The 53,578-nt window shown below is 42.5% G+C and overlaps 2 protein-coding genes across 2 annotated transcripts; both read right to left on the reverse strand.

Moving 5' to 3' along the window:
* Positions 1-1,001: 1,001 nt before the first annotated feature.
* LOC125447556 (UV excision repair protein RAD23 homolog A-like) lies at positions 1,002-24,165 on the reverse strand. The gene is made up of 9 exons (XM_048522036.2): positions 23,895-24,165; positions 16,268-16,426; positions 13,271-13,413; positions 11,534-11,691; positions 10,849-10,976; positions 9,671-9,755; positions 8,382-8,512; positions 6,512-6,667; positions 1,002-4,201 (listed from the first exon to the last, which is right to left on the reverse strand). Exons 1-9 carry the CDS (start codon positions 23,958-23,960, stop codon positions 4,088-4,090), a joined length of 1,140 nt encoding a protein of 379 aa, XP_048377993.1. The 5' UTR covers positions 23,961-24,165; the 3' UTR covers positions 1,002-4,087.
* Positions 24,166-26,797: 2,632 nt separating this feature from the next.
* Positions 26,798-46,966, reverse strand: LOC125447509 (calreticulin-like). Its single transcript, XM_048521948.2, has 9 exons — positions 46,673-46,966; positions 41,074-41,175; positions 37,358-37,561; positions 35,144-35,238; positions 34,139-34,348; positions 33,930-34,043; positions 32,826-32,969; positions 31,833-31,925; positions 26,798-28,107 (listed from the first exon to the last, which is right to left on the reverse strand). Exons 1-9 carry the CDS (start codon positions 46,758-46,760, stop codon positions 27,919-27,921), a joined length of 1,239 nt encoding a protein of 412 aa, XP_048377905.2. The 5' UTR covers positions 46,761-46,966; the 3' UTR covers positions 26,798-27,918.
* Positions 46,967-53,578: the final 6,612 nt, after the last annotated feature.

Genomic DNA, 53,578 nt, shown 5'->3' on the forward strand with positions numbered 1-53,578 from the left:
TTCCCTCCACACCAGGCAACATCCTAGTAAATCTCCTCTGCACCCTTTCCAAAGCTTCCACATCCTTCTTATAACGTGGTGACCAGAACTGTACGCAATACTCCAAGTGCGGCCGCACCAGAGTTTTGTACACCATTGTACCACAAGACCCCATTTGCTCATTATATGAGCGAGACCAACAAGTCATAACCCCTTCTAATAACCTCTCATTGCCACCTTCTTGAGCCAATGCTGTCCAAATGGTATTGTGGCAGCCACAGTGCTGTCAGGAAGGCACTTCCAGGATTTTGGTGCTGTGACAGTGAAGGAATGGTGATTTGTACCAAGTTAGGATGGTGCGTGACTTGGAAGGGAACAAGCAAGTACCTGCTGCGCTTGTTCTTCTGGGTGGTAATTCCAAATATTTGGACAACGTTATCGATGGAACCTTGGTGAGTTACCACAGTGTGTAATGCAGATGATACACACTGCTGCTACTGTGCATGTTTGGTGAAGGGTGTGAATGTCAAAAGGTGGTGGATAGGATGCCAATCTTGTAAATGGCCAATGCAGAGAAAGCAGAGATGAGTAGATCGACTGCTGATCAAGCTTCAATAGCTTTGTCTTGAATGATGTCAATGTAATGGAGTGCTATTAGAGCAGTGCTCATCAGGGCAAGGTTTGATGAAGGGTGTAAACCCAAAACATCAACTTGCCTGCTCCTCTGAAACTACCTGACCTGTTGTGTTCCGGCAGCTCCACACTGTATTGGCTCTGACTTCAGTCTCTACAGTTCTTGCTATCTCCAAATGAGGATTAATCCTAATTTACTGTAAACCTAACTTGTGAAAACTTTTCAGTTATGTTAATAATCAGAAAACACATATTTCAGCACAACAGCTATCCACTCCCCATCCTTATCACCTTTATTAAAAATTAAGCACTTGTTAATGGTTTAATGTGAAAGGTTACTATCAAATATAGCTCAGATGGCTTTTAAAGCAGTTCAGCGAACAGAAAAATATTCAGCAGCAGGAAATGGAAAATGTCACACAACACAACATATTCAAGTTGCAACAGGACCCTTGTAAAATTCCCTCAATTGTTGAAGTCAGCAGTCTTAGGCCCCAGAATTAAAGACAGGCTGGAACGCTGGGGGCAAAAAATGGCAATAATCAAGATATTAAAATTATAAGGGAATGAAATTACAGGGCAATGACAAAAAAAGCAGTGGGTTCAGGAGTTAATTGGGTAGATCTACCAAAGAGCTGTACAGGTAGCATAGGTCCAATATACTTCTCGTGATAATTCTTTCATTATCTAAACTAAACAGATTTTAATGATGAACTTTACACTGTTATTATGAAATGTGTACAATAAACATTCAGTTGAGACTTGAATTTTATAGCAATTAATACATTTGTCACTGGCTAAAACAATGTTGAACAAAATGTGCTTAGACATTTATTTGATAGATTAACCTCTCCTGTTTTTCTATGGCTCTTCTGGCTGGGAGAAAATATTTCGGAAACAGTGGCATTGCGAAGTGGGTTGAAGGCAGACTCAATCTTGGATTCAGAAGCTTACACAGTTCACCCTTTTATCTTTCTGAGGTGGATCAAAGTGAAAAGAAAATGAAAGAGTTGTCTCCACATCACTCAGGGCGTCTCAAAGTGCTGCATTTCTGAAACAGTCATTGTTGTAACGCAGTAGCCAATTTACGCACCGCACGGTCCCTCAAACAGCACTGCAACAAAGACTAGAGGATGTTTTAATGATTAGAGACAAAAAGAAACTCTGCAGATGTTGGAATCAAAGGCAGACAAATAGGAGGCTGGAAGCACACAGCAAACCAGGCAGCATCTGGAGGAAAGGAAAAGTCAACATTTCAGGTATTGCAAGTTGCAGGGAGACTTGGATAAACTGCAGAATTGGGCTGAAAGGTGGCAAATGGAGTTCAATACGGATAAATGTGAGGTGATTCACTTTGGGAAGAATAATATGAGGCAGAATACTGGGCCAATGGAAAATTTCTTGGTAGTGTGGATGGGGAACCTTGGTGTCCATGTACATAGATCCCTGAAAGTTGCCACCCAGGTTGATAGTGCTGTTAAGAAGGCTTACGGTGTGTTAGGTTTTATTGGTCGAGGGATTGAGTTCTGGAGTTGTGATGTCATGCTGCAACTGTACAAAACGCTAGTGCGGCCTCACTTGGAATATTGCGTGCAGTTCTGGTCGTCCCATTACAAGAAGGATGTGGAAGCAGTGGAAAAGGTGCAGAGGAGATTTACCAGGATGTTGCCTGGTCTGGAGCGAAGGCCTTATGAAGAAAGGCTGAGGGACTTGGGTCTTGAGAAGAAGGCTAAGAGGGGATTTAATACAGACATGCAAGATGATCAGAGAATTAGATAAGGTGGACAGTGACAGTCTTTTTCCGAGGATGATGATGTCAGCTTGTACGAGGGGGCACAGCTACAAATTGAGGGGTGATAGATTTAAGACAGATGTCAGAGGCAGGTTCTTTACTCAGAGAGTGGCAAAGGCGTGGAACACCCTGCCTGCCAATGTAGTTAACTCAGCCACATTAGGGGCATTCAAACAGTCCTTGGATAAGCATATGGAAGATGATGGGATAGTGTAGGGGGATGGGCTTAGATTAGTTCACACATCGGTGCAACATCGAGGGCGGACAGGCCTGTTCTGCGCTGTATTGTTCTATGTTTCTTCAGGACAAAAAGATGTTTTAATGATGTTGGTTGACAGATAAATGGTGCCCAGAGCACCAGTAACAACATCACCTGTGAATCTTCACACAGTCCAGTGATATCTACCTGGTGGTCACTGACGGCCTCAGATTAACATCGAGAGTGTCTGTATGGATTCTGGAGTAAGACAAGAACTCATAACCCTTTGACTCAGAAGTGAGTACTGCCATTGTGTGGTACAGTTAACACTTGTACACAAGTGCAAAATGTGGTGAATGCTGGAATGCTAATGGAGAAACAGAAAATATTCAGCAGACCAGACCGGATCAGTGGAGAGAGAAACAGTTAACATTTCAGGTTGGTGATCTTTCATTATCCAACCTACAATGTTAACTCCATTGTACATAATTTGTTTAACGCAAGGGAGCACCTGTCTTAATCTAGTGGGCACTGATGCTAACTCTTCATACTCATTTAAGATCACATACCTCTACACAAATAGTAAGGAAATCTGGGCTTTAATAGCCTGAACATATTATGAATACAATGTAATCCTTTAACAAATCAGCCAAAAAGTCAACACACAGGTCATTTCCAAATTAATTAAAAATAACTTTTAATTACACAGAAACTCTTAAAGACAGGTGTCTTTGCCATGACAAATCAATATGACACCGTAAAGAAAACAAAGTTCTATCCCATCAGTCTTAATCTATTTTAAGTGGGATAACAAGGAAAAAAAAAACACCCCAAAAGGTGCAGAGCCCATGCCCTTTTTGTAAGAAATAAACTACTTTATAATGTAAATGCAATGACTTGGTTGTGCACAGTTGCCATGTGATGGTCCTGATGCAAGGTAGTTCACGAAACACATATACACACACAAAGGTGTACACAATAACTAAGGTGTGAAAGGTAAACCAGCAAAAAGGTCCAGTCATATACCCATTTTTGCTGCATACGCTGGCTGAGAAGCATCTGCTATTAAAGCAGGCAGTTAGTGCACTTGTGCCCAGGGTTCTCAAACTTAATGTTGAACCCTCTTAAATATTCAGTTGAATATGGATTATCTCACACCCGCATGCTCCCCATTTTTGGGAGGATTAATTTTGTACCATTTGAGGTGAAAACAATTCTTTAATCCAGTAAACAAGTTATATTTACAGTTTTCTTTTCCTTTAATATTGAAGATAATTCACCCCCATTTCAAATTGCAGCGTTTCTAGGTTAAAATTAGTTATGTTTCCAGCCCCACTTAAACTGTAATGTACAGTCTCTAATTGTTATTTCTATCATTATTTTCATTCACAGCTGAAAGATAGCATTTCTATTAAAGTTGGTTTGCGCACTTGAGAGCAGATAGTCAGACATCCAAGTTATGCCAGGAGTTTCTTCCCTGTTGTTCATTCGTCATCAAAGTTCTGCTGCAGCAAGAAGTTTGCCGCCAGATTTTCGTTCTTCTCACAGGCAAAGTAAGCCTGAATGACGAGGCCCTCAGGAAAACCCAAGGCTTTTAACTGTGCAAGACACAGAAAGGAAAAGCAAATGTCAAATAATAACAACTTGCATTTAAGCACAGTCAAGCATCGCAAGGTGTTTCTAGCCCATTATTAAGCAAAATTTGATACCATACCACCTAAGAAATTAGGACACTTAAGTTTCAAAGACAGCTTGAGAGAGAAAGAGGCACAGAATCAAGGGGGCCGAGGCAACTGGAAGCACAACTGTAACGGTGAAGTGGCAAGAAATCTGAGATAATTAAGAGGCCAGAAGTGGAGAGGCATAGATATATCAGCGAAGTTCAGGGATTAGTGGAATTTAAAGTCAGAAGAAATACCAAACCACAAATGCTATAAGCTTGGAAACGCAAACACAATTCAGGCCCACCAGAAAGGCTTAGTCTAGGTTGAACCATAGGAAGTGATGAGTACAGATGTCAGGACAGAAAATTAAATTATCTGTCTATAAAACTATAATATGATAGTCACTGAAGAAGCAGGATGAAGGGAAACTGTTGCCACTACTACAGTACTTGGAAGAAGCCAGCACTGTGGGCACAAGAATGGAGCAAAATGAACCAACTGAAAGTTGTATATTATTGCCAGTAACCCATGTGATTTCAAATCCCAAAAAGGTCAGTGGCAAATTAGAACTCAATAAATTCTGGGCAGGCATAAGAACATGATCATAAAAACTGAGCACTTTGTCTAAAATAAAACTTTCCATAAACATATTCAGAAGGAAATCTGACCATATTTACCTGATCTTGATGATGTGTAGAAACCGCTCTTGCCTCTTATCACCCTCTGCTTTGCTTTCTCCAAGAATCAATAAAAGGGAAGTAAACAAACAAACGACCCAGGCTTCAATCTTATGAGTCGTATAACCTGATTATGCTCCAGCCTCATAATATCCTGCCATTTGTCCTGTCTCCTTTATCTAGCCTGAATCACCCGAGCCAGAGTGAGCCCATATGTTGCCTTTCAGCAGCTGTACTTCACAATAGTAATGCCTCTTATTCAGGGTTACTGCAGTATTACTGCACAAAACAAAAACCATTTCACTGGTCAGTTGAGAAGCATGGTGCAGGCACACACAGACAAAAAGAATAGTACATTTGCAAGTATCTGTAAGGATCTTTTCTACCTTCACTGGATTATAAGAGGTCAGTGTTTGAGATGTAATAGAAAGCTACAAAGTCTCCATGAGTTGCATTTATAACTAAATATTATTGAAAAGAGAAAGCCAGCTTTCCTCACTATTGATTGACCCAATGGATATCTCTTGGTTTGAAATGAAGAGATGCATCATTCTCAAGTAGGTCAGAGTCAAAAATACCACATAGTCCCTAATTCTGAGGTGTACCTTAGTTCCGCTAGAGCAGCATTTAGGCTGCTAAAATTGGTCTTATCTGCCTTAGGTTAGAAAAAACAAAGGGATCAGCCATAATTCCCTCAAGGGAGATGTGCACTCAAACAGCAATCAGGAACATGCTGTGCCAGGGATTAATGGGCCACGCACAAGTTCAGTCCACTTTAAGATGCATTGGCAGCAATCTCGAAGGAAGTGGACGGCTAACAAATACGCTGTGCACAGCTAAGGGACGTTAGTGGGAACATATGCTGTGGCACTGGTCGTGATGTACATGTGTCAAAAACTTAGGATGGGAGTTGGCTATAACAGTTGAGTAGCCTGCTGACACTAAATGCAGCAAGTTACTGGAAAATGTGAGGTACCTGATGTAAACATAAACAGCTCAAGTCAACAGCCTCACAGAAAGAAGGGAGAAACAATAAAGAAGGAATTGCAACACTTCTGAGAAATTTCCATCCTGATAATATTTGAAGAGTTGATGGAAACACAGGAAATTGAAGGAGTGGGCCATCTGGCCCTTAGATTAAATCATGCTCAATCTTCATCTCAACGCCATTTGCCCCACACCATCCCAATATCCCCTAATGCTATTAGCAATTAGAAATCTACTGATCTCCATCCTGAACGTACTTAATGATTCTGTCTCCACAGCCCTCTGATGAGGAGGATTTGTAAGGTTTACCATACTCAGAAAAAAACTCCCCCCTCAAATCAGTCTCAAATGGCCTGCCCCTCATTCTGAGATTGTGCTCCCTGCATCAAGATGCACTTCCCCGCTCCCCGGCTCTTCCAAACAACACAGCTAAAGGAAGAGAGATATTAAGTAATTTTCTCTTCATAGCCCATTACTGAACAGTCAAAGAGATCTACAATTTCAGAGAAGGAAGTAAGTTTTCAATGTAATGAAAATATATTTTCTACTTTAGCTAAATTCTTTCATGGTATTCACTGACCCGCTCTATGGCCTCTTTTTCTTGGGGTGTAACTTGAACGTAGCTTGACTGCGATGCATCTTCTCCAACTGCTCCCATCTCCCCTTCAGTCTCAGTTACATCCTCTAAAGGTTCATTTAGCATCTGGATGAAGTGTTCTTGGTGCTGACTGATTTGCTGCAGTAAAGCCATTACCAATGATTAGAACTGCTTTGATGTAACATCCTATTATACTGGAACATCACAAGCATTTCATGTACATAAATTTGTCTTGAAATGGAATGACTCCTTTGACATTTGAGAAGTACATTTGGTGTGAAGACAACAACATCTGCCTTAGGGCATAAATGTACTATCAAGGCTACCACTCCAAGTTGAGAAAGGAAATTAAACCTTTTTGTTTATATATCACCAGGATATGTTTCCAAAGAATAGCTAACTTTTCCATGGAAAGGTCCCATAATAGCAGCAACTGGTTTTTGAAAGTGAGAGTTATAGATGGAATGCCCATGTTCTTCTGCAGATACTGTTATGTGATCTCTCAAAATTCATTCAAAGCAGATGGAGCCTCAGGTTAATATCTCAATCAAAAGACTGCTCATTCAGCAATGCAATAATGCCCCAGTGACATTCAAGTGCAAGGCTACAAAACATGCTGAAGCAGGCAGTGAGGTTACAAGCAAACATATGAATTAGGGCAGGAGCGGGTCACTCAGCCCCAGAAGCTTGATCCACTAATATAAAAGTTCTGGGCTGATATGACTACTCTGCATTCCTGCCTACTTCCATTAAACTTTCAGTTTCATGTTTATCACTAAACTATCAACCTCTACCTTAAATTATTCACAGGTTCTGCTGTCCACTGTCTTTTCAGATGGAAGTTCCAGGAGAGAAAAAAAATTCTGTTTTAAATGGGCAACCCTTATTTTTAAAACAGTGAGCCCCTCAGTCTAGAATCCCACAAGAGGTAACATTCTCTCCAAATGCTGTCTTGTAAAGACTGTCTGGATCTTGTATATTTCAATCAATTCACATTTTTTAAACTCCACAGCATGTGTGCTAGTCTGTCTGAGCTTCCTCATAAGGCAATATGCCCATTCCCAGTATTAGACTAGTAAACCTTCTCTCGACTGCTTTCAATGCATTTAGATCTGTCCATAAATAAGGATTCCAATACCGCTCACACAACTCCAGCTGCGGTCTCACCACTGTGCTGTTTCACTGAAGCACAACCTCACTACTTTTTTTACTCATTTCTCCTCGTGTAAACAATAATATTATATTAGGTTTCCTAGTAACTTTCTGTACCGGCATATTAATCTTTTGTAACTCAGGCAAGGCTGCTACCAATTAAACAAAGCTGATTTTATATGAAGGAAGACAGCACTGTAAGGCTACTCTTTCTAAATTATTTCGAACTGTGCTTGAATCAGTATTTTGGTAATTAAGGAGGAAAATAAGAAGTTTTTAATATTCTTCCATTTTTCCAACTCATTCCTTAGCAGAATAAAGGCTTGTAAACTAACACAGCTGAGCTCATATTGATTATACACTCACTAAGTTGAGAAACTAGTCTTAAGAAAGACTGAGAAAAACCTCTCTTCTACCTTAGTTCAGCCAGATTAAAGACCCTACATTTCCTTCTTCATCTCAATTATAACATCAAATTTCTTCCATTTTTTTTGCCTTCACTACCCTTCCTGCAAGTTTATCGCTTTATGCATGTGAAACTTCCTCACTTCGCTCTTGTTGGTCATACTTCCATCCTAATGCCGCAAATTAAGGTGAAGCATACCTGCCTTTCTTGCACCATAACTAATATATATATATATGTCTAGGTTCAGGTTGTTGCAAACAATGCGTTAAAGTTGCAGATAGCTTTCATCCTTACCTGCAATAGCTGTGGGTTCTCTCTGCCCAGCTGTTGGAGCAGGGCTGGTAACATTGATGGATTCTGCTGAAGTACCTGTCTCATGTTTTGGAACTGGGGCAGATCCCGGAGGAAGTCCAAAGGATTCTCAGCTGAGCAAGAAAAGGAATTTTAAAAGTCTGAATCAGCAACTGACTGGAGGTCAATGAACAGCAAATGTGCTGTCTGTACCAGGCTGCTTGCTATGTTCCTCAACTCATGTTCTTTGCACTACAGTGACAAGGTAGCTAGTACAAGACAGGAGGGAACAGGGGAAAAAAAATCAGTTCTTAAGAATCACTGCACACGAAACATAAACTTTAATTTCTCTCCACAGATACTGCCAGACCTGTTGAGTTTTTCCAGCAATTTCTGTTTTTGTTTCTGATTTCTAGCATCCTTTCAGGTCTTTTAAATAAAAAGCCTCCTTCTATTGGCTGACTTCAGCGCATTGTTGGCAAGAGGCTTGAAATCTGATCCTGGAGCTATTATGGCACAGGAGGCAGCCATTTGGCCATCCTGTCTACACTGCCTCTACTGGGCCCAAATGAATTGTCTGGTGAAACACCAGCTCAGACAACTGATTCCCTCGACCTTACCAGGTAAGCACCCAGAGAAGGCAGCAGTAGGATCACAAGAAAGATTTTGGTGCCTTTGTGTAAAAGAAATTGGAAAAAAATCTTGGGCTCAGACCCCTGATCCTAATCCAGTGATCCCATGGGAACTCAGCAGTAATATTCCCCTAGGCTTTACTCTTCATTGTTGAGGTCCTGACTTGGAATGAAAAATAGTCACACAAGGAAGAAATACCAGCAATGAGTAAGCAAGTCTCAGCAAGGACACAAGCAAAATCACTTCCAGTATTAATGATCACGTAGTGAAATTAAACATCTGGCTATCAGGTTTAGCTGAATGCCCCTGCAGTCAGGTAACCGACCATCTTCAATGTCTTGACTCATGCATAAATAACAACCACATAGAGGCTCCATAGTGTCTTTGGCACCCCATTCCAGAACCTACAGCAAAGTACTCCAGCAAACAGACACAGCAGCAAGAGTGAGGAAAGGAAAAGTTAAATTAAAAGTTCCAACTACTGCAGCAAACACTCAAATATTTCAGCATGGTAATCAAGGAGCAGCTCTGTCAAATAAAACTGCAAATGCTGAAAATATTCAGCATCAGTGAAGAGAAAAAAGGACAGGGTTTACGTTTCAGGTCAATGATTTTCATCACACTACGCTAATAGTAAAATTGTATACAATGTCCTTTACCTTGTTGTTCTGGGATTGTTAATGGACCAGAGTCATTACTATCATGTGACGCTGCACTCTCCTGCACTGGACTTTGAGGTATGCCCTATAAAGATTAAAAAGGAGGCAAGAGAGATTCAATGCAGCTCTGCAGCAAGGTTGATTAACATTTACAATGCTGAATTCTTATGATACAGCATAAATACTGCATTCTCCTATCATTCCCTCTCCCACTTTCAGTTATTCCATTGAGGCAGCTGATTGTAATATTGGTTATTATTGAGAAAAATACAGTGAGCACAGGAAAATTACACTTCCTCATTGTTAAGCACAACATTACAATTTAAACATGATTAACGTGGTTCATATCCAAAGGAAAACCACTTGGACATGCTACTTTTCCTTTTTTTTCATTTATACACCTATCACAGGACACGAGCATTGCTGGCTAAGCCAACACTTGATACCTGTCCTTAATTGCCCTCGATAAGGGTGTGGTGAGTTGCCTCTTTGAATTGCTGGAATTCATGTTGTTTAGTAGATCCGTAGTGCTGTTTGGGAGGGGGTTCCAGAAATTTGACCCAGTGAGAGTGAAGGAACCGCCAGCATTGGTCCAGGTCAAGTTTAATCTTGTCTCTTACTCACTATCACATTTTCACAGGCTAAAGGTCGATTCTTCTTCCCCTGCCCCAGAAAAAAGTAGAAAATTCAGAAGAAACTTCTTTACCCAAAATGTGTGGAGGAGCCCTCTTGTGGCACAGTAGTAGTGTCCCTAAGTCTGGACTGGGAGGCCTGGGTTCAGGTCCCACCTGTTCCAGAGGTGTGCAATAACATTTCTTCACACGTTGATGAGAAAAATAAGTTAACTTTTAAAAGCAAATTTAGGAATGTGAAACTCACTACCACTGGGATTTTTTGATGCGAATAGCATACATGCATTGAAAAGGTATTCAAGCATAACAGAGAAAGAAACAGGGGATTACAATGTGAGGCAGATGAGGTGGTCATTGTTCCTATGTTTTATACCTTGTATAGTCCTATGAAAAAAATGGCAAGTTATATAATATCCCTTTCTGAGGACTGCAGCTAAAGTCTTCCATCCCCGCAAAATCCCATTATTTTGCAAGATACAGCCAGATAAACATGCAGCAAATGGGGTGTGCAGCATCCACGCATGTCCACACACACACACACCTTACCGTCAGCAGGTACTCCACAGCTCTGTGCGGGTTGTTGAAGCTTGCCCTTAATGCTGCCACCACTTGCTCACGCTCATAACCCATTGATATAATTTCTGACAGCATAGTTTCATAAGCGTTGTCCCTCACTGGAAAGGAGAAATGAAACATTTTATAATAAAAACATGATTTGTGTGGTGTACTGGCAATTGTTTGCAAAATTACAATCTTTTAGAGGGACATAAACATTCAGCATTAGCAAATGGCAACAAAGCAGTCTATGTTCAACATTATTCATCAATTTCATGTTAACAGATATAATAAACACAAGCACTAGCAAATCTTTCATGATGCTGCCCAATGTCATAAAATAATAGGGAGTTTCCTAGCAGGGCAAGTGTGACACTGAAAATGTAAACAATAGCACAGGACTTAATTCATAGATCAAATCAAATTGACAAACAAATTAAGTTTCTGCCACAAACAGATCAGATGACGCTGAATATTTAAAGTTCCCTCCTGCAGTTCATGATTGTAAAATTCTGCGATAACTGACTTATGTTTATTCCAGTTGTGGAGGAACAGCAAACTGTAAGCTGACAATATGATTTCTAATAGTAGATATTTTTAGACTTCACTCTTTTTTCCCCTCTTGGTCCTATTCCTTGTGTTTATTGAAAAAAAGGAAAGTTATAGATTTACTGACCTGTAGTTGTGCTCGCACCATCATGGGGAAGATCTTCGGGCACGTCACTCTGCAAACGCGGTTCTGAGATTAAATCGATCATTGAAACGTGAGCAGGGTGCAGATCACTAACTGACAACGGAGCAGACAGTATGTCACTCCCTGAAGAGGGCATTGAACTGCAAATATAAATTTAAGAGGTATCTTTCATCAACAATTCAGACATCATTCAGATATAGATGGCATCATTCTGAAGTTTCAATAGCACTGGTACATAAGATATGAGATACAGGAGCAGAATTAGGCTATTCAGCCCATCAGGACTACTCCACCATTTGACCATGGCTGGTATGTTTCTCAATCCTATTCTCCTACCTTTTCCCCGTAGTCCTTAAACTCCTTACTAATCACCTTTATTCCAGATTCCATGATATCTATGCCCCTGCACTGGCACTGCTATATTTGGTTATCCCTTCCTAGTGGTCGAATTACAGAATCAGGTTTTTGAGAGTCAGGTAATTTTGATAGTAGGATAAGGGATCCAGATTTAGTTAACATACACAGAGGTGGTTCTTAGAGTCTTATCTCCTTGAACTGATACAAAATACCAAATATTGGAGATGCTGGAAATCGGAAATAAAGGCAGAAATATTCACATCTGCCAACACAGAACGCTGATTCGATTTATGCATTTAAATTCTGATATCCATAGCAGAGCATGCTGGAGAACTGCCATATCATCAACGAGATGTCCATTGCGCTTGTCGTAACTGACTTTCACAAAACAACAGCTAAAAAGGAACCTTTTGAATGACTTACACTAGAGACAGGATTCTCCCATCCTCCCTTTTCTCCACTCCTCTTCTAAAGGTGTTCACTGATGTAGGGCAAAGTTTTATTGTTGTTGGTTGCCTTCATTTTTTCAGGCAGTGGACTATTTCTTATATTCACGCTAGAATTATGCACTGCTCATCCATGGAAGGTACTAGAGTACAAACTGATTTTAACGATCACTCACTTTCCAACAGCAGTGGTGGAATAGTGATCAGAAACCAGAAGCATTTTGCTGTTCAGTGCCCTAGTGCAGGGCACACAGGCCGACTATACAGTTCCAGCACTGCCAATCTGAGATAACTATGATGACACCATCACAGATTTAACCAAGGAACTTATATTCTTTTTAAGTCCCTCTGTGTCCTGTCTACTCCCTATCTCAAAGATCTCTTCATCGTCATAATCACTCGATGTCTGTACTCTTTTAATTCCCAATTATGCATTCCCAATTATAACTGCTTGACCAATGGTGGTGTGTCTTCAGTAACCTAGGCCTCCAGTGCTAGAATTGTCTCTGTACATCACTCTTCTCCTTTAGAGAATTCATAAATCCTACCTCCTTGAACTAGTTTTGGACATCCAGGCTAAAACCTTCTTATGTAGCCGAGCGTCATATTTTATTTTACAAGGCACCGAAGAAACACTCTGGGACATTCCTCTATATTACAGACACAATACAAATGCAAGCTGGTAGTGGTGTTGTAGTCTGCACAGCTCAGCAGTGTACCTAGGAGTGAACTTACCCACCGACCAAGATTGAGAGCTTCACCCGGAGACACTTAACAGTAAATCCGCAAGTGCCTCCACATTTTTCATCAAGTCTGAGCCTTTTCCATACCTTGGGAAAAAAACACATTAGAGTATTTTTCCTTTCTCTTCAAAGGAAGCTGGGAGCTACTGCTAGATTTTGTTGTTATCTCATACCTGGATATTGAAACAGAGCTGGTAATAGTCTGGGCCTGGCTTCCATCATCTGTATTCTGTTTCTCCTCTCCTTCCAGCTGCGACTGTGTGGAGGATGGTGCAACTGTGGAAACAGATCCTGTTTCTGTGGGGGTACTCTTCGGCTGCAAATTCATAAACAAAAGATTGCACTTTTAATTAAACATCTATTCAAAGTCATTGAATTAATTCAGAATTAGGTATCGAGTATGCTTGAAGAAAGCATCATTTCCCTGTAAAATACAGAAATACAACTATTGTGTCAGTGATGAGATAAGGATGGAAACTTGCAGAAAAAGAGACGAGACACAAATGCAGCTAATTCTATGGTAATGTATCAATTAGCTGACACATTACTGATATTCATCACCCCACCTACAATATACCTCCAAACATCTTGCTCACTAAGGCATTGTGGAATAGGGTAGGTGGGGTCTAAAATAATACATCTTTCACACACAGGTTCTGGAACTAACAGCTCAGCCAGAGTATCACAGCATGGAAAGAGGCTCTTAGACCCACCACACCCACACCAGTCATCAAACACCTATCTACACAAATCCCACTTCCCAGCAATTGATCCACAGTCTTGTATCTGTGGCATTTCAAGCACTCATCCAAATGCATATTAAATATTGTGATTGTGCATGCCTCTACCAATCTGAGACAAAGAAACGCAGACAGGGGAGATGATAGCTTGGTGGTATTACCACTAGACTATTAATCCAGAGAGGAATTAATCAGGTTTGAATCCCACCATGGTAAATCTGGAATTAATAGTATAATGATGATCATGAAACAGTTAATTGTTGAAAAAACCTATCTAGTTCACTACTGCTCTTTAGGTGAAGAAACTTGTGTCCTTAGCTGGTCTGTCCTGCATGTGTCTCCAGACCCATAGCAATGTGACTGACTCTCAACTGCCCTCTGGGCAATCAGAGATGGAAAATAAATGCTGGCTTACCCAGTGACACTCACATCCCATGAATGAATTAAAACAACAATAATTTCTCCTTCAATCTCTTGTAAATTTTCTGCCCCTCACCTTGCATCTGAACTGCTTGGTAATTAACACCTCTGTAAGGGAATTTACTAAAGATATTCCTATGCCATGGTGGGCTCGGTTTAACTCAGTTGATGGAGTGGCTGGAATACAATGCAGAGATATGTCAAAAGCATGGGTTTAATTTTCACACCAGCTGAGATTACCATGAAGGACTCTCCTTCTCAAAATCTTCCTTCACCTGAGGCATGGTGACTGTCAGATTAAAATGCCACCTGTCATTTTTCTAATGAAAGAGCAGCCCCAATGGTCCAGTTGGACTATGGAGACTTTGCTTTTACTTTGCCTATTTCTCTGCCCCTCATAATTTTGTACACCTCAATCAGGTCCCTCCTTAACCTTCACTGTTTCATGGAGAACAACCCCAGCCTCATCTCTTTTTGTAGCTGAAACTCTCATGCCAGGCAACATTCGGGTGGGTTTCTTCTGCACTTTCTCCAGTGTAATCACATCCTTCCTGGTGACCAGGATTGCACAGACTATTCCAGCAAAGGCCTAACCAATGTCCCACAGAACTCCACCATAACATCCTTGGTCTTATATTCAGTGCCTCAACTAATAAAGGCAAGTATGCCTTCTTAATTACCCTATCCACCTTGGTACCTCCAAGGCTCTAAATATATGGGCCCTCTCATCCCCAACACTCAGAATCTTACCATTCATTCTGTACGGCTTTGAGCTGTTAATCCTCTCAAACTGCATCATTTCACAGTTTTCAGGATTAAATACATATGCTATTGTTTTGTTCATTTAATGAGCCCTTCTACTTTTTCTTGTCATCTGAAGTTTTTGTCCTCACTCCTTAGCACACCACCAACATCTGCAAAATTACTGACAAATTTTACAACATTCATTTCCAAATCATTAACGTGCACCATAAACAGCAAGGGACCGAGCACCTAATACTGTGGTATGCCACTGGACACAGGCTTCCAGTCACCAAAACAATCTTCAGCAAGCACCCTGTGCCTCCTGCCAGTAGGCTAAGTTTGGATCCATTTGGCCAAATTGCGCTGGATCCTAAAGGTCTCACCCACTTGACCAGTCTCTCATTCAACACCTTATCAAAAGTCTATTGAAGTCCATATAAATTACATTAAATGCACTATACTCATCCAGATATGTAGTCATTTTGTCAAAAAAATTCAATTGAATTTGTTAGAATGACCTCCCCAACAATTACTGGACAACTTAGGAAGATTCTGAGGGAACAAGTCAGAATGCTAGCATAACCTCTCCTCTATGGCATCTTATTTTTCAATGGATAAAGCAAGTATCAACATATTCTAAATAACTCACATGAAAGTTAGTGTTTCAATCCACAGAGATGTTGTAGCCCATTAGTCAGAGTTGTACATACATCAGAACTGAAAGTCAATCAGGTACAGCACTCTACAGAGCAATCCAATTTGTTTGGGATAGCACGGTGCCTCAGTGGTTAGCACTGCTGCCTCACAGCACTAGGGACCCTGGTTCAATTCTACTCTCAATGACTGTCTATGTGGAGTTTGCATATTCTCTCCATGTCGGTGTGGGTTTCCTCCTACAGTCCAAAGATGTGTAGGTTAGGTGGATTGGCCATGCCAAATTGCCCATAATGTACACGCTAAGTGGATTAGCCATAGGAAAATTAGAATTACAGGGGTTTCGTTTGGCTGGGATGCTCTTCAGAGGGTCAATGTGGACTTGATGAGCCAACTGGCCTGCTTCCACATTGTACAGATTCTACGATAGTCCCATAACCCCGTGCATTTATCTTCCTCAAAAATCCATCCAATTGCCTTTTGAAATCATTAACTGCTTCAGTTTCCACAAGCTTTGCAGGCAATATGTTCCAAATCATTACCATCCAGTACATGAAAAAGTTTTTCCTCACAATCATCTCTCACACTGGAAATGCAAAAAACACTGCATACCTTTGTTACCATAACAACGACAAAATTCTTCTCATCAATCTTGTATTCCTTGAGTTGCACATCGTTGCTTAGAATCTTTCCAGCGTAAATGAGTTTCTGACCAGCAACAGGGAAACCAGTGCCCTTTTCTGCTTCAATACACTCTTTCAATGCTTGCACCTGCAATGTAAAATTTGTAAGGACAGGAATAAACAGTCAACCATTAAGGACACAACTAAGAATAACTAGAATGACGGTCCTTTTAGTTAAAATTTTAAGACCTTAAACCTTGTACTTTATATCAACTTTGTCCATTTAGTTCGCCTTTTTTCAACCAATTTAAAAAATGCATTTCAGGCATTACTCTTCCAATTTCTAGATTTGAAAACTGCATTTTTAAGAGCTACATCGACCAAATTTCCCAGTTTCAATTCCTGGCCTCTACCAAGTTAGCAGATACTAAAGAGACAGTTAGAAGCTCTATAAATTACTTCAATGCCAATGTGAGGAAACCCAGGCCAGTGTCTCCAGTGCTGACTGAAAACTCTTGGCAAATAGAACAGTAAATGTAAACTCAATAGAATTGTATTCAATTCCAGTTGCCACATTACAGGAAGGATGTGGAGGCTTTAGAGAGGGTGAAGAAATGGTTTAACAGGATGGTGCCTGGATTAGAGGGTATGAGATATAATGTGAGGCTAGAAAAACTTGGGTTGTTTTCTCTGAAGTGGTGGTGGTTGAGGGGAGGCTTGATAGAAGTCTATGAAATTATGAAATGCATAGAAAGGGTTGACAGAATTGTTTTCCCAAGAGTTGAAATACTATTACAAGGGGGTGCGCATTTAATGTTGGCCTGGTGGTGGTGGGCAGGATGGGGGTAATTTAAAGGAGATGTGAGGACAGTTATTTTTACACAGTGAGTGATAGAAGTCTGGGACGCACTGCTCGGGGTGGCAGCGGAAGGTGATACAATAGGGGCGTTTAAGGGACTTTTAGATAAGCACATGAATATGCAAGGAATGGAGAGTTATGGGCCAAGGGAAGGCAGAACAGATTAGCTCAATTTGGCTTCATGTTCGGCACAACACTGTGGGCTGAAGGGCCTGTTCCTATGTTGTGTTCTATTAGCAGGGTTGTCGATGCCATTGTAACCATTGGATAACAGGCTTCCAGACAGCAAGGGGAAAAATCCACAGCTGGGCAAAATATTATTTTAAAAATCTGAAATATAATTTCAACAGCTAAGTATTTAGTGCCGATAATCGCGCAAATTTTGTTTGTTATTCTTCACATGGTAATTTAAGAAATACATTTATTCAAATACAGCTGGCATTTAACAATGATTAACACTATTTAAAACTACAAACAAACAATAATACAGTTGGCTCCTGCAAGATCCTACACAATTTGTGCAAAGAAGAAATTAAAGTATGAGTAGTTAATCACCAAAGAATTCAACAGTACCTTCCAAACCGTGACCTCTACCACCAAAATGCCACCACCTGCAAGTTCTGCTCCAATTCACACATCATCCTGACTTGGCACCATTTCACTATTCAATCACTGTGGCTTGTCAAAATCCTGGAACTCCCTTCCAAACAGCAGGAATGAGGGCTGGGCAACAAATGCTGCCTTAGCTAGTGATGCCCACATCCCATGAACGAATAACATCAAAATTAATCTTGTAAAGAACCCAGACAAAATTCTGAGACTTCCAACAAAAATAGTTGTGGATGCTTCATTTTCATCTGAACAGGCAGACAGAACCTGAATTCAGTATTTCACATTAGTGCAATTCTCCAGAGCAATATAACGCTTCAGTATTGAATCTAAGTGTCAACCTAGATTTACTCATGTCCTTGAGCCCACAATGCTCAGGTTCAGGGACCTGAATGCCATTGCTGAGTCACATTAATGGCACTAAACCATTAAATAACTGCCATTGTATGGCAGATTAGTTCACCAACAATAGATTTCATACAAAGAGGAGTTGATTAGTGCCATGAATCCAAACTTGATATTCTTATGGATTATACTAAAGACTCCCACTTCAGCGCACACTTCTGCAGATTGTCAGTCAATATTAATGGCCGATACACTAAACATTAAAAATTCTGAAGATTATGAACCACTGCCCAATGGTATTAATATTCCCCCTGTTTAATGTCAGCATACAAGCAGGAATCAATTCTACTGCAATTTATGAAATTAGTGACGCTAGAGAATACCTCAGTCACTAATCCTCCCAAATTTCTGATATTACGTCATTCCAAGTATTGATGAATCAAAAGCTATTAGTGATCAGTTCAAGTGTTCCTAACTTGTCAAAAGCAAGCTGGGTGAAGCACAGTAAAACAATTCTGAGAGCTGGGTCCAGAACAAGCATTTGAGACAACCTCGACTGTCCTGTATGAATTAAAAATGATTCTCTTAATTTGGCTCTTTACAGCACTAGTTTGGTACACTCAATTAGAGGCTCCAGAATGGTTCATAGAAGAAATGCAAAATGTCAGAGTGGGTGTGGTAAGAGACATTTTTTTTAGAACATAACATAGAACATAGAACAATACAGCGCAGAACAGGCCCTTTGGCCCTCCACGTTGCGCAGACCTGTGAACTAATCTAAACCCACCCCCCTACACTATCCCATTATCATCCATATGCTTATCCAAGGACTGTTTAAATGCCCCTAATGTGGCTGAGTTAACTACATTGACTGGCAAGGCATTCCATGCCCTTACCACTCTCTGAGTAAAGAACCTGCCTCTAACATCTGTCTTAAATCTATCACCCCTCAATTTGCAGTTATGCCCCCTTGAGACTGGACAGGATCAAGGCTAATTATATTTGATTATTATATACCTAACAAGTGTCTGATGTAGATCCAGGATTTGTGTTCCACTCAACAGCACTGACATTCCTCAGTATCTCTAGTGCCCAACTTAACAGTTACAGAACTCCATCATTGCACCTTAAAAGCCGAACAAAGCAATGTGAAGAGGACACAAGTAGCATTTCTATAAGGATGATACAGATCACACACACTTCCCTGGCTGAGGCAAACCTCATCTACCTTTGCCATAAGAAAACTAAAGGCAAGAGGTCAGCAAGGAGGAGTTGTGTGTATATGTAGGAAATTCCTGCAGTTTGGTGAATCAATCATCTTTGTGATGCTATGATGTTGGCAAACTTTCCACTATGCAGCTAGGATGACGCAATCTATTAACACATTACATGGCAATATTACCTAGAGCCTGAGAGGAACTATCACATACATTGACCTGTCCAGATCAGATTAATCCTCATCCAGAAGAATCTTGGAACTAAATTATTGCCTACTCTTGTTAATTTAGAAAATATGAAGATTTAGGACCAAATAAGACTTCATACCAATTGATGTTACTTAGGAATTCACCCAAGTAGCTTGATCCTGGCTGCAATTTCTCTCCTGAGAATTTAAACACTTTAGCTCAGACATCAGAGGAGCAATCATCAAGTTTTAGACTTCTCAATATTCACAATGATACTTCTGGAATTTATCCAGTAAAATTAGATTGTGTATGACCACAGAAAATTAATTACATTAATTCGTCAACCAACATCAGTGAAAAGAGAAGATGGTCAGTGTCACACTGCAGTTACAATATCTTGCTGCGTGTAAATGGGCAGCTCATGTGGTACTCCATATATTGAAAAAAGTAGTTATCAGCCATTAAAGGGTACCTTTCGATGGATGTGAAATGCATTAAACAAATGAAATTCTTTACAAGACAACAGTTTTTGCCCTATTTCACTGCAGGTCTTCAAACCCTCAAGATAGCTTGTGGCTCCGATTTACCTACTGGAGTTAGCAAGAGAAGCCTAGTCAATCCTTCAATGAAACCTAGCATCCCACATAGCCTCCATTCACACACCACCCCTTCCCCCACCATTGCACCCACCCCATCACCAGGGAGCCTCTTCCTTATACGTCTGCCCTTCCAAACCTCTATAACAATCCCAACCCTGTTCCCCAACCTGGGATGCCTCTTTCACCCAAAACAGCCTCTCTTCACCGCCACCCCTCCAAACTACAGTATGCCTGCTCCACATTGTTCTTCCACTCCAGGAAGTCCCTCCCACCCCACCCTTTCTTCTCACTCCAGCAAGTCTCTTCTTTTCCTTCTCTCCTTTCATCTTTACCACTCCCAGGTTTGGTTTCAGACCCTGCCACCTAGACAGGGTGAATAGAGTGTGGGGTGGATTGATGGATTAAGGGGGTGGGTATGGGGGAATTAGAGATAAGGTGTGGTAGATGGGGATGTGTTGTTGAATTCAGGTGTGTAGATTGGTGGGGAGTGTAGATGAGGGGGTGTGCCTGAATGAGGGTGTGTATTGAGTTGTAAGTAGGGTGGATCAGTTTGGGGTAAGAGTGAATGGGGGCAGTGAACAGATGGGGATGAAGGAGTAAATGATGAAGGAGGCAAATGTGAATGAATGGATGAGCAGGAGTGTCAATATATGGTGAATGGATAGATTCAAGTGTGTAGATGCATGGTGAATGTATATTGATTTGTGGATAGGGGCGGATGGATTCAGGGTTACAGGTGAATGTGGGGGAACGTGTGGATGGATGGGGACCTGTGCATGGATGGGGCAGAGTGGAATATGGATGGATGAGGTTGGGTGTGCAAGGACGGTTGGGGCGGGGGGAAGAAGGGAAAATGTGGGAATGGACACAGAGACATACAGGATGGAAAGAGTCCCTTTGGTCCAACTCATCCGTGCTGACCAGACATCCCAATGTGACCTACTTCCATTTGCCAGATTTGACCCATACCCCTCTAAAACCTTACTATTCATATACCCATCCAGATGCCTTTTAAATGTTGTAATCATAGCAGCCTCCACCACTTCATTCCAAACACGTACCACCCGTGTGTGAAAAAGTTACATCGCAGGTCCTTTTTAAAGCATTTCCCTCTCACCTTAAAATTGTGTCGTCTAGCTTTGGACTCCCTAATCCATGACGCTCATGATCTTATAAACCTCTGTAAGCTCAGTCTCCAACACTCCAGGAGAAAAGAAGCCCCAATGTATTCAGTCTCTCCTTATAGCTCAAACTCTCCAGTCCTGACAACATCCTCGTAAATCTTTTCTGCACGCTCTCAAGTTTAATAACATCCATCCTATAGAAGGACAACCAGAATTGCATGCAATATTCCAAACGTGGCCTCACCAACATCCTGTACAGCTGCAACATGACATCCCAACTCTATATTCAATGTTATGACTAATGAAGGCAAGGGTGACAAATGCTTCTTCATCACCCAGTCTACCTGCACTTTCAAGGAACTATGCACCTGCACCCCTAGGTTTCTTTATTGGGCAACACTCCTCAGGGCCCTACTATAACTGTGTAAGTCCTGCTCTGGTTTGCCTTACCAAAATGCAACATGTCACATTTATCTTAAATAAACTTAATCTGCCATTTCTTGACCCAATGGCATATCCGATCACGGACCTGTTGTACTCTGAGATAATCTTCTTCATGTTCGCTACATCACCTATTTTGGTGTCATCAACAAACTTACTAACCATACCTCCTATATTCAAATCCAAGTCATTTAATTAAATGACAAAAAGCAAGGAATCAGCACTGATCCCTGCAGCACACCACCGGTCACTCGCCTCCAGTCCAAAAAGCAATATTCAACCACCACCCTGTCTCCTACTTTAAAGTCAATTTTGTATCCCATTGGCTAGCTCCCCCTGGATCCCGAGTGATCCAACGTTACTAACAACTTCACCATGCAGAACCTTGTCGCACACTTTGGTGAAGTCCACACAGACATCTACTGCTTTGCCCGCATCAACCTTGTCTGTCGCCTATTCAAAATACTCAATCTAATTAGTAAGACACATAAAGCTATGCTGACTATCCCTAATCACACACTGCCTTTCCAAATATATGTAAATCCTGTCCCTCAGAATCCCCTCCAGCACCTTACCTACCACTGATGCAAAGCTCACTGGTCTCTAGTTCCCTGGCTTTGCTTACGGCCTTTCTTAAATAACAGCACCACATTAGCCAACCTCCGTGATCACCCATAACTACTGATGATACAAATATCTCAGCAAAGGTGACCACCAATTTTATTCCAGCTTCCCACAATGTTCTGGGAAACAGCTGACCAGGTCGTGGGGATTTATCTACATTTATGTATTTTAAGATCTCCAGCACTTCCTCCTAAAACAGAGAACAGTACAGGCCCTTTGGCCCACGATGTTGTGCTGACCTATTATCCCACTAAGATCAACCTACCCTGCAAACCCTACATTTTGCTATCCTCCATGTTCCTATCCAAGAGTCACTTAAAAGTCTCTGAAGTATCTGACTCCACTACCACTGCCAGAAGTGCATTCCACATGCCCACCACATATGACATCTCCCCTGTACCTTCCTCCAATCACCTTAAAACTATGCCCCCTCATAATAGTCATTTCTGTCATATCAACCTTTTCCAAGCCACCTCCATTTATTTCCAAGTTCCATTTCCTTCTTCACATTAAGTACTGAAGTAAAATACTAGTCATTCATAGTCAATACTTTTATTTCATGCTTAAAAGGCCTCCCACTTCCCAAACAAATTCACTTTACCTGGAAGGAAAACAAAGTTCCCGGAAAAACACAGCAGATCTAGCAGCATCTGGGGACAGTGGTCCCTCCTCAGAACTGCTGCCAGATCTGCTGAGCTTTTCCAGCAACGTTGTTTTCGTTCCTGATTTACAGCATCCATAGTTCTTTGGTTTTCACTTTACCTGTGAATAGCTTTCCCCAATCAACTTTTGGAAGTTCCTGTGTAATACCTTCCAAATTGGCCTCAATCCGATTTACAAATTTAAATTGTAAAATCAGTTCCATCCTTTTCCATAACTATTTTAAAACCAGCAGAATTGAGACCACTTGCCCCAAAGTGCTCTCCCACTGACACCTCTATCACCTGCTCTCCCTTATTTCCCAACTGAAGGTCAAGTATTGCTCCTTCTCTAATAGATACATCCATGGTGAATAAGAAAGTTTTTTTGTACACACTTAACAAATTTGTTCCATCCAAACCCTTAATACTACGACAGTCCCAGTCTGTGTTTGGATAGTTAAAATCCCTAACCAATACAACACTATTTGCTTATAGATTATCTGAGATCTCTGTGCATATTTGCTTCTCAACTTCCCACTGACTATGGGGCGGGGGCGCTATTAACAATCCCAACAAGATAATCATCCCTTTCTCATTTTAAATTCTTCCCCACTATAACCTCATTGGACGATCTCCCAGCAATTAACTCCCTATCCAAAAGAACCACACTTCTCCTTCTGATAACATCTACAGCCTGGAACATGAAGCTGCTAGTCCTGTTTACCTTTGAACCATGTTTCTGCAGCGGCTATGACATGCCGGTCCCAACCAAGCCCTGGGTTCATCTCCCTTACCTGTCAGGCCTCTTGTATTGAAGTAAATGGAGTTGGGCGAGGGATTGTGAGGGTTTGAGAGGGCTGTTGATGGGGAGGTGAGGGTCGTTGACTGGAGGCATGTGAGAGATGTTAGGGTGGTTGTGAGGTGGGGGGGTAAATGAGTACAGTGTTGAACCCCCTTCCCTCCCTCACCGTCTGCTCGGGGTCGATCTCGATTCTGAACGTTTGCTGCTGCAGCGTTTTCACGGTGATGAACATGGTGACGGTCTCCTTCCCCCTTACCTCCCCTCGCCGGGGAGGTGGAAGGGAAGTGGAACCGCCGCCGGGTGGGTTTTTTTAAAAAAGGCGATTAAAACAAAAAAAAAATCAAGTAATCCCGCTCCTCCGCCACCTGCGGTTTGCTCGAAGATTCCACCAAGGCCCCACTGCTTCAAGCCACCACCGCCATCTTTACGCAAACGCTACGCTGGCGTAACGTCATTGCCATGGCGACCGGGCTATCTCACGTGGTGTGTGGCCTTCCACTAAAGTCGGAGGGAAGATGTGCCAACTCGGACTCGTTACTTGTCTCAATGCCTGACAACTGTGCAATTAAGTTTCAATGTGCAAACGATAATGGAAATAAGAAACTTGCATTTATATTGAGGATAGGCAGTAGCAGCGTACTAATGTCACAAACAAATCATCCAGAAGTCCAGGCACTGCAGAGGCAGGTATAGGGTTTTGGGGGGGGGGGGGGGGGTGTGGGGAAAAGGTTCACTCTCCTGTTGCTGTATCTGCAGGGATTATAAATTGGTTCAAAAATATTTTTTAAGAAGAAAATCAAGACAACAATCAAGGCAGCTGGCAGAATTTAAAATTTAATAAAATGCATCAGTGACCATATCTTGCATCAGAGTTCCTGCTGCTAGGTTAGCAGGCCAGGTGCAAGTCCCACATTTTCCAAATGTAATATTGATTAGAAAATATCTGGGATATATCTCTGGTCATGGATAACACCATATGAAGCTGGATGAACACAACAGGCCAAGCAGCATCACAGGGGCAGGAAAGTTGACATTTCAGGTGGCCTTGACCCAAAATGTCAACTTTCCTGCTCCTCTGATGCTGCTTGGCCTGCTGTGTTCATCCAGCTTCATCCATGTTGTCTCAGATTCTCCAGCATCAGCAGTTCCTACTATCCATGTCTCCATCATGGCAGCTTTCTAAGGTTGGAATTATGAACAAAATGCACTGTAGGACCACCTCAACACATTCTAAGCAGCTCAAAGCACTCCACTGCATCACATTTAAAAAAAAAATCAGGTTAATAGCTCTGATGAGCACCACTCACTGAAACATGTCAGAAGTCATATGGGACCAGGTTTATCTGAAGTAACAAACCTTCCAAATGCAATCACCTGATGAAGGATCAGTGCTCCAAATACTGGTGATTTCAAATAGACCTGTTGGATTGTAACTGGGTGTTGTATGACTTCTGACTTTAAGCGTAGAAAACTTCGTCAGGGACTTGCGACAAAATTTTCTTTGGATTACTGAGCAGGACAGCATTATCTGAATGCAAACTGCATAAGTGTTAGAAAATGTTGCCCAAATTCATCCCCACCGTGGCTCCATTTTGAAGCCTCAAAACTGTTTCAGTCCGTCTGTCAAGAATGTGGCAGGGGAGAAGGACAGAGTAAGGGGACAGTCTGTCATAGCGCTTAACCTAAATTCCAACTTACAAACCTACTTGGGAGTCCAACTCTCACTTTTGAGACTCCTGTAATATTGTGAACTCAAAATGAAAGACAGGTGTCTTCAGGAAATATTGTCAAAATAAAGAATTACCTTTTAAATCAAGTCAAGTGATAGACAAGTACTGAAATGTGACATAGCTGATCAAAAGCAATGATTTCTGCATGTATAGGAGATCTGCTTTACATAGAGGGCTTGAACTGGGATTGACAACACTGCAACCATGCTCCAGCACCTCAGCCTGTAGGGTTTTTCTTTGAAAAAAAGATTGCTGTTAAAAAAAAATCTCTCCTGGCTCAAATGGTTTTTCTGGAGCAAATGACTGCTATTTGTGCAGTCTGAAGTCTTGTACAAAACCTACTTCCAGTAATTACACTCTTCACTCCCAAAAAAAAAGTGAAGTTCATGCATTTTCCATAGTTTGAAAAGCAAACAAAGTGCAAGTCTAGTACATAACTAGGGGACATAATCCTTACTTCTAAATTTAGGAGCTTGCTTTTAATTTAAAAAAAAATTACAACTTGAAAAATGCTCAACCAGAAAGTGGAAGCAGAATCTAGTGGCTTATTATGGAAGTAAAATTTTCAATATTTATCCAAAATAGAAATGGTGGGATTGCAGGGGTTAATTATCTATTAAGAGGTGATAGACAAATTCATTCTATGCTGCAAAACTCTGTTTTAATGAGTTAAGAGGTCAGTTCAGGAGGTGTGGAAATTGGTTACTCACAGGGATATCTAATAGAATCAATTGGAGAGAAAACCACCAACATGGAAAGAATTGCCATCTGACAAAAGCGCTCTTCATGGAGTTCAATTACCTTATTCTGTAGTCAAGAACATAGCAGTTGGAAAGCATCATAGCAGGACTAGACCATTCAGCATCAGGCTTTGTAATAAAAAGGTCGCCAATTTGTTTTACATGCATGCTATTTCTGATGAATAAAATGGTACCCAGGTCCCTCTGAACGGCAAGCTTTCAGGATCTTGACCCTTGAAAAAAATTTCTTTATGCACAAATCCAAACTGGATAACTTATCATAATTAACATCTGCCATGCCCATTTGATGACTTTAGCCCTTTGCAGTTTGTTTCTCCTCAATTTAATTTTCTGCATATTATAACAGTCTTTGTTAGGATTATCCTCTGACCCTCTGTATTAATTGATATTACAATTAGCTAAAATCCAACACTGATTCTTGCATTAATCTCACTGGCTACAGCCAGGCAACCCAAATGGCTTGTCCAATTCCAGCTTTATTAACCAATGAATCCACACTTTACCACCCCCAATACCAAAAGTCCATGAAATTCAAAGGACTAAGAACTATTCCAAACTGAAAAGGAAAGAACAAACAATTATTTCACTTCCATTGGTATTTATTGTAGAAATGTGATCAAACATACTTCTGTATTGCACACAGAACAAGTTTTCCCCAAACAGTCATCAATTAAATCACCAATTTACAACATTTAAATAACAGATTAAAATGACAACTTTAGACTTGGTCTGTACAGAATTTAAGTCTCCTTTTGAATGTTGTTGGAAATAAAGAAATTTTTCCCCCTCCTTTTCATGAAACCCCCATATAAAGAATGCAAAATACAAAGGCAAAGTTGACCCTGGATTTGGAAAGAGCCGATAAACATCCATTTATATAACCAGTGCAGTCCTGCTCTACCCAATTGTTCTGAATGGAAAAGGCAGCTATACAATTACACCTACAGTTGAAGCCCGTTAAACAGGGGCACCCCGCACCCCCCCCCCCACCTCAAATGGAAGTGAAATTGGTCAATTTAAATCATACCATCCCCAATGTTAATTCCCATCAGATTTTAGTTACACCTGGGAACTGAGTGGTTCTCAAAAACCAAAAAGAGAGATCTTATAAAGCAGTACAGCCTGGAAGTTAACTGGCATCAACTGTAGAATCTCAAACATGCTCAAGTACACTGTTCAGTTGTATCATGTTTACCTAGACAAAGACACAAAACAAGCTAACCTAACAGCACTGGAACCCAAAATTTGGAAATTACTGGCAGCAAGCAAATAGATTTGGGCTTCTACCAAATTTTAAACTGAAGGGTTGACCAATTTAAAAAAGCTAACACCTCAGTTGAAAAACAGCATAAACGTGCTCAGATGATTTCTAGGATTATTAAATGTGGCATGTTCAAGATGCAAGACACAACAGCCCAAGTTCCACTCAGGTTTGATCCTTCCCTACCCACCATTATGAAGCTGACTTCTAGTTACCAAATTTTTAATAAGGAAGGTTTAGAAATTTCAGCAGTCCCTTCCTCAGTGGATATATTCTCATGTTCACTTACTGCCCCAACCCTAAAAGCCTGACATTTCCCCCCCCCCCCGCCAATTTGTTCATAAACAAAAAACATTCCAATAAGGGGTCCCAGTTGCTATGTGTAACTTTTCTGCACATTGCCCTGCTGCCATTCATTCTCAGCATTTATTACAATCTTTATAACTCATCCTTTTGAACGGTTTCTGTTTCTTCTTCCTCCTCCTCCTCATCTTCCTCTTTTTCTTCCTTCTCTTCATCCTCATCCTCCTCATCCCCCTCAGCATCATCCTCCTTATCCTTCTCTTCCTCCTCTCTCTTCTTTCTCTCCTCTTCATCCTGTTGCTCTTTCATTTTCTTTTCTGGCTCCTGAAAAGACAATTTAAAGACAGACAGAGTCATTGAGTTGGGAATGGGTATGGAGAGTTGGGTGGAAAATAGAACATTCAAATACGAGAGGGGAAGGGGGGGGGGAGGAGAGGGGAAGGGGGGGGGGAGGAGAGGGGAAGGGGGGGGGGAGGAGAGGGGAAGGGGGGGGGGAGGAGAGGGGAAGGGGGGGGGGAGGAGAGGGGAAGGGGGGGGGGAGGAGAGGGGAAGGGGGGGGGGAGGAGAGGGGAAGGGGGGGGGGAGGAGAGGGGAAGGGGGGGGGGAGGAGAGGGGAAGGGGGGGGGGAGGAGAGGGGAAGGGGGGGGGAGGAGAGGGGAAGGGGGGGGGGAGAGGAAGGGGGGGGGGAGAGGAAGGGGGGGGGGAGAGGAAGGGGGGGGGGAGAGGAAGGGGGGGGGGAGAGGAAGGGGGGGGGGAGAGGAAGGGGGGGGGGAGAGGAAGGGGGGGGGGAGAGGAAGGGGGGGGGGAGAGGAAGGGGGGGGGGAGAGGAAGGGGGGGGGGAGAGGAAGGGGGGGGGGAGAGGAAGGGGGGGGGGAGAGGAAGGGGGGGGGGAGAGGAAGGGGGGGGGGAGAGGAAGGGGGGGGGGGAGAGGAGGGGGGGGGGAGAGGAAGGGGGGGGGAGAGGAAGGGGGGGGGAGAGGAAGGGGGGGGGAGAGGAAGGGGGGGGGAGAGGAAGGGGGGGGGAGAGGAAGGGGGGGGGAGAGGAAGGGGGGGGGAGAGGAAGGGGGGGGGAGAGGAAGGGGGGGGGAGAGGAAGGGGGGGGGAGAGGAAGGGGGGGGGAGAGGAAGGGGGGGGGAGAGGAAGGGGGGGGGAGAGGAAGGGGGGGGGAGAGGAAGGGGGGGGGAGAGGAAGGGGGGGGGAGAGGAAGGGGGGGGGAGAGGAAGGGGGGGGGAGAGGAAGGGGGGGGGAGAGGAAGGGGGGGGGAGAGGAAGGGGGGGGGAGAGGAAGGGGGGGGGAGAGGAAGGGGGGGGGAGAGGAAGGGGGGGGGAGAGGAAGGGGGGGGGAGAGGAAGGGGGGGGGAGAGGAAGGGGGGGGGAGAGGAAGGGGGGGGGAGAGGAAGGGGGGGGGAGAGGAAGGGGGGGGGAGAGGAAGGGGGGGGGAGAGGAAGGGGGGGGGAGAGGAAGGGGGGGGGAGAGGAAGGGGGGGGGAGAGGAAGGGGGGGGGAGAGGAAGGGGGGGGAGAGGAAGGGGGGGGAGAGGAAGGGGGGGGAGAGGAAGGGGGGGGGAGAGGAAGGGGGGGGGAGAGGAAGGGGGGGGGAGAGGAAGGGGGGGGGAGAGGAAGGGGGGGGGAGAGGAAGGGGGGGGGAGAGGAAGGGGGGGGGAGAGGAAGGGGGGGGGAGAGGAAGGGGGGGGGAGAGGAAGGGGGGGGGAGAGGAAGGGGGGGGGAGAGGAAGGGGGGGGGAGAGGAAGGGGGGGGGAGAGGAAGGGGGGGGGAGAGGAAGGGGGGGGGAGAGGAAGGGGGGGGGAGAGGAAGGGGGGGGGAGAGGAAGGGGGGGGGAGAGGAAGGGGGGGGGAGAGGAAGGGGGGGGAGAGGAAGGGGGGGGGAGAGGAAGGGGGGGGGGAGAGGAAGGGGGGGGGGAGAGGAAGGGGGGGGGAGAGGAAGGGGGGGGGAGAGGAAGGGGGGGGGGAGAGGAAGGGGGGGGGAGAGGAAGGGGGGGGGAGAGGAAGGGGGGGGGAGAGGAAGGGGGGGGAGAGGAAGGGGGGGGGAGAGGAAGGGGGGGGGGAGAGGAAGGGGAGGAGAGGAGAGGAAAGGGAGGAGGAGAGGAAGGGGGGGGAAGGGAGGAGAGGAGAGGAAAGTGGGGGGGGGGGAAGGGAGGAGAGGAGAGGAAAGTGGGGGGGGAAGGGAGGAGAGGAGAGGAGAGGAAAGGGGGCGGAAGGAAGGGGAGGAGAGGAGAGGAAAGGGAGGAGGAGAGGAAAGGGGGGGGAAGGGAGGAGAGGAGAGTAAAAGGGGGGGGAAGGGAGGAGAGGAGAGGAAAGGGGGGGGAAGGGAGGAGAGGAGAGGAAAGGGGGGGGAAGGGAGGAGAGGAGAGGAAAGGGGGGGGAAGGGAGGAGAGGAGAGGAAAGGGGGGGGAAGGGAGGAGAGGAGAGGAAAGGGGGGGGAAGGGAGGAGAGGAGAGGAAAGGGGGGAAGGGAGGAGAGGAGAGGAAGGGGGGGGAAGGGAGGAGAGGAGAGGAAAAGGGGGGGGGGGGAAGGGAGGAGAGGAGAGGAAAAGGGGGGGGAAGGGAGGAGAGGAGAGGAAAAGGGGGGGGGAAGGGAGGAGAGGAGAGGAAAAGGGGGGGAAGGGAGGAGTGGAGAGGAGAGGAAAAGTGGGGGGGGGGGGCGGAGAGGAAAGGAAAGGAAAGGAAAGAGGGAAGGGGGAGAGGAGAGGAAATGAAACAGGGAAGGGAGGAGGAGAGGAAAAAGAAAACAAAGGTGGGGGGGGGGGGGGGAGAGAAAGAGGAGGAGGAGGGAAAAAAAAAAGAGTAGGAACTGCTGATGCTGGAGAATCTGAGGGATAACACTTAAGCTGGATGAACACAGCAGGCCAAGCAGCAGTCGGGGCCCTTCATCAAGCTTTCCTGCTCAGCCTGCAGTGTTCATCTAGATTCAAAATATAACATGGGTATTAGAACTTCAATAAACACAAACCAGAATATTAAAGCATTCCATTCTGTCTAAAGTGATATTTTGATTACTGTAATAAAGGGAATTGCAGATTGAAGAAAATAAAGTTGACACTACAACCAGTTTGGCACTCGCTGAATGGTGGAGCATTCTCAAAAATGCTTAATGGCCTGTTCCAAAGTACAGTTGTACATCTGCCATAGGGTTGCATTAAGAATGTCATGTTTTATTTTCAAAAGGCAAAATTACACCACACTGGAGATTCTACAAGTTCTGTGGGGGAGGTGAAGTCTCTTCAAATGAGAGCTTGGATGCTGTGCATTGACAAGGCCTTTACAGCCAAGATTTTTGCAAATCCCCAGCTCAGGAATTCCTAAACTATAGGTCATGACTCTAGAGGAGATTTGGGATTTCAAATTCCATGGGCAGTAATGACTGCTGTGTGAATCAGATTGATTTCACTCAGCTACAGAGCTCAGACTTGATTTCTACCACCCCCCTGCCCCGATTTGGCAGGCACAGCCTAATGGACTAAGCCACAAGCCTCTATGGTCACTGCAAGAGTAACAAAATATTTTCTGGTAGAAACCTTACCCTTTCACTAATTTCCATCAATTAGTACTGTTCTCCTCACCTCAAACAATAAGGCCTCCATGTAGGCCCCTCCATTTCACTAAACTCTTCTACGTAATCTTCCACCCCAAGTCACAAAAGAATGAGACATTAAAATAGAATCATAATGGGAAAGTATTGGGAAGCATCACCAGGACTACATTCACACTGTACTACAGGTTTAAAAGAAAGGACTGTCACTTTCGTTGCTCATTGCCAATTTATGATGCAGCTGTCAGTCAAAAATTCATTTACTGAGAAGCCGGTTGTAACAAATCCAAGTAAACTCCATAAAACCACCACAGCTAGAGGGGTGTTAATTCTAGTCCCAACTGGATGAGAACAAGTAGTATGAGGTAAAAAAGAGGTCAAAAAAAAAAAAACCATGACTGCTCAAGGGACAAAAGCATATTTCAAATTGAAAATAATGCTGCTCCCATATAGCTTTCTGAAACAATTGATTTATCTGCCTGCAGGGAAGATGTTACACCCTTACCTTAGTTGCTCCCCAGGTTTCTGTTCCAAATTTTTCAGCAAACTTTTCATCATCTGTGATCAGGAAGTTATCAAATATTGTTCCAGATTTCACCTGAAAAATTGGAAGCAAGCACTCAAAGACATCTGCGAAGAGTGATATGGCATCCTCTGGAAAGAAACCACTTGAAATACCAGTTTTTTTGCAATTCATTAAGGGATAGTGTTTAAAAAAAAGAAACAAAGCATATAATGCACAATAAATATTTACTTCTTGTAGATGCAGCTGGACATTTAAATTGTAACATTTAATTAAACCCTGAAAATGCTCCTTTCCAAAGGGAAAGGATTTAAACACTGGCTCAGCTTTCCTTCTGCAAATAAAAGCTATTTCTCCTTGTTTGACAGGAAGACTAAATAAATAGATTTGCTGTTTTTGAAGTTAAACATGTAGTTATGGCTCATTAAGTTTAAACTTAAGCATTTTGGGAAAATATACAAAAGGATACACCATGCAATTGCTTTCCAACAAAAAAAAACTAACACCAATCTCAGATTCATGGCCAAGGCTCCATAATGATGATGCAGAAATTAACTGCATTTGAATAAATGAAAAGCTATCAACATGTGCAAACAGAGTCAAAACAGTTATTCACTGTAGCCTGACCAACAACATCTCGAACAAAAACCCCAATCCTGCACTAATTGGTCAATTGAGTTTATTATTAAGCATTGCAGGACAAGTTAACACTTTTGTTAAAATCAACTCAGGATGAAAATTAAAAAAAAAACTTGCCAAAGAAAGAACAGATATTTCCATGCCTATAGCTCAAACTTCAGAAAAGATATAAAAGAACAAGGTTTTTCCAGCCACAAAAAGACACCATGAGCAACTTTGCAGTCAGTTAAATGGCTTGAAAGCCAAGAAGGACAATGGATTTCTTCAGGAAATATTAACACCAAGCTGAAAGTTCAGGCATTTTGCCAAGGAAAAACAAAACAAAACTGCACCAACCTGCCAGAGATCCAGACCAATCACGCCAATATCTTTGTAAAGATAAAGGTTGGAATCTGCAGTGTACTCAGGATTATCAATTTCAGGGTGAATCCATTTGCCCTTGTAATCTGGATTATCGATTTGACGAGGTTTCCATTCACCCTAGGTCAAAAATACATTTGATATTAATAAATTTCAATCTCATGGCCTGACTATCTAACTTGGCTACTTGCCTTTTCAAATTTAATCCTGAAGAGGTATAGAATGCAAGTTTTAAAGAGTACCAAAAGTAGTGGAAGAACAAAATTTGAGTCATATAGCAAGTAAATGAATCAGATTTGACCCTCTTTGAAACGTGCAGGACCTGCAAAAGGTCAAAATTTGATTCATTACTTGCTGTTGATTAAAATTAGTCCTGCCGAGGAACAGTGGAATGGAGTTGAAAGTACTATTGAGATATTAATACCATTCAGCAGGCTTTAAAAGAAGTCAGTAAATGCAGCTGAGTGAAGCCACAAAAGCATTTCATAAAACAGAATTGTGGGTATGACAACTATAAGCGTTGTGCTAGCATACACAACATACAACAAGACTAGAACAAGTCATGTGCCATGATAGAGAACAGCAGAACCCAGAAAGATCAAATTTGAAACAAGTTTTAGAATTCCCAATGGGTGGTGTTATTAACATTTCGTCAAGCTCAGATTTGTGAAGCATCCAACAGAGGAGGAGAGAAGATTGGTAGTGTATAAGGCCCCAATTTACTTTTGCCACTTTCCATCCATGGGGCTGGTGAAATTGGCTCCATTGTTCTAATGAAAGGAGGTCTCAGTGGGTAATGCTCCTGCCTATGAGCTATAAGCTCCAAATTGGAGTCAAAGACTAAACAGCCAGGGAAACAGAACAGGTTGAGAATCAACAGACAAATCTTTCCAAGATAATATTGATGGGGAGGAAAGTTTCCTTGTCATGTGCAGAGAATGACTTTTCAAAATAATATTCACCTCCATTACTGCAATAGAATATTACAACATGCAACAGATTCCCCAAGTGTGACCTAGGGCAACATAGTACAAAGGAATTGGGCATATTAACAATGTTTTTGATGTGATTATTCATTACCTTATATTCACTGTTCTGAATCATAGGTGGCTCCCATTCACCATCCATCTCATCATCCCAGTCTTCAGGTTTCTTAGCATCAGGGTCAGGAATGTGCTCAGGTTTGTCCCAATCCTGGGGAAAATGTAATCAGGAATGCAGTTGGGCAAGGAGATAGCATAAAGGGTTAAACTTTTACAGCATTACAATTTCTGAAAGCCTTTACTCACATCAGGTTTCTTGTCATCTGGATCATCAATCTTTTCACGTTCATCCCAGTCTTCTGGTTTCTTCGCTTCTGGATCTTTAATTTTCTTGGGTGGAAGGAAGTCCCAGTCTTCTTCCAAGCTACCAGATTCAACCTTTTGGTTGTCAATTTTCACCTCATATGTATTGTCTGGTCGGACAATTAGGGTGTAGAGATGTGTAAATTCATCATCCTAGATTTAAAAAGGTTGAAATCCATTTAACTAAACTGGTCAAATAGTTAAGACTGGATTGTCAAAAAGGAGTTTGATATTTTAAATGCAAATCAAAATATTATGCCATTTGTCTAATCCCATTTAGACCACAACAGATCAGCCATAAATATTGGTCAATGGCAAAGCAGAAGCACTGATGGTCAACCACACTCTTACATCCCCCAGTTAAGAAAAGAATGCAGCATTACTAGGCAGCATCACTGCAGACTGAACATAATCTTTTGGGTAGTGACACCATTATTGGATTGGATCTCACTCCAATCTGAAGATCCAACACATACCATAATTAACTCTACTTCAGGGTTTCTGTCGTGGCCACTTCCTACAATTTTAGTTTGGTCCACTACAGCAAAAAAAAAGTGTTCAAACAAAATTTTGGTTGCAAGGAACATCATAGCAATAGTCTACATCAATTACAGAAGGTCTGTCAGAAATGGTCTCCAATCACAGTCCTACCTATTGACTTGAAGACAGATCCAAGCAAGAAGCATATTTGTCATTACTCAAGGTGGAAAAAGCACAGACTTGTGTAGGAGTGGTTTGTACATACCATTTATCACACTAACGATCTGATAAGAAAAGTCTGGATACTGCAATGCAAGTGAAAAAATCTCATCTCTCTTCACTTCTATCAAGGCACCATTACCTCAAGTTTGTTGCCCACTCAGATGTAGATGTACGTTTAGCATTTGTCATGATTTAGTCAAAACTGCTGGTATCCCACCCAGAGGAGGTGGCAAAGTTGTTACTCACTTTGCAGCGAATATCCTTGGAAATCAAGTGATTCTTCCCTTTGTAACTGAAAATCACATGGACTTTCTTTGTTCCAGGACCACAAATGTCAGGACCTGAAATTGTGAGAAGAACACCACCATTATTCTGACTCACTATTGAACATCCTACAATATTCTAGCAAACAGAATTACATGACCCCTTCCTTAGCATAGGAATTATGGCATGTCAAATTAGCAATCAAATAAAAACCCAAAAGGAACATGGTAACAAGCTCTAGTTAGGCCCCAGTTAGAATACTGTTTCCAATTTTGGGCCCCACACCTCAGGAAGGACATACTGGTGTGGAGCATGTCTAGTGGAGATTCACACGGATGATCCCTGGAATGGTAGGTTTAACATACCATGAACGGCTAAGGGTCCTGGGATTGTACTCATTAGATTTTAGAAGGTTGAGGGGAGATCTAATTGAAACTTACAAGATAACGTATGGCTTAGAAAGGGTGGACGCTAGGAAGTTGTTTCTGTTAGGCAGGGAGACTAGGACCCATGGACACAGCCGTAGGATTCAGGGGTGGGGGTGGGGGTGAATTTAAAAATGGAAATGAGGAGACATTTCTTCAGCCAGAGTGGTGGGCCTGTGGAATTCATCGCCACAGAGTGCAGTGGAGGCTGGGACGTTAAAATGTCTTCCAGGCAGAGATCGATAAATTCTTGATCTCACAAGGAATCAAGGGCTACAGGGAGAGTGCAGGGAAGTGGAGTTGAAATGCCCATCAGCCATGATTTAAATGGTTGAGTGGGCTCGATGGGCCGAAAGGTTCTACTTCCACTCCTATGTCTTATGGTCTAAGTTAAATTATTCAGTCCCAGTTAAAGCTAAACTGGAATCTTGTATATCTCATACGTGCCCAAGCAATTATAAACACGACGTACAACATAATACTAACCATCCTTCCCGGAACTGGATTAGGCCATTCATTACATGGAGTCTGCTCCACCATTCAATATGATCATGGGTTGATCGTTCACTAGAATCCCTTTGCCCTCACCATCTCCATATTCCTTAATGTTGTGGCTTTTTGTAAGTGTCATTCTCCAACTTAAATATACTCAGTGAGTGAGCTTCCCAAGTCTCTTTGGGATGATTGGATTAAGAATGCTTTCCCCTCCCATGAACGTAGTCCCAAGTGCTTTTTCCTTATTTTGGAATTGCATATTCCCTGGTTCTGAACTGCCAAACCAAGGGAAGAAGTCTTACTTGCAGCTGTCCCTTCAAGTATTTCACAATTTCTAGCGAGACACCTCTCATTCTGAGGAATGAGAAATCAATTGGTCCAGTCTTTTTGGACTGTCCTGCTATCCAGGGAGCAAGTCCCCTGCATTCCCCATATAGTAACAACATCCTTTTTCAATCTCAGCAGACTAAAACAGCACTGTATGCCAGGTACGATCCAACTATGTTTCTTTACAATCAAAGAGTCTACTACTTCTATACCTCAGGAGTAAAGTTAATATAGTATTAGCCTTCCCAATTACTTGCTGTATGTGCCTGCTAACCTTCAGTGCCCCACTGATGAGGAAACCCAGATCTCTTCCTTCATTCACAATTTCTAAATTTCCTTCAGTTTTAAAAAGTTCTCTGCTCATCTCTTACCAGATAAGGTATCCTCATTTTTCCTGCATTGTATGTAGTCACCAAGTCTGCACAAGTTCTCTTGAAGCCACTGTGCATTTTCCTCACAGCATATTCTCACCCAGCATAGTCATCACAAGCTTCAAAACATTGCTGTTTGCTAACACCCTTGCACGTGCAGTTGTAGTGTTGCAAATTAAAATTAAAATTAAAATAAAAATCTAATGTGCAAACAACAGTACACCAAACTTCTAAAAAAGTGAATAAAACTGAGCTTTTGTTTTATAATGCATATGTGCATGCATAATGTTGGTAAAAGGTCAGCTTTTCATCTCACTACTGATGTTAGCTTTGGGAAAATATCAGTGGATCCCCAGAGTTGAAATACTCACTTCAAGCACAGAACATTGTAACGCCACAAGTCAGATATCCAGTTTGAAAACGACTTGTCAGTACATGCTGTTTTCTGCCCATTAGCCAAATACTTCATCCATGCCAGGAAAGTCCCATATGTTTTAATGTTGTGAACCAATCTACCTCAGGAGGACTTTAAAAATACTGAGGAAAGGGAAACCGTAGTATTGAGAAAAAAGAATTACCAAACATAATATTGTAGTTGGAGTCTCCATGCATATCAGTCTGATCGAGAGTTGAAGGAAAGATCTTCACATACCCACCACCACAGTCAATGGTTTGCTCGTGCTTCACTGTGAATTGCACGACAAGAGTCTTCCCTTCATTACTGAAGGGTTCAAACTTCGCAGACATCGCATAGAATCTGGCATCCTCACTTGTCTGGAGTCCTAGGATTGCAGAACAGAAGGTAAGAGCAGAGAGGGGTAAAATAAAAATCAGATAGTTATCACAAGTTCTCTTAAAAAAATAAAAACCACCCAGTGACCAGGAAGTAAATGCCAGTTGCACAGAAATTCAATACAGACAAGACAATGAACACCTTTTTAGAAATTTAGTTGGATTAACAGCCTGGGGATAATGCTGAGACCCCAGTAATGTTCTGGGAGTCTCAGTTCAAACCCTGCCAGGGCAGATGGTGGAATGTGGATTTAACTTAAAAAAAAAAAATAGCTGGAACTAGACTATAGTGATGACCATGAAACTAGTGCCAATTGTTGGAAAAACCCAACTGGCTCACTAGTGTCCTTACCTGGTCTGGTCTAGGCCCACAGCAATATGGTTGACTCAACTGCCCTTTGGCAGATAGAGATGAAATAAATGCTGGCCTAGCCAGTAATGCCCACATCCCATCAGCTTAAAAAACCAAATGGCATTGTCAGCATTTATTGCTTACCTCCAATGACTCAGGGCAGTTCAGTCAACCACACTGCTGAGACACTAGTCACATATAGGCTAGATTGGTAAGAATGGCAAATTTCCTTTATAAGCCAATTAAGTGGTCAACATTTGATTAGCTTCTTTTCCCTAGTTATATGAAGTTTAAATTTCACCATTTGCTATAGTGGGATTAAAATTCACATGCTCAGATCACTGGCTGGAGACAAAATTTAGAGCCCTAAATTTACCATGAAGCATCCCCAATGGTTTACAAAGATTTTCATTATGCAATTATTATACATATGCAAGAAATCTTTACTACAAGAGCAAAGCATTCATAACCACAGAAGTATGGCCAATTCTCCAAGTTTCAATGCACAAACATATAAGCTGGTTGCTGTAATCAGAAGCTAAAGTTTCACATGGACATGAATCCACTACTGACTTGCTATGCATCACAGCACTGATGTCACAAGATCAAGTCAAGGAGAAGCTGCCTAGTATTCAGCTGATTAAGAACTCCATGAAGCAACAATTCTCAACTTCTTGGGAGGAGGCATCCCTTTTGAAGGCCTAAAGGTGACCAAAACCTATAAATAGGATCTCTCACTCTACTTCCTGCCCAGCTAGTCAGTGGAATAGTTTTTGAACCAGGATTTCAGTTCAGATTATCCTCCTTTTGAGTTGAAAATTGAACAGAGGCAGAATCTTTCAGAAGGGAAAACTGATCAAAAAAATGGAAGGATGCCAGGCAGAGGTTCAGTAGAAACTGCAATAGCAAAACCTCCATAATCTGGATTTTATTTGCAGCTCACTGACATAACAATCCATTGGAAACCTTTAGACTGGAGATTTATCCCAGCATTCATGGGCAAGGCAAGATTGTAACTTACTATGGGCACAACTCCAAAGCAAACTGCAAGGCAATAGTTAAGATATCAACGCCACAAGATTATCACAGCCCATCTTAATCTTTTCACAGCAACATCAGGACAGAATCCAGCCTCTCAAGCTTTCTTCACCATTTGAAGAGATTTAGTTGATGTGTTTTTGTTCCAAGTTTTAATAATCCTATCTACTCAGTTTCAGATCTCCTTGCCCAAGGAGAATTTGTCTACCCCCATCAAGAAAATATTCAAGGACACCAGTTCCATTGCCTTCCAGGAGGTCCAAAAGTCACTCAAATGCCACTCCTCATTTCTGCCCTATAAAAATAGGTGGCCCACTTTAAAAACCTGTACCCCTTAGTTCTAGGCTCAAAAAAATTAAAACTCCTTTTCCACATCCACGTTGTCAGGGCCATTCAAGATCTTGAGTACCTTAAACCAAGTCACCTCTCATTCTGAGGAACGGAGAACAGTCTGACCAACCTTCCACATAAGACAATCTACTCATACTGGTAGATATTCTCTGCACCACCTCCAATGCACTAATCAAAAGGAAAACTGCATGCAGTACGAGATATTACCAATAACCTGTAAACTTGAAGCTCAACATCTTTGATATTCAATTTCTCAAAAACATTTCCATTAGCCTAATTACTTTTGTACCAGTATATTAATTTTGTGACTTGTGCACTAAACACAAACCTTTCTAAATTTTTCACTGTGCAACCAGTGTCCATTTGTGGTCACACTTTTATCCTGCCAAAAAAGTGAAGAACTTCACATTATTCTCCTCCATCTGCCAGAATTTTGCCCACTCAACTTCTCTAACAATAGGGTTGACAAACTATCTTCATAAGATACCCTCTTATTAGCGTTGGTCTCATCTGCAAATACAGCTACCATGCCTTCACTTCCTCACTCAAGTTATTGATACAATTATAAACCCAAGGCCACGGTACAGACCCCAGAGTGATTCCATTTGTCAATTCCTGACAATCAAGAAAAATAGGCCTCTTTTTGATGTGTACTCTGGTAGAGTGACCCTCCTATTCATGCTAGTATATTACGCCCATAACATGGGTTTCAGGGTTATATAATCAATCATTTAACTGACTTTATCAAACATCTTCTGGAAATCCAAGTACAGTACATCAACTGGTCTCTCCTTTACCCACATTACTGCTTTAAAACAGAAACCAAAAAATTGGTTGAGGATGATTTCCATTTCATAAAACCATGCTTACTCTACCAGAATACCTTCAGGTTTTCTTAAGTGCCCAGCTATAACCTACTTCATGACCAATACTAACAACTTCCCCACAAGACATTATAACCAGCTCATCTTTTCCCCAAATTCTGCCAGCCTTCCTTCTCTTCACTACTTGGTATGGTGGCATAACAGTAATGTCACTGAACTAGAAGTGCCAAAGCCAGCTAAATGGTCTTAACTACAACTAGGTTCAAATACCACTGCAGCAGCTAGGGGAAATTTAACTTCAAATAGAATTGAAGATTCCTCATCAAAATCAGTGCCCACAAATCCTCTGTCGATTGTAGTAAAATTGATCTGAATCACTTATCTTAGGATAAAAACCTTGTCCTTACCTGGTCTATCTACATGCAATAGCAGATCCACTAAGTGCCACTGTCAAGCCACTCAGTTCAAGGGGAATTCAGGATGGACAACAAATCCTAGTCTTGCCAGCATTAAATACACCCCATACTGCTTTGAAATAATATGCCATCTTAAAATTTAAATGTAGAATTCCCCTTCCCCTGATTTAGTCTTTTTCTTCTCCCCACACAAAATAACTAAACCATTCTCTTAACTTTCTGCATCATTATGACAGGGTCAATTCAAACACCAATACTAGATAGAAGTCAAGCCAATCAAATACAAGGTAGGGTTGGATGGGATCTATTTTGTGATGTCGTGAATGGAACTAGTATGGAGACATTTATTGCCCGTTGGGTTTTTTAAAACCCATCAAGAATGCGAAGGATCAATGGGTCATTTTGGCTAATCTAATCTTAGCCATATGGCTGAGGTCTGGCTGATGCCAGAAATAATTAGGCTTGCCTTAGGAGATTAGAGGGTCTGAATCCCAAAGATGGTGGCAAAGAAATTTCCCTACCTTGGTCTTTCTCAGAGTCACCATAAAATTTGCCAGAAGTCAGCTTGAACTTTCCATAGTCAGATTTGTGCTTTGACTCAATCCATCGCTGTGTCCAGGCATCTATTGCATAAAAGAAAAAAGTGCTACAATGTAAGATGTAAACAATAAACTCAAAAGATCATACAGAAATTGCTTCACCAAGAATTTCAGAAAATCTTTGAGTAAAATTTTTAAAAAATGCAGAGTGAATCTAGTACGCATTGTCACAACTTTGTCAGGCCTCTAAGTGGCAGCTCAATAAGTTATTTTTCCATTACATACATAGCTCTGTTAAGTCATGCTGACTGACAGTTGGTGAAGCAGAAAGAGGCCCTTGACACCAATATCAACATAGATAGCTTTAAACTTTACATTTAAATCATTCCTGAAAAAAAAAACATGCAAGTGAGCACCAACAGGGGACTAGATCAGAAAAAAAAAATCACATACAAGACTGGTGTAGCCTGATTACTGAAACAAAGTGTGGATTACTTAAAACTGCAAAATCCCAACTCACTTGAAGTGTTAAATAGTCAGCTGATTGTGGATTCAATTTTAAAACAGACAAGAGATCCGAGGTTTTTGTAACAAATTTATCCAAAATACTTGACTGATGTGGTCAAGAACAATCCAAGGCTTGATGCTGAATACAGCCTGGATGTTAATGAATTACAATGGGGTTTATGTCCTTGAGGTCCAGAGACATATCTGCCTGAAATCCCATGGCAGTTAATCAGCAACTTGTTCTGAAAGAGGCACTGTGGATCACTTGCTAAAACATTTTTTTTTTTAAAAAAAGGAGCAAACTTAGCTTTTCTTCTTTGGGATGAAGAGGGAGGTTGCATTACTCAGTAAGGATTTCTCTTACTGGAGAAAGGACAATTAATAGTACCCAGAGAACTGCACAACATCCACGGGGCAGAGGGAAGCTGGAAGCCACAGGGAAAGCAGTTGGGATGGTCATGGTAAGAGGAAAGAAAGTTATGTTTTTAAAAAGCTTTTTTTTTAAAAGTTCCAAAGACATGTTAGAAATATAACAAATGGACAAGCATGACTTAGTATATGTAAAAAAACACCTTTCTACAAGTGAAATTGCAACTTCTGGCAAGTGTCAGTGACCCAGTTAATCAGATAAAAGGTGCAGCTGTATGTTACCCACTCTTATGGAATATGGACCAATGAATTTCTTCAAAGCAAATTACAAAGAAAATCAGAGCTAGCCGAAAGTACAGGAAATACTAAGCATTAGGTAGCACAGTGGCTCAGTGCCAGAACTGCTGCTTCACAATACCGGGGATCCAAGTTCAATTCCAGCCTTGGACAACTGTCTGGAGTTTGGCATGTTCGCTGTGTCAGCGTGGATTTCCTCTAACAACCAAATAGCGCACTTGGATGGATTGGCCTTGCTAAATAGCCTGCACAATTCTGGGCAAGGCAGGTCAGCCACGGAAAGTGTAGGGTAGACAGTGGGTCTGGATAGGATGCTCTTCAGAGGGTCCATGCAAAGACGATGAGTGAATGGCCTCTTTCAGCACCAGAGGAATTTTATGATCTCAGGACAGACAAGCAGCTATCCTTTCAGGTCAATGCCCCACAAATCAGAGACTGGTGAAGCAGCTCAGTGCCAGTCTGTGTAGCTTTAAATGCAGATAGTAAAATTTCCATTACTTGAAAGTCAGCTATAGTTTCAATCAAACAAACATTCTCTTCAGACCACTTCTATTCTAGTTACCTGCTCTTCCAGCAAGAAATCCAACTGAAAGCACAATGGTTTAAAGAATCAAGGGGTAACACATCTCACATCATGTTTTGTTACGCTGATCCAACTCCTTTGCTAGGAGATTAAAGCAGATGGGATCCCTTGGAGTGCTGGTACTTCAGAGAAGTACTACACACAGCAAGTGATTACTTTAAACTGGCAACACTTCATAAGCTCCACGTAAAGAAAGATCTTGTTATATAATCCACTACTGACAGGCTTGGCCTAAGCTTAATTGGAAGAAATTGCAATTTCAGCTTATTTGTAAAAAGCTCTCCCAATTAGAAGGAGAAGACGGAGGGATTCTAATCCTTTGGGAAAAAAAGGGGACAGCTTGATGATCAGGACTATCATGGAACAACTCCGCTTGGTTCACTGGGATATCCCATAGGTTGAGTTTGAGGATTGACATGGAAACCATGTATTCACTCAAGCTGGCATCCACTACACAATCATTGTAAACTGCAGCATTCATTTTAAGCTAAATTTACACTGCTCTTTCAGATTAGAGGCCAAAAGGATTGCTCAGATGCTGTTCTGCATTCAAAACCAGATTGCCTGTTCCAGGTAAATATTGGGTGTACAAGTCACCCACCTGTAGAGGTGAAACATTTCTGTACAAGTCATTGTGTGTACTTGGGGCAGAAACAAACTTTAAGAGATTAAGCAGATGATACTTTAGGTTAAAAAAAGAAGGAAATGCTGGAAACAGAAGACAGATCTGTTCCGTGGAAAGAATCAAATATTTTTGGTCTTCAGACATGGAAAGTCATCTACCTGAAACATTACAAACAGTTGAGGAAGGGTCACTGGATGCAAAAATGTTAACTTTTCCCTTCACAGATGTTGCCAGATCTGCTGAGCTCTTTTCCAGCAACTTTATTTTTGTTCTTGTTCTTTATTTACAGCACCCACAGTTCTTTCGGTTTTTTAAACTTGAAATATTAACTGTTTCTCTCTCAGGGGTTGCCTGATCGACTGAGACTTCTCTGGCATGCTCTGCTTTCGTCGTTTCCAGTAAGTTACTTTAGCTTCTAAAGGAAAGCAGACCTGAGCACGATGGTTGAAGAGCTTTTTAAAAAAAAAACTTATAAAACACTTGTATCTGCTGTCGGGATGCTCGTGGCAAAGTGAATAAGCACCCCTGTCTCTGAACTAGAAGTCTGGTTTGATCTCCCACTCCAGGAAGTGACTATTGAGAAACAGGTTGATCAACCACTCAAATCCCTCCAACGCATGGCAAAGTGGAAGAATGTGAAAAGTTGTGTGTCAGCCACGTGGTGGAATGAAATTGAAGCCTGTACCATTCTAGATTACAACTGTCATGCAAAAAAAAAACAAACACCAATGCAAAAACAGCTTAGCACATCAAAATACAGAAGGTTAAGCCCAATTGGTCAGCTGCACAACCCATCATTGTATGGCTACACACTATAGCCTGCCTGTTAATCAGTCCTGGGACCAGGTAAGAAATATAGCAAAGAAGAACAAAAATTGCTGCAGTAGAAGAAAATGGTTTGCATGTCAGTTGCTGCAAGCTATGTATTCACTCAAGCTGGCATCCACTATACAATCATTGTAAACTGCAGTATTCATTCAAGTTAATTTACAGTGCCTAATCCGTTAGATAGCAATCAAATCTCTCATTGGTAGTAGTAGTCTTGGCATTTGTTCTCACCTTACACTGGAGCTTCAGCATCATTTACTCGTATGTAACAATTAATGCTTACAACAATAGAGCAAGGATGTTACTGCCTGGAACAGACACCAAGACATGCAACAGTTGCTCAATCTTCTTGACAAGAGAGCTGGCTCCAGCACCAGGATAGTTTCACTATTCTGAGATTGTACAAGTATGTTCAAGAGTGGGGAGTTGATTTTCTATTAATTCAGCAATCTCGAGCTTAAAACAAATAGCACATCTACGTCGCTTTCGACCTGATCTCTAGGAGTGTGCTTTAACCTCAAGCACCACATTTCGCTCCCGCTCACCCCTTCCTCCTTTAAGTTGCCTCTAAAATCACTTCTCTGCCAAGAAAATGCTCATTTGCCACAACTCTACTTTTAACAAAAACAGAAGTTGCTGGAAAAGCTCAACAGGTCTGGCAGCATCGGTGAGGCGAAAAAAAAAGTTAACGTGACGAGTCCGGTGACCCCCTACTATCTTTAGCTCTGAGGTGCCCTGGATGTTTTCATGACAATTAAAAGGTGATTTAAAAGTACATGTGATTGCTAGCAGTGAATGGAGCTAGAACCCTATTCTCCCACTGTCACTTGATAACAATACTGCACTAGTTCCTTTCAAAACATGGGAGGCAGCAATAGCACCTACTCCATAACGCTCCAAAAACAGGGCTGTAGATTACACAAATTGGCAGCAACGCTCACCAAAAGCTAAAAATCTTGAAGTCATCAACAGGATCTTTCCTCATTTCAACAATGAAATCTATTGCCCACTTCACTGTGTAAATCCCATAGCAATTCTGTATGTCACAACTTTGGAACTAGCTTGTGCAACATTAAATATTACGTGTCTTCAGGCTTTTGGACAGAAGAAAGTGGGCGGAGGTTGCAAAGGGGTAACTTTCCAAATAGGAACACCTTTGCAGGAGGGGCAAAATATAGCAGCCACTATCCAGTTTCTGACCAGCTTGCCTTGTCCTCCTGAACACGATGATCATCAAATTGCTGCCACTCACAGTAGGGCTTAGATGTGTCTCAGCATGGTACCTACAGAAAATCTAGAACATCAAGAAAAACAGCTTCTATTTTGATCTAGAAAACAGACTATAATATATAGCCTATAAAGGGTACCAAGCTGATTTACTTTACTTTACCTTAATCCATTGTTAACTAGTTAACATGCAGGGTCTACAGAATTTTGAAAGATCTGCCACCTATACTTGCCCATTCATAACTTGCAAATGGAGCATAGCCAAACAAGCTAGGTTAAATAACAGTAATTGATGTAAAATATGGATCAGAATAGAAGATAAAAATGAAATATTTTACAGCTTTCCTAAGTCCTTTTGGCAAACTTGCACACCAGCAAAACTGGTTAGAGGTCATAACAGCTAGCACACTCCAAACAAACATTCCCCACAAGGAAGCTGGTTTCTAAACAAGAGAAAAAAATTCAATTTTTTTGTACAATGTTTTGAAAAGGAAAATGCTTAGGTCCATTAAAAGTTTCAGTTAAATGGATAAATGAAGACATACTTACCTTTAGATCAAGAGCCCCAAGACATTGAGGTTTTAAACAAGATTATACAGAAAGAGTGAGGATTTTAAGTTTATAGCTCTGCACAGAAAAGAAAGTGATGCTTTTAAAAGACAAATATTTAAAATATTAAAAGGCCTAATAGAACAATAAAAAGATTTTTTGGGAGAAAAATGGGGTGGGAAGATGGCAAGAGTTCATCAACCCATACACCAAAAATGTCAAAAGGCAAAGAAGAGTGTACCTTAAATTTTCAATATATTTAATTTTTGAAAAGAAAAAAAAGTGAAACAAACAGAAGTTTACTTACCTCCTCCATTTTCTGTTCAAAAAAAGTTTCCTTTTTAAAAAAACGGTTAGAAGAGGAAAAAAAAACCACTTCCCTGATATATGCACCCCAACCCTCTTTCCCCCAAATCGAATCTGGATTGATCCAGAAATTCTGGGTAATAACGAGTTGCAGATTCAGTCTCATCCACACACATTTTATACTCAGTCGATACCAGAAAGAAACATTTTGGGGGGGGGGGGGGAAGAAAGTTTACAGCAAAGGATGGGGCTCGCTCATTCTTCCTTCAAGACACCCTCCTCAAACTCACCTCCATCGGAAAATTCCTCCTTAAAATAAACAGTGGGGTCTGCAGCTGCCAAGGCAACCAGCAAGCAGAGCAGCAACCTGGTCTTCATCTTCTGGGGGACGTATCCGACTTTGGCCTTCCTAAATTACTTTTTTTTTCCTCCCTCGGTAAATATTAAGGGGGAATAAAAATGGGTGAGGGCTTGGGGTTGGGGAGGGGAGGGAAAAATGGAAAGAATTTAACACATTAACTGAAAAGCCTCTTACTGAACTGAAGCCACCAGGAATGAAGGAGCTCCCCGCGGATGCTTTTATACTGCGCGCGTCACACAAACATCACAGACGGCTAAACCGCACCTCCCCGTCCTGGCGGCGTCCCCTGTTTTGATTGGACGCCCCGGCCACTGCGGTGGATTTCCCCGGATCCTGATTGGCCTGCACTGCCGTCACCAAAACCTAGCGACCCCGCCCACCCCGCCGCCCGCCCGCCCACCAGCAGCCAGCAGGTTAGGTTGCACAGCGTGCCCAGATGGCCGACGCTGATTGGTCGCCCCAAACGTCATGGCGACCGGGGCTCTAAACCAATGGGCGACGACCACATGTTCGGTCGGCGGAAGAAACAAGGCGGGAACCGCCCACTGCAGGAGCTCGCTCCCCATTGGTGAACACGGCTTTCAATCAGATTGAGTCACAAAGGACACGTTGCTCCTCCCCCACTCCTGCAACTCCAGAGACAAGGCTTGAGTTTGCAAAACAGCTGAAGGCAAGATAGGAACATAAGAATAAAACAAAACTGCGGATGCTAGAAATTCGAAACAAATACAGAAATTGCTGGAGAAACTCAGCAGGTCTGGCTGCATCAGTGCAGTGAAAGCAGAGTCAACAAAACTGTATCAGAGATAATGGGAACTGCAGATGCTGGAGAATTCCAAGATAATAAAATGTGAGGCTGGATGAACACAGCAGGCCAAGCAGCATCTCAGGAGCACAAAAGCTGACGTTTCGGGCCTAGACCCTTCATCAGAGTGAAGGGTCTAGGCCCGAAACGTCAGCTTTTGTGCTCCTGAGATGCTGCTTGGCCTGCTGTGTTCATCCAGCCTCACATTTTATCAACAAAACTGTGCTTTGTCTCCACAGATACAGCCAGACATTATAAGTTTATACAGCAATGTCTGTTTTTATTTCAGGAACATAGGAACAAACTCGGAAGTTGCTGGAAAAGCTCACAGATGTTGCCGGATCTGCTGAAGAAAAAAATCAGAGTTAACGTAGAGATAACATCGTGTGGAGCTCCTTCATTCCTGGTGGCTTCAGCTCTGTCAGAGGCTTTTCGGTTAATGTGTTAAATTCTTTCCACTACCCCCACCCCTCCCCACCAACCCAAAAGGTCAATTTTTCTGTTCCTCTGATGTTGCCTGGCCTGCTATGTTCCTCCAGCTCCACACTGTGTTATCTCTGACTCCAGCATCGGCAGTTCTTACTATGTCAGAGGTGAAGTTTCGGGTCTGGTCACCGTTCCTCAGAACTGATGGTAGCTGGGAAAACATTGGTTTATGTGCAGAAAATAGGGAGAGGCATGGGATCGGGTGTAAATATTAGTGGGGGCTGTCAGTGACCAACAATAGATAGTGTGTAATGGCAGACTACATGATAACAAGACCTGATGTGTGGGGTAGGGGACTCAGACAAGGGAGAGTTTCGGCCCCAAAATTATTGAACTCGATATTGAGTCCAGAGGGCTGCAGAGTCCCCAGATGAGAAAATGAGGAATTATTCTTCCAGCTTGCGTTGAGCTTCACTGGAACACTGCAACAATCCAGAGACAAAGATATTGTCCACCGAACAGGATAGTGCAACTGGAAGCTCAGGGTCTTTTGTTTGCGCATGGAACGTAGATGTTCTGCGAAGCGATCACCCAGTCTACACTTTGTTTCCCTAGTGTAGAGGAGTCCACATCGTGAGCAGCAAATGCAGTCGACTAGATTCTAGGAAGTGCAGATGAAGTGTTGCTTCACCTGGAAGTTATGTTTGGGCCCTTAGATACTGAGGAGACAGGAGGTAAATGGGCAGGTGTTGTACCTTTGTCGGTTACAGGAGAGGGTGCCATGGGGCTGTGTTGGGGTTGAAGGAAGAGTGAACCGTGGAGTCCCAGAGAGAACGATTCCTGTGGAAAGCGGACAAGGGAGGGGAGGGGCATATGTGTCTGGTGGTGGAGTCTTGCTGGAGGTGATGGAAATGGCATCTGATGATCTTCTGGATGTAGATGCTGATGGGATGGTAGGTAAGGTCAAGGAGAACCCTATCGCTGTTGCGGGAGGGAGGTGAGGACGGAAGTGCAGGAGATGGTTTGGACCCATTTGAGGGCCCTGTCGACAACGGTGCCGGGAATCCTTGGCTGAGGAAGCAGGTGGACATTTCGGAGGCTCCCTTGCCCATAGTGTCCAGGGGTGTTCAGTTGGCCTCATCTGAACATGTGCGACGGAGAGGAGGAACTGAGAGAATGGGTTGGAGTCTTTACAGGAAGCAGGGTGCAAGGATTTATATTTTATAGTCCAGGTAATTGTGGGAGTCACTAATTTAACAGTGGATATTAGTCACCAATCTATCCCCAGAAATGGAAACAGAGATGTTGAGGAAGGGAAGGGAGGAGTCAGAGATTAGAACATAGGAACACTTGGAATGTAAGAAGATGGGAACGTTAGAAGATTGGAACACAACAACATTTAAACATAGGAACAGCAAGGCACATAGGAACATAGGTGCAGCACAGTGGCTCAGTGGTTAGCACTGCTGCCTCACTGCACAAGGGACTTAGGTTCCATTCTGACCTTGAGCGACTATGTGGGGTTAGCACCATGTCGGTGTGCACCAGTTGCTCTTTTTCCACTCAGTCTGAAGATGTGTTGGTTAGGTGGATAGCTCATGCTAAATTGCCCATAGTGTCCAGGGATGTGCAGGCTAGGTGGATTAGCAGGGCTGGGGGTATCTTGTTGGGATGCTCTTTGGACGTTTGGTGTAATCCTCGTGGGCCAAATGGCCTCCATCTGCACTGCAGGGATTCTAGGAACATAAGCAACACGGGAACATCAGAACAGGAGTAAACTATTCAACCCCTTGAGTCTGTTTTGCCATTCATTAGATCATTGGCTAATCTGTGAGCTAACTCCATATACCTGCAACAAAAACAAATTACTTGAGGAAACCTAGCAGGTATTGCAACATCTGTGGGAGAAAACAGAGTTAACATTTCGAGTCCAGTAATCCTTCCTCATAACACATACTACCTGCCTTTGGACATAACCCCTAATAACTGTGCTTGACAAAAAGTAATCCACTTCAGATTTAAAAAAGAAAACTGATCAGCATCAACTTCAACTTATAGAAGGAAGTTCCGAACCCAACAGCTCCCAGTCGCAAACCACTTCAACTGCCCCTCCCACTTCTTGGACGACATGTCCATCCTGGGCCTCCTCCAGTGCCACAACAATGCCACCCGAAGGCTGCAGGAACAGCACCTCATATTCTGCCTGGGAACCTTGCAGCCCAATGGTCTCAATGTGGACTTTACAAGCTTCAAAATCTCCTCACCCCAGACCTCATCCCAAGACCAGCCGCTCTCGTCCTCACCTCCATGACCTGTCCCTCCCAACTACCTGCCCCTCCCTCCTCACCGACCAACTCCCATCCGAACTCCCGACCTACACTCACCTGCACTGGCTTCATCCCCGTCTCCTTGACCTGTCCATCTTCCCTCTCACCTACCCACACCTCTGTTCTCAGTGACCAACCACCATCCCAACTCCCTACCTACACTCACTTCTACTAGCTTCATCCCCACCTCCTTGACCTGTCTGTCTTCTCTCCATTTATTGGCTCCACTATCCACCTTCTATCATTACGTCCCCTTCTCTCTATTTATTTCAGAGCCCCCTTCCCGTCCCCCATTTCTGAAGAAGGGTCCAGATCCGAAATGTCAGCTTTCCTGCTCCTCTGATGCTGCCTGGCCTGCTGTATTCATCCAGCTCCACACCTTGTTATCTCAGGCTCCAGCATCGGCAGTTCCTCTAAAACCTCTCGTGTGTAAAAGCACTTCCTAACATCTCTCCTGAATGGTTTGCCCTAACTTTTAAATTATGTCCCCAAGTTCTAGAATCCACAACCATTGGAAATAGTTTATCTTCATCTACCCTATCTTTTCCTGTTAATATCTCAAACACTTTGATCAGATCATTCCTTATCCTTCAGAATTCTAGGGAATAAAGACCTAATTCATATCATAGATAATGGGAACTGCAGATGCTGGAGAATCCAAGATAACAAGGTGTGGAGCTGGATGAACACAGAAGGCCAAGCAGCATCTTAGGAGCACAAAAGCTGATGTTTCGGGCCTATACCCTTCATCAGAAAAGGGTCGAGGCCCAAAACATCAGCTTTTGTGCTCCTAAGATGCTGCTTCACCTGCTGTGTTCACCCAGCTCCACACTTTGTTATTGCTAATTCATATCATCCTTCCTCTTAATTTAATCCTGAAGTCCAGGTAATATTTGCAATATCAGTCTCATAAGAATGTAAGAAAACAAAAGTCTCTCCCAGGCCTGTTCTTCTGTTTGATAAGATTACCACCTATGTTTTTCCCAAATTCCCTTGAATATACTTAACAACTAAGAATGTGCAGTCCTCTAGATGGTTAAATTTCTTATTGTTAGACCACCTTCATCCCCAAGATGTGGTTTCTAATTCTAGATTTTCCATCCAGTGAGTTCTAGCATCTGCTCAGTAAAACCTTCAAGGATTGTATTTCTTGCTCTGTTCTATTACCCTAATGCACTTTGTGTGTATGATCTGCCTGTTCAGCACGCAAAACAAAACATCTCAGTGTACCTAGGTACATGTGACTATCATAACAATAAATCAAATCAAGGTTCCCATGGGTTTTCTATGAGATCACTTCTCATTCTTCTAAACTCCCTAGCATATACTTTTATTTTCAAACAACAATCTATCCCTTCCTCTTAACAACCCATCATCTTTCCTTTTAATTTAACCCTAAAGTCCAGGTAATGTTCTTGTAAATTTACGTTGTACACCCTCCAAGGCCAACATGGCCATTGCATTAGACATCATTTGGGGATGTGGTGGGGTGTTTCAAACATATTAATTAAGGAATTTAACAGGCCTTACTCCTTACAGAAAAAATATATGGGGGTTGGTTAGCTCAGTTGGCTGGACAGATGGTTTGCAATGCAGAGTAACACATGGGTTCAGATCCCACCATGACTGAGGCTCCATGAAGGATTATCTCAGGCTTTTTTGCAGTACTCCAGTATTGCTGAAAGAACACCTCCTTCAGGGTCTTACAGGTCTCAATTTCAAGTTTTACAATAATGTAAAACAAAGTCCTGTGGAGGCTGGAGATCTGAAATGCACAAAAACAGAAATTGCTGGGGAAACTCAGCAGGTCTGGCGGCATCTATGGAGAGAAAGCAGAGTTAATGTTCAGAGTACAGTGACATTCCTTCAGTTTTGATGTTTGAAACATTAACTGTTTTCTCAGTACAGAAGCTGCCAGCCCCGAGATTCTCCAGCCGTTTCTGTTTATCAAGTTTAACAATTTTTGATTACCACTTCCACATCACAGGTCTTGAGATGAAATGGTTTGCTTTTAGTATAACCAACTCACTTTCACTTACTCATAGCTCCCATTTTACCTACTTAGCTTCTTTTCTTGCCTGGTTTACTATCAACAATTCCTTTGCATGAGCACCTTTTATTTCACTATCTCTCCAGGTTCTCTCTTCTCATATCCGCTCACTCCTTCACCCCATCATCAACATAAATACCACCTTTTCCCAATGCTATCAGTTCTGAAGAAGGGTCACTGGACCTGAAACATTAACACAGTTTTCTCTTCGTAGATGCTGTCAGGCCCGAAACGTCAGCTTTTCTGGTCCTAAGATGCTGCATGGCCTGCTGTGCTCATCCAGCTCTACACTTTGTTACCTTAAATAAAGGAACACTTGGAAATGAAGATACTGATTGTACCAGTTTGAACTCAAGCTCCATTTTAAAGTAACCAAGATGATCTGGCTCAAGGAGAGTATATTTTCCACTGATATGCAGGGCACAACATTAGGCAGGCCATAATACGATTGATGCTCAAAAACTCTTCTTCACACAAAGGGTGTTAGTAGTGTAGCGAAGTACCTCACACGAAAAGTGATAGATATAATTCAAACACAGAAGGAAAAACAGTAATTCTGGTGAAGGGTCTAGGCTCGAAACATCAGCTTTCCTGCTCCTGTGATGCTGCTTGGCCTGCTGTGTTCATCCAGCTCTACACCTTGTTATCTCAGATTCTCCAGCATCTGCAGTTCCTACTATCTCTGATTCAGACCAATATGTCTCATTGCCAGAATTACTGTTTTTCCTTCTGTGTTTGAATTATATCTATCACTTTTCCTGTGAGGTACTTCGCTACACTACTAACACCCTTTGTGTGAAGAAGAGTTTTCAAGCATCAATCCTACTATGACCTGCCTAATGTTGTGCCCTGCATATCAGTGGAAAATATACTGTCCTTCAGCCAGATCAATCAGTTGCAAAATCCTTAAAAACGTTCAATCATGCTTTAACTTTCTATACTCTAGAGGATGCAAACTTAGTTTTTTTTCCAAGAAGTTATTTTCAGAAATATACTTTATTCATAAAAAGTATCTTCATATGTATACATTGTCACAAATGCAGTTTGGTTCTGTGCAGTAACATATCAAAGGAACAAACAAACATTGGAGTTTGACTCTATCAAAACAAATCAAAAGGTATCTCTGACATATAAAAGACTATGTTTACATGAATTTGAGGCACTGGGAGGGTCCAATAACTAAACAGATCCCCATTTAACTTTGGCAGAAAGACTTAGACAGTGGTC

Source organism: Stegostoma tigrinum, chromosome 35, assembly GCF_030684315.1.
Source record: "Stegostoma tigrinum isolate sSteTig4 chromosome 35, sSteTig4.hap1, whole genome shotgun sequence".
Lineage (NCBI taxonomy): Eukaryota > Metazoa > Chordata > Chondrichthyes > Orectolobiformes > Stegostomatidae > Stegostoma > Stegostoma tigrinum.

What these genes read in the sequence shown, in the direction of transcription:
- LOC125447556 (XM_048522036.2), bottom strand. Translation starts at nt 23,960, where the DNA reads ATGTTCATCACCGTGAAAACGCTGCAGCAGCAAACGTTCAGAATCGAG. An exon ending in AGATCGACCCCGAGCAGACG is followed by an intron (nt 16,427 to 23,894) that starts GTGAGGGAGGGA and finishes TTTACATTGCAG; the next exon opens with GTGCAAGCATTGAAAGAGTG. An exon ending in AACAATCCCAGAACAACAAG is followed by an intron (nt 8,513 to 9,670) that starts GTAAAGGACATT and finishes TTTCTTGCTCAG; the next exon opens with CTGAGAATCCTTTGGACTTC.
- LOC125447509 (XM_048521948.2), bottom strand. Translation starts at nt 46,760, where the DNA reads ATGAAGACCAGGTTGCTGCTCTGCTTGCTGGTTGCCTTGGCAGCTGCA. An exon ending in GGAGGAATTTTCCGATGGAG is followed by an intron (nt 41,176 to 46,672) that starts GTGAGTTTGAGG and finishes TTTATGCAATAG; the next exon opens with ATGCCTGGACACAGCGATGG. An exon ending in CCAAGGATATTCGCTGCAAA is followed by an intron (nt 34,349 to 35,143) that starts GTGAGTAACAAC and finishes TTTTAAATCTAG; the next exon opens with GATGATGAATTTACACATCT.